This window comes from Amblyomma mixtum, chromosome 7, assembly GCF_055824585.1.
Source record: "Amblyomma mixtum isolate Tamu chromosome 7, ASM5582458v1, whole genome shotgun sequence".
NCBI classification, from domain to species: Eukaryota; Metazoa; Arthropoda; class Arachnida; order Ixodida; family Ixodidae; genus Amblyomma; species Amblyomma mixtum.
In genome coordinates, this window is record NC_143018.1 from 31146772 (window position 1) to 31218035 (window position 71264).

Here is a 71264-nt window from a genome sequence, read left to right on the forward strand (position 1 = left end):
AAGGTTAACTATGAAAGTGCTTTTGGCCTTGTGTTTCTTTTTGGGTATAATCTCTGTTATTACATGTTCTATCTGTGTGCCCTCAATCTCCTTGTGTGCTATGGTGACCAACTTGTTGCTGATGAGGGTGGCGGTGCGTCCGCTTTCCTGGCATGTATAGCCCCTCAGGGTGGGTGTTATGTTAGTCTCCTGTAACATGATGATGTCTGGTGTTGCGTGTCTAGTGTTAATGAACTGCTGGAGGAGTCCCTGCTTGCGCCGGTATCCCCTGCAGTTCCACTGCCATATGTCTAGTTGGTTCTGTCCTGCCATATTGCGTCACTATTTTTTCCACTTTGGTTTTCTGCTCCGAATCTTCTTTCATTAAAAAGCCTGTCTCTGGCGTCATTTGTATTTTTTGTGTGTTTTGGCTTTTGACGTATGTTCGGAAGTTCTGACCTTGCAGCGCTACTTTCTGCTGTATGTGTGTCATTTGGTTTTCCATCTGCGTTTGCAGTTGCGTCATTTGATTTTGCATTATACTCATAAAGCTCTCTAATTTGTTTTCTAAGCTCTGTGGTTGTTGTGTATGCTGCTCCAAGGGCGGGCCCGGCGTTCGCGGAGGCGAACCCTGCCTCTGGAGCTGCATCTCCCTTATGAGATCATCTATTCTTTTTTTAAGTTGCCGCGTTTCCTCGCGACAAAGTTCGAGCTCTTTTTTTAGTGCCCTGTTCTCCTCAGCTAGTTTCTTGTCATTATTTGTCTGATTTTGCTGACCCGAGTGCGGGAAGAGTGATTTGGGAGGGCCTGCTCCTCAGCTCACCTTCACTCCACTCTTCTTCTGTTGTTGTTTTTGTTGTCCCGGGCCTCCGCTTTGCTTTGCCAGGGGTGGGTAGGACTCGTCTCTGGTCCAGCTCTGCCCCCGGTTCTGGCTCCGCGACTGGCTCCTGGACTGGCTCGTCTCGTCCCGGCCCTGGCTCCCGGTCCGCTCCGAGCTGAACCACCTTGGTCCACGTCCTCCCTTTCGGTTCCGGCTCCGGCTTTGTCGCTTTGAGGGCCCTCCTCCTGGGGGTGCTCCTCGCAGCTCTTCGGCCGTCTTGAGCCGGTGCTTGCACTCTCTCGTGCCGGCTGCGTGATCGCCTCCGCAGACCAGGCACTTGGTTGTGCACGAATGTCCTTCCATTGGGTTCTGTGTCCCGCAGAGCCTGCAGGCCTTGCTTTCCGGGTTGGGGCAGACGTCCGATCTATGTCCTTGTTGGCAGCAGATATAGCAAATCTGCCGCGTTGGGCGGTATGGGTAGCACCACATCTCCCCTCCGTAGTATAGTACTTGTCTTGGGGTGGTGGGTCCGTCGAACGTGATGACGGCTGAGCTTGACTTTCCAAGCATTCGGGCGCTGTGTATCTTGACTCCCTGGGTCCGCACTCTTAAGTTGGCTTTGAGCTCGGCGGATGATGTCCCCGGTTCTATGCCGTGGATCACGCCTCGCTGAGTGCCTTCGGGGGCTGCCACGTAGGCGTTGACTTCGTACACTTTGTCACCGAACGCTAGATGGTTAATGCGTCTCACGTTCTGGGCTGCATCTTCATTGTCCGTGCTGACTATGATGATGTTCGAACCGTTTCGTAGTCTTATGATTAAGTCTTCACTTTTGCACTTTGCACTGGTCGCCGCGACTACGGCTCGGGCGAGTTGATGAGTTTGCAGCGATCATACCACGAGGCCCCTCGGCCTCAGGATTATCTTGAAATCGTCTTTCGGGAGCGGCGGCAATCTCGGGCCCGGCCGACGCGCCGCTTCCTTCTTGTCTTGCTTCGGCGCAGCTGGCGCGCCAGCTGCCGTCGAGGCGCTCCCCGGGGTTTTCGCGCCAAAACCCACCTGGGCGGAAGGCGGGAAGTCTCCGGGGTTTTTCCGTTCCTTGCGGGGTTTCTTCTTGCGTTTCGACGTGGTTAATTCCCAGTTTTGGTCGTCGTCCTGCTCGATTCCGCCCTGCGTTCCCTGCGGGTCCAGCATGGCGGCCTCTTGAGGTGCGAAAACCGCCTCGCTTCCCGCCTCGACCGTTGGCCGAATGCTGACGTGGCAGTCTTCTTCCATCGCCTGGGTTTCCATAAAATCTTTTGACGAATTTTCTAGTGCCTTCTCGATGTTGGGTCGGTTGTCGGGGTAGGGGACCGTTGCCATCGTCGTCGTCGCTCGTGACGAGGCCGGAGAGTCCTCGAACGCCCGTAGTCGTGCTAGGCCAACGAGGCTTAGCTCGCACCCCGCCGCTCGGCAAATTCAAAGTCCGGTAGAAAACCCAAAAATGGGCCCACCTCTTCGAATTTGGTGTCCAAGTGGTCCGCTTCTGTTCCTCTTCAAGCTCCAACAAAAATTTTGGAGGTCCGTTGAGATGATCGGGCCTGGCTGGTCACAATTTGCGGAGCCCATGCGGAGCACGTAGCTCGAGGTGGACACCCGAAGCGTCTCCTCAGGCGCTAGAAAAACTTACTTTGAACCGCCAAGCTCCGATGTAGTCGCAAAGCGGACAGGACCAAGATACCCACCGAGAATTAGATATTGCTACGTTGGCGGGGCCCACTTTCCCATCTGAAGCCAAGGTGTTGGCATTGATCTTTCGCGTTGATCAATTCACACCTCGGCCCCTACAGTGCCGTACTTGCTATGTGCTTAGCCATAGCGCCAATACCTGTACATCAAGACCTGGATGCTGTGCGTGCGGAGAGAGCCACAAACCCGCAGGTTGTTCTTCCGATTAGGCGAAGTGGGCTGAAGATCTTCAAGTGCAGTACTTAATTAACAAGCGCAGGTGTTCAAGACGAGAGGCATTTGTAGCTGTAAAGAATAGGGAACTGGCTATTCGAGTTTGCCAGCGCGGCATGAAACTGTTTTCAATTCCACTTTGTCGCAAGCGATGGTTGCGCTGGTGGAAAACAGTGGCGAGTTCCATGAATCACCATCTATCCACGTTCATCTCGCAGGGGACGACGAGTCAGACGTTCAATTTGTTGCACGCCTCCACTGCTCCTATATGTGCCGCATTCACATCAGCTCTGGCTGCACCTCCCCAATCCGCTTTCTACACGGCTACCAATCCATTATATCAAGCGCAAACAGTGTCACTGCCTGCTCCTCAAACCAGGTCTCAAAATCACAGTGTGGCAGAAGCATCAAATGTTGAGTGCGTTAACTTGGATGCCGAGGTGCGACCTCGAAAGCGCAGTGGATACCGATTAGGTGTTGCTCGTCTCTCTCTGGTGAAGACAAAAAGAATCACCCCAACTCTGTACCTAAAGGCAGTATTTCGGAAAAGGCGGTCTTCGCGGCGGCAATATGGCGTCGCTGACAGGGTCAGAGCGGAACTGCCTGTCAAGGCTTTCCGAACAAATAGATTTATTTTCCCATGAAGCAAAAAGTGGGTTATGATGTGAAGCCCCCCGTCTTGCCTTTTTTTCCAACCTGCGCATATATTAGAGGGGCCAGGTTCCGTAGGTACCTGCTATTGAAATAAATTTTCAGCCTCAGCGCTTGCCTCCTGTCTCGACTTCCCGCATCTTCTCTACCTGTGGTGCAATCTCTACTGCACCACAGACACGGGCAGTCGGTATGTGGGAAGTACAAGGGCACTTACTGGAACACCCGTTACGACAGCTTAGAGTAAATTTCTCCGCGGAGGATGTTCTGCCTCTTGGTGCTTCTATCCTTGGGACCAGCAACAGGATATTGCTCTCCGCCATACAAAGTTCTCTTTAAGACACGATATGGGTGACGTGCTTGAAGCTTTCCCAAATCTCTCTTATGGCGACTTCTGTTCAAAAATTGATCTGTAACCAAAACCTTTTAAACACTGCAAGTATTGCCCAATTACCATTCTCAGTCACCAATTTTACAGTTTTCGATTTGTCGTTATTGTAAATAACCAAACCTGCATTATAGCACTGCACGGGCCCCAACCTGAGGCCCAAGCCCGGCCCGGGCCTGAGACGTGAAACCCGAGCCCGGCCCAAGCCCGCTAAATTGTCGCTCTAGCGAGCCCGGTCCGGCCCGTAAATCCCAGAGTGAAGCCCAGCCCGGGCCCGGCTTGGCCTGGCCCGTTTCACAGTAACGCTTGAGGTATACTGCTCACTCTGAGCAAGCGGACTGCTACTAGACCGATAAGAAACTGGCCGACAGAGGTTCTGAAACCAGTTTGGCTTGCAGAGAGTTGGTTTTTTAATCCAGAAGGAACTCATTAAGACTAGTGCTCGCCAAGCCCGTGTTTTGGACAGTGATCTCGCGTAGGTGCGCAAAGATAAACTTGGTCGTTAAAAGAGTAATGATAGGTTAAGAGATAGGATAAGAGAACATGCATCATCGCTATCAGGTGCCCCAAGCAGCAATCTAGCCCTGCATTGCAGAGATTGTAAAGAAAACAAGAAAGGCAAAAAAGAGCGCAAGTGTGAGCCCAAGTTGCATTAAGTTCAAGTCATGGAAAGATACGCAGACCAAGTGACGCGTGAGATCCTTGAGGCATTGGCGATACGGGAAACAGGACAGCGGTGCGTTAGTACGCCATCAATCTCTCTATCAAGAAAAGAAATTTTCCTTCTTGAACGAGCCCCACGGGAGATAAAAGCAAGATCTTTTTGACAAGGAAACAAACAGCGCCGGTTTTCCAATAAAATTATAGTTGACGGTCAGCTTCGTCCACGTTTTGTGTGTTCCTTTCTGTGTCTGCGTTTTGTTATTTCGGCTGCTCCCACCAAGAAGGAGATAAACTTGGAAGTTCCGAGAGCCAAATAAGAAGGGCTGCATACGCGCGTACCAGAAAACTTTGCATTCCCCCATCATTTTAATCAGTTATAATTTGCCGCTCGCAAAGTATAGACATTAAAGCTGCCTAGCAAGCAGGGGATGACATTTTTTTTACTAAACGCGATCTCAAAGGTTGAACTAATAGCCGAACTGGTCGCCAGTCAGCAGAAACAAAACGCTAAAAGGCTTGAGTATTTCACGGTGTGTGTGTTTAAAGACTATATGCGTCCTAAACTAATATGTTCTTCCCGAATGCATTTCTAAGAGTGTATAGGTATGTTTTGGGATGGCGAACAATCAATGGGAAATTAAAAGCGGTTGAATTTTACTATTACTGGTGGAGCAGACCATAACGCGCTAACCGCGTAATAACTTACAGAGCAAAACACTTGTCTTGACAACCAGGCTGAAGAAGCGAGGAGGAATAGAAGTGGTTATGAGATGAGATTTACAAACTCTCGCGAGCTTTTGCGGCTATTTCATTTACGAGACGTTCCGGTCAGCTCAATAAAAAGAAAACCAAACGTGCTTTAGTTTGTGAATTTTCTCACATGAGAAAAATATAGCTATAAAATAAAAGCTATGTTTTGGGGGTTTAAGGACCCAAGGGGAGTCAGGCTGTGAGAGACACCGAAGCTGAGGGCGCTGGATCATTTCGACCACCTGGGTTTCTTCATCGAGCAATGACACCACAAAGTACATGGCTGTCATGCTCGCCGCCTAAATAGAAATGTGGCCGCCGAGGCTAGGAGCAAACCCTGGTTCCCCGGCTCAGTAATCGAGCGCCTTGACCACTAAGCCACCGCTGCGTGGACATAAGGAAATAAATAAGTCAATGAAGAAAGCTTAGTTTTTTTTTTCTCAGCTCGTACTATAACCCATAGCTCATCTGTATCGCTGCTTGAATGCCGCAGTTGTGTATTTCACTCTGCAATAGTGAATGAATAGTCGGACACCAGGCGTTCCTGTATGGACCCAAGCCCGGCTCTGGTCGGCAGCTTTAAGCACAAGCCCGGCCCTGGCCCGCAACTTCAGGCCCGAGCACGGCCCAGGCCCTGCAAAACAAATCATATCCTGGCCCGCCCCGGCTTTCGGGCCAGACCGAGCCCGTGCAGTGCACTAACCTGCATTACTTTTTTTTTAACAACTTCTGAGCGTCTTTCAGTCCCCGCTTGTTCGTTTGGCCAATCCACCGCCATGAGTATGCTTCATTATCCTCTTGAGGACCACAACAACAGAATCCGTTCTTTCACACCGATTTGAATCTAGGAAATATATTCTGTTAGACAGTCTTTAGTTTAAACGGCGAGAGACTATAATTTAAAGTCTGTTCATCCGACGGCTTCTGTTGAGAAAGCAATTTGCCTTCCCTTCTGCAAAGTAAGGCACCGGTAAGGAAATTTTGTGGCCCAATCACTCACACTTAGTTCGTACAGAAAGAGCAGTTCTACGAAGGTAATCCTCAGGGGTCGATAAATGCGTGAATTGTGAGAGTGGAAAGAATGCACACCGCTGGGGGCTTCAGGCTTTCGTCAGTGAAAAGTTTCATTCTTAGCTTCGTTGCAAGTTTTTTCTTGGAAGTGGTGAGAAGCACGAGAGGAAAGGCACCTTCTGTTCTTCCCTACAGTGCACCAGTGCTGGTACCGAGCTCAAAAAGGCCATAATTATGCCCACTTCTCTAGAATAAAAGCTAAATTTCAGGACACTCTCTGTTCCTGTCCATTCTCAAATCATTGCTACACAGTTTCAATAGAACAGCTGTGGTTGTTACGCCTTTAAATATATGTTTTAATACTTCCCAGGTGCACTGAGGGCGACGTGAAAGTGGGCTAGATGTTCAGTTTTACGCACGTCCTGCTGCTTCTGTTATCCACAGCGACGTCAGTCGACATCGACAACGCAGATGGAGGCTACAAGGAACTGTGGGTATCAATCAGCGACAGTGTTCCTCCTGACGAGTCCATCATTGACAACATCAAGGTAAGCAGTTTTTCCTCCCCCTTTCCCCCCGCGGCACTTCGGAACGTTTTTTCACAGAGCATTGTTTTTAGAAAGGGTTTAAAAACCGATTAGAATAACTACCACGTTAACCAAGGCACTTGAGGCACGTGGTTAAGCCTTTCATTCCGAAGGCTCTCCAGTGCTAGAAACGCATGAAATTTGGACATGTGAGTAGTATACGAAATGTGCCCAGGCCGTTCTCATCCACACAGCGGTGACGCTTGCCTGTAAAGAGTCCAAAAATTTGCCAGTTGCCGCGAGGCTCATGAAGTGGCCTCAAAAGATTGTCCTTACGTGAAAAAGGAGCGGGAGATACTTGAACGAATGAGACGAGACGTTTCCACACACAGAACTGCCGCTGCTAAGGTCCGACGACGTTGTCACCCTCGTCCGAGGTCTTCTAGGAGTGCTGTGGCGGTTGGGAAGCATGGTCGCTGAGTTCTGAAACTTGTCCTCGCCCTCAGCAAACCACTATAAAGAATGGGACCCATATGACTGGCAATGCAAAGACGGTGGTCGTAGACGGGCCTTCGTCATCTCTTCTCAAGGTACACAGACCAGCAGTGACCAAGCAGGTATTGGGCCCCCAAAATCCGGAGCCAATCGCTAAGAAGCAGAAGGCCCAACTCCTCTCCAAGGGTGGAACCGGCAAGTCACTTGGCTATCGCTCCCGCTGTAGTGCACACCCTCTGTGATGGAGCAATGGGCCTCTTCGATTTACCGCGCACGGGCAGCCCACTGGCTGCAACAAAGTTCGCCTCTGATTGGAAATGGCATCATGGTCATAAGGGCTGGCGGCCACCGGATACAGCCAGCCGGCGGTCACAGCGGCAAGCAAGAAGCGTATCACGGAGGCCAGCTGCTCCCCGTAGCCCCGTGGCTCTGCGTTCGGCTCTCTCTCATTGCTGCGCACGCGTACGGCAGAAATAGGAGCTTGGAGAAATCCTCAAAAGCATGCGATGAGCAATCGCAATCAGACGTGTTTCAGTCGAAACCATATCGGAGGAAAAATCTGCCCGTGCGTTGCTTATCAGACGACCCGCCGTAACCTCGTATTTTCGCGTGTTTGTTTTCTGCGCAGTAAGTATGACTGGTATGGCCGCCGAAAATCGACCTTGCATAACTCTGCTGTGCTCGTTGCGATTTCTACGCTCGTGAACTGCTTTCTGTAAGCTGTAATCAGAAAACAATCGGGATACGTTCCGGGCAACTACAGCCTCTACGCCGCCGGCTTTTCCTACGGTCAAGAAATGCGCGCATAATCTCGACAGAAGCGCATATCAACTTGTTGAGCTTTCATCTAGGAAAAGCGCGTGCACTGTACAAATCTGGCTGCATATCATATCTCCAATGCCACAGCTTTACCGCAGAGAACTGGAACTGGAATGAAAGGCGCTACAATCAAGTCCTGTGTGTCGGCTCTCACGTCCGGAGTGTGCTTGCATCATCAGTGCTGGTAGATTCCTTTTATCTCCTTAATGAACCAAACGCGAAGAGATTCATGCCCAAAGTACCTCTCAAATATTTTAAGCATATGTAGATCAAGCGAACATCAAGCTGTACAACAGTTGGCGACGACAGAATCGGCACTCGCCTCGATCAGCTGGTGTAAGTAACTGTGTGGACACATATACGAGGTCTGTTAGAAAAGTATCCGACCTTTGGCCGAAGAAAACAAACTGGCATAACTGGAGCGTTGGAAACCTAATAACCTTCAAAGTAGTCTCCTTGGGACTCCACACACTTCTTCCAGCGGTGCTGCCATTGGAAGTATTCTGAAAAGACCTTTCGGAATGGAGTTAAGCTCAGCTGTCGTTGCAGCCATAATGTCCTCTCTTGTCGGAAATCGCGCTCCTTTCAATGTCCTCTTGATTTTGGCAAACAGCCAGAAGTCTCAGGGGGCCATTTCAGGAGAGTAAGGAGTCTGTTGAACTACAGGAGTCTGGTTTTTCGCAAAAAAGTCTGAATCAAGTGTGAAGAATCTACAGGAGCATTGTCGTGATGGATGCGCCAATTTCCTGTTGACCTCAACTCCGGTCTCTTTTGCCGCACAACACCACGTAGGCGACGGAAGACGTTCCTATAGCACTCTTTAGTCATTGTTTGACCCTGTAAGGTGCGTACTCGTGGTGTGCCACACAGAGTGAGTCAAAGAAAGCTGTCAGCATCACTTTGACATTGCTGCGTATTTGGCGGGCCTTCTTAGGTCTTGGTGACATGGAATGCTTCCACTGTGACGACTGGGATTTCGCTTCCAGGTCGTACCCGTACACCCAAGACTCGTCACCAGCGATTATGGTGTTGATGAAGTCGGGGTCACTGTTTGTGGAATTTAGCATGTCCTGTGAGACTTCAACACGAATCTGGTTTTGCTCCAGCGTGAGCAGCAGCAGCACGAAGTTCGGCGCAACTCTCTCCATGGCCAAATCTTCGGTGATAATGGAATGTGCAGAAAAATTGCTGATCACCTCTTCCGCAGTTCCTAGGATGGTCACACGACGATCCCGCATCACCACAGCGTTCACTTCGGCAACCACCTCGTCATTTCGGCATGTTGATGGCCGACCGGAGCGTGGCTCGCTCTCCAGCGATGTGCGGCCATCTTTAAACCAATTGTACCACTTTTTAATTTGTGTGCTCCTCATAGCATCTTCACCCAAAGCCGTACTGAATATTCCGAACGGTTTCCACTTGGCTGTCGTCCAGTTTCTGGCAAAATTTAATGCAGTAGCGCCGCTCCTGCCGCTCCGCCTTTTTCCTTGGAATAAAAAACCGACGAGAGCACTGCGCACTGCCTCACTCAAACGCTGCGTCCCAGCGACTGACGCTATCGGCAGGCCAGAAAAAATTCGGGCATGCGCACGAAGGTTCAAAGTCGGCTGGTGCAAGCGCGCTTGTTTCGTATCCATCAGGGGTTCGGGAAAAAAAATAAAGTCGGATACTTTTCTAACAGACCTCGTATGCCCGCAGGCATGCCCCCAGCAATGTGCTCGTGAGTGCTTTTAATAAAGGATATTTTTCAGTCAAGCGTTTCTCGAAGCATATCCGCCTCTGCACTGTGCCGAACGCTGTGAAGACCATGTCGCGCTCTAATAGAACACACCTCTTAAAACACGTTCAGAGCGTGCATGTATGCGCGTCTGAGCGCGTACTCGGACATGGAATCCGCGGCTTCTCTCGACAAAGGCCCAAACACCATCGCAATATCAGCCGGACGCACGAAATTAACTTCCGAAATATTATGTGAATCAGAAGTATGCGATCGTAATATGAAGTGAACATTTGTGCTTGCGGGGTGGTGAGACGATCGAAGTACGATCGCGCATCCTCGCGCGAAACATATGAGTAAACAGCGAGAACTACCGCTAAAGGTGCCATTGCAGGCGACACAGACGACATGCACCATGACCTAGTCGAAAACATTAAGCGTCTGCGTGCCGAAAAATATCGCATGAAGAACCGCGGTCCTCCTAGTCCATATAAAAATGGAGGCGCGAGCTTCCCGCTACCATACCACGCTTCCGTCGTCTGCTAGTTGACCGAGCGCTGCCAGCACAAAATCGTCATGGTGAGTCTGGCTACCCGCTGGCAGACCGAAACCGCCCAATGAGAGAAAAACGAACGCGTTCCAGGCAGCCAATGGAAGTGCGCGGAGCAGCCCGAGAAAATCGAGCGCCTGGCGCCGCGCTCTGGCAGCCCGCAGCTAGCCTGCACCAAGCAGCCTTTCTGCACGGAGGAACATCTTCGCTGCGCGTTAAGCGAAGAAGGACGGTCGAAGTGTCCTGCTCAGGTCAGAGCGCTCGGCAGCCATCATAGTTGATGGCAGGCTACAGCTGTGGCGGCCTCTGACTTTCAGCGCGCGTATCACTGCTTCATGTGCTTGCTACGGACAGCATTTCTCTACTTCCTCTTATCCTTTTGCGCCGTCCTCATCTCTTTCCCTCTGTGCAAGGCAGCAAACCGTACCACCCTTCTGGTTAATATCCCTGCTCTTCCTCTAACACTTTTCTCTCTGTGTCTTAGAGATGCGTTCTATGGCGAATCCCGCGTAGAATTTCATACGCGCTTTTTTTATACACTAAGCGGTGCATTATTCAAATGATTTCTTTGGGTTTGTTTCAGTTCAGTTTGGTATGCTGTTTTTGTAGTCTGCCGGGATGCGTTTCTTTTCTGTTTAAAAAAATAATATTATTGCGATATCATTAGGGTTCCCATTCACGAGAACAGAAGGCGTCTGCTCATCCATATCACGAGAGCAGATGGGCGACCCTGTCAACGTGTGCTCAGTCCATCTGTTTGCATCCTCCCGAACACAATCTGCCCAGCGTGTTGTCGCCCCGCTCGAGAATACTGTTCGAAGTAATGTGCATTCCAGGCCAGGCAACTCAGAAGCAACAAAAGCGACAGATAGATAAAAAAGGAGCAAAGTAAAGATAAGGAATATGTAAAGGTAAGGTGCATGCCACGCCACTATAAAGGGAAAGACTCTAGGGGCGTGACTGATTAGCAACCACGGAGAGTTTCAGATTTAATATATTGCGACGCGATGAGTACATATTGTGAGGATGATGAAAATGCACAGGGGCTGTTCCGCTCCTCAACCGAGTTCCTCCACAAGGCCACCAGTGGGCGTGTGTACTTCAAACACGTCACCATCGAGGTTCCCAAGACATGGCATAAGAGAAATGGCACCCGGGCACTTCCGTCGAGTGGCTTCTACAGGAGCGACGTGCGCGTCGACATCCCCGCGGAGGAGAACGACGACAAGCCTTTCACACATCAGGTGAAGCCGTGTGGCCGTCCGGGAGACTTCATCCAGCTCACTCCCGGATTCCTGGCCTTAATCAACAACTCTACGGTCAAGAGATGGCTTAACCCAGGTATTTGAAGTAGTTTTCTACACAATATTTGCGGTTTTAGTTCTTTTACGACGATGGCCATTGTTACCGAGGAAGACGAGCGGACGAGCGTGTGTCCGCGTAGCAACATCCGAGCCTTGTGAAGAGGAGAGGAAGGGAAGGGAGTAAGAAGGGACGGTGAAAACGATGCTGGCACGGTAGTAGGGAGGAGGTGGAGAGTGTCTGAAAAGAAAAAAGAAAACGTAAGATCACATTAATCTGCTGTGGATGTGTCGAGGAGGCATTTAGTATAGATGAGTAGGATGGCTGCACCAGGGCGATTAAGAATAGGAGAACACCTCCGTAAATGGGAAAGCAGAGTGCCAGTTTTCGCGCGCAGAACACTTGCCCCCAGAGCACTAACTAATCGAGAGTCCTCCTATTTCCTCTGGTGACAGGTGGCGGGTCACCGGTGCGTTCCTCGTACCACGCACGTGTATGTGGCCAGTCAGGACAGGGTGGGAAGCCACAGTCGGGATGCAGCCGTTATGCCGCCGAAATGAGTGTTACACTGTTACGAGGAATTCGCTCGCAAACGCGCCGGAATTATCTGCCTGTGCTGTGCTGAGCATAGAGTGTAGCACAAAACCAGAGAATCAATGCGCGCAGGAAAGTGACCAAATGTTTAAGGTGCATGGTTTACGGGGGTTTAACGTCCTAAAGCGACTCCGGATATAAGGGACGCCATAGGGAAAGGCTCCGAAAATTTGCACCACCCGGAGTGTATCCTGCGCTCACATCGCACAGTGCACGGGCCTCTAGAATATTGCCTCCCTCGAAAATCGACCACCGCGGCCGGGATCGATCCCACGTCTTTCGGGTCAGCGGCCTAGCGCCATAACCGGTGAGCCACCGCGGCGTCTCAAAGTGGCGAAAGGAAGAGTGAAGCAGCCGAGAGGATGAGATTGCGACGCGTCACTAAAACTGAGGCACATCGGAAAGTGGATGTATAGGACAACGGTCCTGCATTGCGCGCCGTGACCCAAAGTAAAATATTTCGAATAATGCTACAGCATGTGGGCTGTGAGTGTGGGCAGCACAGACTACCAAACAAAAGATTTCTGCGTTGTTCCGTCGCAGAATCCGGAGGAAGCGAGAATTTTTTTCATGAAGCGAAAATTGGCGCTGGAGTGAAAATTAGTTAAAAAATTACTGATTTCTATGGCGACCTGCGCAACCAGAGCTGATAGCTAGCCGTGGTAATGGACGGCGCCATGGATGCCCGTGTAGGCAGCATGCCCATTACGTATTGACGGCAATTCTCGCGGGCATGCGCAGTATTGTCTGCTCGCTTACGGCGCTTGCCTCGTTCATCAAGTGCCATCAGGACTGCGCGTGCGCCTCTCTGGCTGCACGGCAGTGCTTCTTTCTCCTCGCCGCCGGCTTTTACAACCATGAGACAACGACGAAGTTATGTTCGCACGTGAGCAGCTCCTGTGGCAGTGCAGCACGTAGGCACCAGGCAGAGAGTGTGCACTGGAAGTTTCTCCAGTGTTAGCTTAGGTTCGGCTCTATTTTCTCCTCCGTTCTGGTGCCAAGTTCCAAACAGCATTTTATGCTTAAATGTATGGTTAAAGAAGACACTAACACATTCGCAGCGTACGTGTTCGTGCACGAGTGGGCCCACTTCAGGTACGGCGTGTTCGACGAGTACGGCAGCCGCAACGACAGCAGGCACCCCCTCACTTACTGCCACAAGGGAACGGTGAGCCACACGGGAAATATTGCATGGGGCAAACAACGAAGGGAGCGGCGGGGGGGGGGGGCTGTGTTCACGGTTACTGGCAAACAGCTGTAAAAAAAAGTTGATAACAAATAGACATTGAGCGTAGCTGGAAAGACAAATGTACATAGAAGGAGGCTCTGTCGTGAACCAAGATTTGAAATTGAAATACCAACGCTCAGCAACCAACTTGGTCATTTAATTCTTAAAATGGGACTAAAATTCAGAGCACCTGGTGGACAGGATATCTGGAATTTTCTCCGTGGCATCACGTAAGGTTTGAAGAGGGCACAGATCCCGAGCATATCTCCATGTTCTCTTTTGCGGAGGACCGAGAAAACCCCTCAAGGTTCTATCTTGTTTTCTGTGTTTGATTAGCGCCAGAGACTTCAATATTAAAAACCCAACCAGACACACTTTCGTTAAAATAGTTCGCCTTTAAAACAACTATAGTGAACTTGAGACTCAACCTAAACTTTTTGTAGCAAAGGCTTAAGCCTCGCTAACATCAGCTGCATGTAACAGGATGCAATGCGACTCTAGGTTGCACGCTTTATGCGATAGTTGATGTGGGCGTGCCGATCTCCTCGGCAGTCATAACCGCCGTTCCATGTTTTGGATCTCGAGCCAGAGACAAATTTAAACGGCATAAATAAAGCGCAAATATGAACACAGACGTGCTCGGTAACAAGGACAATAGAGCCGGGTAGTGTTTCTATAACATGTAGAAAACCCGAGTCCTTTATAAGCGTACGAAGAGCGCAGCGGGACATCCAAGAGGTCCGGCACTTCATTGTTCGAGGCTGCCACGCAAGGAGCGAGTATTTCTGCGTCAATAGCGCCCCTAAAAGACTTAGTTTGAATGCTTCTAATATCTTTTTGCAGCAACGGTGAACGAAAATTGCATTTGGCCAGTTTCCTGCTACTTTTTATGAAGAAGCGGGCCCTGGGGAAAAGCCTTGCGACATGAAGCAGCGCATAGTGCCTTGAAAAAGACTATTGAGACCTTTCCCCTGGAATACAACTATATTCTTTAAATATAAAAAAATATCATTTTGATTCCCTCTTAGCTTTATCACCAACAGCAATACTTGACGTATTCAGGCTGGTGCAGATGATAATGGTGATGGTAGAGCGGCTGGGTAACGCGAAGTTTGGTCCATGAGAACGGCCAGAATACAGTTCGGCAATGTTTCGTCGCGGTCACGAAAGAGATCAGCCGTTTCTGGAAGTCAATCAGCCCAGTAAAAGTTATATGGCTTAATTAGCAAACAAAACTCATCAGTTGTTAGGGTTGATTAGCATTTAAGAGAGATAAACACATCAGAAAGTCAAATCAGGTTTGCTCTCTCTTTTGCAGGGCCACTTTTAGCCAATTAAGTAACTGCTGAGCTGTTCATTATATAGCGATGGCTAAAACGGAGAGGGGAAAAAAGCTGAAATTTTTTTTTATTTGCATTGCATTGTTCACCTATCAGATGCGCTCAACAATTCGTAAACGTGGGCGCGAATGGTTTTGTCAGGCACGTCTGAACGCCTGCTCGGACAGAATCGTCTTCATCCCGAAAATGGCAGAAGGAGAAAGGTGCTCGATCGACAAAAAGTGCCGCTTCCTCGACGACTGCGTGTTGACCATCCGCCAGCCGAAAACTGACCCCGTGGAGTCTTCCATCATGTTCATGCCCAACGTTGCCAATGTAAGAAGTGGTCGCTTACTCTGGCGGCGAAGTGCGGCATCACCGGCTCTGTTTGAAGGGGCCTAGAGTTTACAAAAGTTGGTTAGTGTCTGATGCAGAACAAGCAAGGGGGCGGCGGCTAAGCGGCCTACCACGCGATCATGATGTCATCATATAAGGATACTACTAGGCGATAGGTCTGCCCTCTTCCTTGCATCTTATCGTGATTGAACTGCAGGTTGTTCCAGAGAAGGTACATTTAAGAATGTTGACAGAAATCTCGCCCGAATTTATATTTTATAGATTAAGCCCACGGCGTCCAAATCTATCATTAGTCATAAAATTCGCCTATTATCTTGACTGAACAGGCTTCACCACACTGGAGCATTCCCACTGGCTGCAATGAAGAGATGTCACCCTAAAAAAGAAAAGCGCTGCAGATGAGGACAAAAAAATATCGATGTCACCAGACGCGAAGTGACTTCAGCGGAACGAAAATGGCGCATCTTTCGGTACATGAACTAAGAGCTGCTAATGCTATCTGATTGCCAGCGCGTAATGGATTAGGAGTCCCTGTTAACTTTTGGATTCATTGCGTGCCAGTGATAGAAAGGACTGTCTATTTTTGAGGGAGTCAACCTTTAGTGACAGATTGTGACTTTGCTGCACGCACCTCCTTGCCTGACGCCTTGGCTGCTCACCCCATATTCCTTTTTCTTCTTGCGCTTTTACGTGCCGTTCCCTCTCTATGCGACCGTGCAGGTTAGCCAATGAGAGCACCCTCCTTCATAACCTGCCTACTTTTCTGCACCGCTTTCACTGTCTCTCAGTGATTATCGCGCCCTGCTGTGAGACATGAGCTTCGCTTCCACTGCCTGAGATCTCGGGCTCATAATGGCTTTACCTCCTCGTCGTCTTCTTCTTTGAAACATCCCCTGTACCCTGATGTGCATAGACCCACTCTCCCCCGTTACAGGTCAGCCATTTCTGTGACAGCATCGACGGGCCCCGACGCCACTTTCCGTTCGCCCCGAATAAGCAGAACTACCTCTGCAATCAACGGTCCACTTGGGATGTCATCAGCAAACACGAGGACTTCAAGAAGTGAGATGGGCGGTCCTTGCCGCTGCCGGTCACTGGGGCTTAGCAGTAGTTAACCACCGGAATAGCAGTAATAATATTCACAACTACTTCCAAGATTCCCTCAGTGATTTCTGAAAAACTCATGATGTGTGTGCACAAGCCTCGTTCACAAGCCTCGTACGATATATCACGATTTATTAGTGCACAAGCCTCGTACGATATATCATACAATTCGTATGATATATCGTACAGATTGTATGATATGTCATGCAGATTGTATGATATTCTATGATGAATGATCTATGAGGTTATTGCATCATACAACTTTTTTTCAGCAGCGATACGCTAAATTCTCAGGCTACAGCACCTTTCAGGGGGGGCTCTGCGTGCATCCTGGTGAATCAAGCTTACACCGTGGTTCAGGTCGACTTAGACTTGAGTACCGAGCAAGAATATACAATGGTCCGGGTACTGCCTCTCAGACGCCGCCACTCGTCAATACATATACTGCCCGCCGCATAAGCCGCGCGTAACTTTCAATGAAATCTTCCTTCGCGCGATACAAATGGCAGCCAAAGAGCCTCTAGTGATCTTTGGAGACTTCAATTCTCCCAGCCTTAATTGGGGCTACCACTCTGAACAGGCAAGAGGACGTAAGCTGGCGGAGCTCATCTCCACCCTCAGTCTCAAGTTGCTCACCGACCCGGCGTATCCCACCCGAGTGGGGAATTCGGTAACCCGCGACACGTGTCCAGACCTTTCTCTCGTTAAAAATGCTACAGCGGCTGCCTGGGAGAACTTGGCAGATTATCTAGGCAGCGATCACCTCCTTCTCCGGATTACACTCGTGGCAAAGGCAACGCGCAAAAAATGGGGTCAGGCCAAGCTGACCGATTGGCACAAATTCCGAAATCACACTATCCCTACCGTACTATTTTCAGGCAGCTACGCGGAGTGGGCTAACCACATATACAACATTCAGAAACAACACGTCACAACACTACAAACCACCGAAGAGATCAGCCTACCTCCATTTATTAGAATACATCAACCAGATCTGTGGCGGGCGTCCACTCCCTCCCGAGTGGGAAACGTCACTTCTGACATTTATCCCTAAAACAGGTAAGGCCGTGAATACGGTCAACCTGAGGCCCATATCACTGACCTCATGTGCGGGCAAGCTTATGGAGACGATGGTACGGGATCGCCTCTCTCCATACCTGGAGAGTAAGGGCTTCTTTGCAGTCACCATGTTCGGGTTTCGCCCCCACATGTCTGCACAGGATGTCCTTCTCCAGCTGCACAGGGATGTAATACGACCCACAACTATGCAACACAATGACAAAGCCATCCTCGCCATTGATCTGAAAGGGGCTTTCGACAATGTTGAACACGGAAGCATCCTGGCCAACTTGAGTTCTACCGATCGCGGGGCTAGGGCCTACCCGTATGTAAGAGATTTCTTGACTAATCATCAGGCCATTCCTCGGATTGAAGGCGAGGAATACGGCCCTTACATGCTGGGAACACGGGGTACCCCTCAGGGAGTGGTGTTATCACCGCTCCTGTTCAACATAGCTGTTCCTGTTCAACATGCGCCTCCCAAGCCAACTAGCCCGGGTGGAAAGCATTCAACACGCGTCATATGCAGATGACATTACAATTTGGATCACTGAGGGGAGGGGAGTCTTGGGGACATGGAGGACCACCTTCAGCACGCCGCTTCCATAGTCGATGCGTATGCTATTGACTATGGACTCCAATGTGCTCTTGCGAAATCAGAGCTTCTGCATGTCAGAGCGAACCGAAAGGATAGGACAGCAATTCACATCTCTCTATCAGGAGGTCCTGTTAGCGACGTGGAGGAGCTACGTATTCTGGGCCTTTTCATTCACCACAGACTGAGACCGGACTCCACCATTGTGAACCTCAAGAGAGTAGGCGAACAGGTAGGGCGCATGATCTGCCGCGTTTCCAACAAGCGCGGCGGTCTGCAGGGCAGGGACGCGCTTCGGCTCGTCTATGCCTTCGAGACAAGCCGGATCCTCTACACCATGCCATATCTCCGCACTACTAAGCAAGACGAGGCGCGAATAGACGCCATCATCCGCAAGGCAACTAAAGGAGCACTGGATCTCCCGGTGACTACTTCTAATGCCAAACTCAAGGCATTGGGGGCGCTAAACTCCTACCAGGAGCTGCGGGAGGCCCACCTCGTGAACCAATACACGCGGCTCATGCAGACGGCCCCTGGGCGCCGCCTTTTAACCCGCTTACACATCCAACACGACTGCACTTCAGAGGAGGCGGAGCGTGTCCCAGTACTGTGGCGCCATATGCTCTGAGTCTCCCCGCTCCCCCGTAACATGGACACCGACATGCACCGACACGAAAACAGACGACAAGCGCGGGCTCGGGCTCTTGAGAGACAACACGGCTCCCGACGTGGTGCATATTATGTAGATGTAGCAGGGCCATCGCCCACGGGATTTTACACCGCCTCTGTCGTTCACCAGGATATGCACGTTGATGGACTCTCCTTTCGAGCCCTGAATTCAATGCGAGCCGAGGAAGTAGCGATAGCGCTTGCTGCCGCCCACGCCAATTGTAGAATCTTCCTGACGGAGTCCCGAAAAGCATGTGATCATTACTTGGCAGGGGAGATCTCCGCCTTAGCTGCTTGCATTCTAAGACGGACTGCCTCTGATCCAACACCGAGAAGAATCATTTGGGCTCCTGACCACCAGGGCTTACGAGGTAATGAGGCCACTGACGCGGCTGCCCGAGCGCTTATTCACCGGGCTCCTCATCACAGCTCTTCTGGCTCGCAGACTAACCAGCCGCTGCTGCGATTTAAAGGTATAATAACGCATTATAGCGATAACCACCGCCTTTTCCCGGCCCCTGCAAAGAGGCTGAGTAAGACAGAGGAGCGAACTTTAAGGCTCCAGCAGACAGGTACTCTACTCAGTCCTGCAATCATAAAACATTACGATCCTAACACGGATGGGCGATGCCCGGACTGTGGGGAGACCTGTGATATCTGCCACATGGTGTGGGCATGCACTCAAAATCCCCACCTGCCCCCTTCCCCTACCCCTTCCGTAAAGGCAAGGGAGACTGCCCTCCTCAACTGCTGCTCCCTTGAGTCCCAAGGGGCTCTAGTGAAACGGGCGAGAGACGGTGCCTCGTCATGCGGGGTCCCGGACTAGGGACGCCGACCATGTAGCGGGGCTGCTCTGTGGCTCCCAAACTCTAATTCATCAATTAAACGTTTTCACCACCACCACCACGCCCGCCCTAGAAATACACGGGATCGCCGATGCCATCACATACTTTTCCGCCCTACCCCCGCCCCCCAATACGTTGCCTATGCAGATTCGCAGGCAGCTCTGCGTGCCTTCCATGAAAGAGCCCTCCCTTTTCTGCCCAATCGGTCTTAGATGCCGCCCTCTTAGAGCCCACGACCGGTGACCCTTCGGTGGATCCCTGGTCACATGGGCATCCCCGGCAATGAGCTGGTTCACCAGCTTGCCTGCGAACCTATACACCGGGCGCCGGGGATCCCATGAACGAGCCCACCGACGGAGCAGCCGGTGAGGGCTTAGAGACACACTGTCGACGATTACTGCACGCAGCAAAAATTAGACTTAGCTGATTTACCACCACCACACCCATCCTTATCGATCCGTGAAGCTCGCATTCTTCGCCGAATACAGTTTAATCTCCTACATACTCCAACCAAACTTTATCTGTACCGGCACACTTCCACAGCTCAGTGCTCCAACTGTCCACACGCATATGCAGCCATGGAACACTGCCTTACACAATAACACGTAGCCTTCCAGTCCCCCGCCTATCCTTACCCGCCACCCCCACCGTGGCCCAACCTGAACCTGCTACGCGCCCTCGTCACCTTGGCCCAGGACCTATTGACCGCCTAACATAAAGGCTGTTAATAAAACGTGTCACACCACCACTACCGAGATATGCGAGACAGATAATTTCCTTTCCAAAAAACCAATTTACCAACGAGCAAGGCGTAGAGCCGAACGAGTGATGGTGGTGGTGGTGAAATCTTTTATTTGGTTGAATAGAGTTGCGGAGCCACAGAGTGGCCCCGCTACATTGTCAGCGTCCCTAGTCCAGGGCACAGCATGACGAAGGCCCCGTCTCGAGCCCGTTTCAGCAGAGCCCTTTGGGACTCGACCGAGGAGTAGTTGAGGAGGGCTGTATCCCATGCCTCTAAGGGTAGACCAAGGGTGGAGTTGGGGATTTTTTGTACATGCCCACACCATGTGGAAGATATCGCAAGTCTGCCCACAGTGCGCGCATTGCCTATCCGTGTTAGGATTGTAATGTTTGATGATTGCAGGACAGAGTAAAGTACCTGTCTGCTGGCGCCTTAAAGTTCGCTCCTCCGTCTTATTCAGCCCCTTTGCAGGGGCCGGGAAAAGGCGGTGGTTGTCGCTATAATGCGTTATTAATTCCCCGAATCGCAGCAGCGGCTGGTTAGTCTCCGAGCCGGAAGAGCTGGGATGAGGAGCCCGGTGAATAAGCGCTCGGGCGGCCGCGTCAGCGGCTTCATTACCTCGTAAGCCCTGGTGGCCAGGAGCCCAAATGATTCTTTTCTGTGTTGGATCAGAGGCAGTCCGTTTTAGAATGCAAGCAGCTAAGGGGTACGTCTCCCCTGCCAAGTAAGGATAACATGCTTTTCAGGAGTCCGTGATGATGATTCTCGGATTGGCGTGAGTGACAGCAAACGCTATCGCTACTTCTTCGGCTCGCATTGAATTCGGGGCTCCAAAGGAGAGTCCATCAACGTGCATTTCCTGGAGAACGACAGCAGCCGTGTAAAATACCGTGGGCGATGGCCCTGCTACGTCTACATACTATACACCGGACCGGGAGACGTGTTATCTCTCAAGAGCCCGATCCCGCGCTTGTCATCTGTTTTCGTGCATGTCGGTGTCTATGTTACGGGGGAGCGGGCAGACACAGAGCATATGACGCCTCAGTTCTGGCATACGCTCCGCCTTCTATGGAGTGCAATCGTGTTGGATGTGTAAGCGGTTTAGCAGGTGGCGCCCGGGGGCCGTCTGCAAGAGCCGCGTGTATTGGTTCATGAGGTGGGCCTCCCGCAGCTCCTGGTAGCAGTTTAGCACCCCCATTGCCTTGCGTTTGGCATTAGAGGTAACCACCGGGAGACCCAGAGCTCACTTAGTTGCCTTGCGGATGATCACGTCTATTCGCGCGTCGTCTTTCTTAGCAGTGTGAAGGTACGGCACAGCCTAGAGGATGCGGCCAATCACGAAGGCATAGACGAGCCGAAGCGCTTCCTTGCCCCGCACACCACGCCGCCTGTTGGAAACGCGGCGGATCATGCACCCAACCTGTTCGCCTACCCTCTGGAGTTCAGCAATAGTGGAGTCAGGCATGAATCTGTGGGGAATGAAGAGGCGCAGAATCCAGACCTCCTCCACCTCTCTAACAGGACCTCCTGACAGAAAGGGTTGTGTATTGCTGTCCTATCTTTCGGGTTCGCTCTGACATGTAGAAGCTCCGATTTTGTTGGAGCCCATTGGAGCCTGCAGTCAATAGCATACGCAACGGCTATGGAAGCGGCGGCCTGCTGAAGGCGGTCGGTCCTCCATGTCCCCAAGGCTCCCCTGGGTGGTCCAGATTCTATTTATTTATTTATTTATTTATTTATTTATTTATTTATTTATTTATTTATTTATTTATTTATTTATTTATTTATTTATTTATTTATTTATTTATTTATTTATTTATTTATTTATTTATTTATTTATTTATTTATTTATTTATTTATTTATTTATCTATTTATTTATTTATTTATTTATTTATTTATTTATCTATTTATTTATTTATTTATTTATTTATTTATTTATTTATTTATTTATTTATTTATTTATTTATTTATTTATTTATTTATTTATTTATTTATTTATTTATTTATTTATTTATTTATTTATTTATACAATACTGCAGGCCGTTAAGGCCCAAGCAGGAGTGGGATAAACATAGAGAACTCCGACGACCAGCAGAAGACGACGCCAACAGCTGAATTCGGTAGAAGCGATGTAGTAAGTACGGAGCATGATGATAAAACAAATCGCAACAAAGAAGAGACAATAGTTAACGGTCAGGTACTTGTTCAATGGCGGAAAGCACATTTTCGGATACAGACACATGAGGGGGTAGGTTGTTCCATTCTGCTATAGTTCAAGGAAAGAAAGAATATTTTAAGTTATTGGTGCGGGCAAACAAAGGAGATAATTTATGCGGATGGCAATGCCTTGTTACTCTAGTTGTTGAAGGTTTCATATACAATGAAGGGTCAGGACGGAACTGAGAATGGTAGAGTTTAAAGAGGAATTTAATTCTTGCTAGCTTTCTCCAGTACTCTAAGGGTTTGATGTTGTTGATTCTCATTAATTCAGATGGGGAGTCATGTCGACGGTACCGGTTATATATGAAGCGAATTGCGGATCTTTGAATCCGTTCAAGTTTGCTAATGCTTTCTTTAGTGAAAGGGTCCCAAACCTCGCATGCGTACTGCAATCTAGGTTTGGTCAGTGTGTTGTAGGCCAGAAGCTTTACATGGGAGGGGCAGTATTTGAGCCGGTGTATTAAATGGCCGAGTTTGCGGCGCGCCGAGGAGCAGATATTGTCAACATGAGCGGCCCAGCTTATATGTTCTGTAATCGTTACGCCCAAATATTTAAAACAAATATTTAATTAGATACGAAGCTTAACGTTTTATCACACATCAGTGGCACAAGCAGCAACGCCACGCTTAAGGCTTTCGCCTCACAGGTCAGCAAAGTGCCCCCTGAATTATTTTGTAAGTGAGCTCCTCTTCAGTGGTTCGTGGTGGCCAGCGAGAGCACATCTCTTGTGACTCGACGTTTTATTCAATTTCGGTACAGCAGCGCTACCCCAATGGACCCTCGCTCGTCGAGCGAGCTCTTGCAAGCCGAGCGCCTGACCGCATATGCGGTGCGCCCGACGTCCGGATACAACGCGAAATCCGAGAGAGGAAGTAAAAAAAAGAAAAAAAAAACACTTCACATTAAAAGACACAACTTAATAATCAATCACTCAAATACTGCGTCCGACTATGCAATCGAGAGGCGCGCGTGAATGTTTAGGTAGTTTATAAATTCGGCGCCGATGTGAAAAGAAATTTTGTTATTTAGCGTGGCCTGTTTTCCAACCCATTTCTTGTACCTGTATACTTATCAGTGATATTCGCGGCAATTAAAATAAAAGGCTGCTGTGCAAAAGTACCAATATAGATAAGAGTTCAATGGCTCTGACGAACTACATTTCTTAAAGTTGCCTGCACGAATGATGCGGCTCTTATTATTCTTTGGAATCGTCACAAATGATTGCACGCGCTGCTGAGCACGCGGACGAAGGAAAGAATGAATGCGAATTGTTTTCTTATTCCAGCCTCCCAAGGCCGGACATGTCCAAGCGAATCGAGGTGACCTTCGATGAAGCACAGCCGGACGACAACCTCACCGGGCCCGTTGCGCTGGCGTTGGACGTTTCAAAAAGCATGAAGGTGACCACTGACTTCGGCGGTGATTTCCTTGAGTGTGAAGAGATACATGGCGCCGTGCAAAGATGATACGCGCGCCAATCGTTTGTGTGCGTGCGAAAAAAACTGATTTCTTTGCAACTTCGGGTGGTGAAATTACAATTGCCTACGGGCCAATTCATTTATTTTGATTGGCTTGAACCCGCGATACAGTAGTGGTGCGGGAGAGGCTTATTTTATTGTTCATTTATTATGCCTCGAAATACATTATGTCTAATAGCTGTCGGTCCACTCGCTAATTCCGGCTGCGGGGACAGGATGGCGATTATATGGAGGAACTCTTGCAGGCGGCACTTAACGTCAGCTCGACTTGCGACATCACAGTCACCGTTCGGCTGCTGACACAAACAGATGAATTCCGCATGCTGGCCGACGTTTTCCAATGTCTTGAGCATATTCTGACAGTGAGAAACAAAGAGCAGAGGGCGCCACCGCTGCTCCATACAGCCAGTCTCCAGTGCTCATGTGCGGTCGCCCTGTGCTATCGATGCGTGTGCACTGGCGCTGACGTCGTGCGGTGGCAGTGGCAGTGCGCTCTATACTATAATTAGGGTCTTTTAATAGCTGTAGCAAAGGAACTGTACGCCTCCAAGGACCATAGAGCTGTAGCCAAAACGGTCGTAGACTTACGCGCTGAACATTTACTACACAAGACTAGGGGTCCATGACAGCAACTGGAATGTTTCCTCTTTTAAGGTGAAAGCCTTTAATACCTCATCGTTGTCGACAGGAGGCTGACGGCAGAAGCTTGTCAGCAGAGGTGTCACTCTTTTGACGGGTGTCAACCGAGACATGTGAGACAGTTACTGCGTTACGTTCGTCAAATGCAATTTTCATTTTCTTCTTTTTTCATTCATCTTTACCTCTCGTGCAAAGCAGACATTTGGGCTAGTTGGTGTGAATTCATGGTGGAAAAAACAGCGCAAACTAAGACAGAAAACACAGAAAAGAGGGGAGACACTACTCCTCTTTTCTGTGTTTTCTGTCTTAGTTTGCGCTGTTTTTTCCACCATGAATTCACACCAACTCGCCCAAATGTCTGATTTGCTACAGTTAATTTCTTGTACAGTGGGCTCTCCTTTTTGCTTGTAGTGTCCCCCCTCTTTACTGTGTTTTCTGTCTTAGTTTGCGCTGTTTTTTCCACCATGAATTCACACCAACTAGCCCAAATGTCTGCTTTGCTACAGTTAATTTCTTGTACAGTGGGCTCTCCTTTTTGTTGTAGTATCTCCCCTCTTTTCTTTGTTTTCTGTCTTAGTTTGCGCTGTTTTTTCCACCATGAATTCACACCAACTAGCCCAAATGTCTGCTTTGCTACAGTTAATTTCTTGTACAGTGGGCTCTCCTTTTTGTTGTAGTGTCTCCCCTCTTTTCTTTGTTTTCTGTCTTAGTTTGCGCTGTTTTTTCCACCATGAATTCACACCAACTAGCCCAAATGTCTGCTTTGCTACAGTTAATTTCTTGTACAGTGGGCTCTCCTTTTTGTTGTAGTATCTCCCCTCTTTTCTTTGTTTTCTGTCTTAGTTTGCGCTGTTTTTTCCACCACGAATTCACACCAACTAGCCCAAATGTCTGATTTGCTACAGTTAATTTCTTGTACAGTGGGCTCTCCTTTTTGTTGTAGTGTCTCCCCTCTTTTCTTTGTTTTCTGTCTTAGTTTGCGCTGTTTTTTCCACCATGAATTCACACCAACTAGCCCAAATGTCTGATTTGCTACAGTTAATTTCTTGTACAGTGGGCTCTCCTTTTTGTTGTAGTGTCTCCCCTCTTTTCTTTGTTTTCTGTCTTAGTTTGCGCTGTTTTTTCCACCACGAATTCACACCAACTAGCCCAAATGTCTGATTTGCTACAGTTAATTTCTTGTACAGTGGGCTCTCCTTTTTGTTGTAGTGTCTCCCCTCTTTTCTTTGTTTTCTGTCTTAGTTTGCGCTGTTTTTTCCACCATGAATTCACACCAACTAGCCCAAATGTCTGCTTTGCTACAGTTAATTTCTTGTACAGTGGGCTCTCCTTTTTGTTGTAGTATCTCCCCTCTTTTCTTTGTTTTCTGTCTTAGTTTGCGCTTTCCACCATGAATTCACACCAACTAGCCCAAATGTCTGCTTTGCTACAGTTAATTTCTTGTACAGTGGGCTCTCCTTTTTGTTGTAGTGTCTCCCCTCTTTACTGTGTTTTCTGTCTTAGTTTTCGCTGTTTTTTCCACCATGAATTCACACCAACTAGCCCAAATGTCTGATTTGCTACAGTTAATTTCTTGTACAGTGGGCTCTCCTTTTTGTTGTAGTGTCTCCCCTCTTTACTGTGTTTTCTGTCTTAGTTTTGCGCTGTTTTTTCCACCATGAATTCACACCAACTAGCCCAAATGTCTGCTTTGCTACAGTTAATTTCTTGTACAGTGGGCTCTCCTTTTTGTTGTAGTGTCTCCCCTCTTTACTGTGTTTTCTGTCTTAGTTTTCGCTGTTTTTTCCACCATGAATTCACACCAACTAGCCCAAATGTCTGCTTTGCTACAGTTAATTTCTTGTACAGTGGGCTCTCCTTTTTGTTGTAGTGTCTCCCCTCTTTACTGTGTTTTCTGTCTTAGTTTTCGCTGTTTTTTCCACCATGAATTCACACCAACTAGCCCAAATGTCTGCTTTGCTACAGTTAATTTCTTGTACAGTGGGCTCTCCTTTTTGTTGTAGTGTCTCCCCTCTTTACTGTGTTTTCTGTCTTAGTTTTCGCTGTTTTTTCCACCATGAATTCACACCAACTAGCCCAAATGTCTGCTTTGCTACAGTTAATTTCTTGTACAGTGGGCTCTCCTTTTTGTTGTAGTGTCTCCCCTCTTTACTGTGTTTTCTGTCTTAGTTTTCGCTGTTTTTTCCACCATGAATTCACACCAACTAGCCCAAATGTCTGCTTTGCTACAGTTAATTTCTTGTACAGTGGGCTCTCCTTTTTGTTGTAGTGTCTCCCCTCTTTACTGTGTTTTCTGTCTTAGTTTTCGCTGTTTTTTCCACCATGAATTCACACCAACTAGCCCAAATGTCTGCTTTGCTACAGTTAATTTCTTGTACAGTGGGCTCTCCTTTTTGTTGTAGTGTCTCCCCTCTTTACTGTGTTTTCTGTCTTAGTTTTCGCTGTTTTTTCCACCATGAATTCACACCAACTAGCCCAAATGTCTGCTTTGCTACAGTTAATTTCTTGTACAGTGGGCTCTCCTTTTTGTTGTAGTGTCTCCCCTCTTTACTGTGTTTTCTGTCTTAGTTTTCGCTGTTTTTTCCACCATGAATTCACACCAACTAGCCCAAATGTCTGCTTTGCTACAGTTAATTTCTTGTACAGTGGGCTCTCCTTTTTGTTGTAGTGTCTCCCCTCTTTACTGTGTTTTCTGTCTTAGTTTTCGCTGTTTTTTCCACCATGAATTCACACCAACTAGCCCAAATGTCTGCTTTGCTACAGTTAATTTCTTGTACAGTGGGCTCTCCTTTTTGTTGTAGTGTCTCCCCTCTTTACTGTGTTTTCTGTCTTAGTTTTCGCTGTTTTTTCCACCATGAATTCACACCAACTAGCCCAAATGTCTGCTTTGCTACAGTTAATTTCTTGTACAGTGGGCTCTCCTTTTTGTTGTAGTGTCTCCCCTCTTTACTGTGTTTTCTGTCTTAGTTTTCGCTGTTTTTTCCACCATGAATTCACACCAACTAGCCCAAATGTCTGCTTTGCTACAGTTAATTTCTTGTACAGTGGGCTCTCCTTTTTGTTGTAGTGTCTCCCCTCTTTACTGTGTTTTCTGTCTTAGTTTTCGCTGTTTTTTCCACCATGAATTCACACCAACTAGCCCAAATGTCTGATTTGCTACAGTTAATTTCTTGTACAGTGGGCTCTCCTTTTTGTTGTAGTGTCTCCCCTCTTTACTGTGTTTTCTGTCTTAGTTTTCGCTGTTTTTTCCACCATGAATTCACACCAACTAGCCCAAATGTCTGCTTTGCTACAGTTAATTTCTTGTACAGTGGGCTCTCCTTTTTGTTGTAGTGTCTCCCCTCTTTACTGTGTTTTCTGTCTTAGTTTTCGCTGTTTTTTCCACCATGAATTCACACCAACTAGCCCAAATGTCTGCTTTGCTACAGTTAATTTCTTGTACAGTGGGCTCTCCTTTTTGTTGTAGTGTCTCCCCTCTTTACTGTGTTTTCTGTCTTAGTTTTCGCTGTTTTTTCCACCATGAATTCACACCAACTAGCCCAAATGTCTGCTTTGCTACAGTTAATTTCTTGTACAGTGGGCTCTCCTTTTTGTTGTAGTGTCTCCCCTCTTTACTGTGTTTTCTGTCTTAGTTTTCGCTGTTTTTTCCACCATGAATTCACACCAACTAGCCCAAATGTCTGCTTTGCTACAGTTAATTTCTTGTACAGTGGGCTCTCCTTTTTGTTGTAGTGTCTCCCCTCTTTACTGTGTTTTCTGTCTTAGTTTTCGCTGTTTTTTCCACCATGAATTCACACCAACTAGCCCAAATGTCTGCTTTGCTACAGTTAATTTCTTGTACAGTGGGCTCTCCTTTTTGTTGTAGTGTCTCCCCTCTTTACTGTGTTTTCTGTCTTAGTTTTCGCTGTTTTTTCCACCATGAATTCACACCAACTAGCCCAAATGTCTGCTTTGCTACAGTTAATTTCTTGTACAGTGGGCTCTCCTTTTTGTTGTAGTGTCTCCCCTCTTTACTGTGTTTTCTGTCTTAGTTTGCGCTGTTTTTTCCACCATGAATTCACACCAACTAGCCCAAATGTCTGCTTTGCTACAGTTAATTTCTTGTACAGTGGGCTCTCCTTTTTGTTGTAGTGTCTCCCCTCTTTTCTTTGTTTTCTGTCTTAGTTTGCGCTGTTTTTTCCACCATGAATTCACACCAACTAGCCCAAATGTCTGCTTTGCTACAGTTAATTTCTTGTACAGTGGGCTCTTCTTTTTGTTGTAGTGTCTCCCCTCTTTTCTTTGTTTTCTGTCTTAGTTTGCGCTGTTTTTTCCACCATGAATTCAAACCAACTAGCCCAAATGTCTGCTTTGCTACAGTTAATTTCTTGTACAGTGGGCTCCTTTTTGTTCAGCGCTTGTAGTGTCTCCCCTCTTTTCTGTGTTTTCTGTCTTAGTTTGCGCTGTTTTTTCCGCCATTTATCTCTTCTTTCACTCCCACTTCCACCCTTCCTGTACGGTGCGTTTTAGGTGTCCACCGAGATGGCAGAGAATTACTGCTCCATTTCCTTTCCTCAAAAACCGTTGGGCTCCAAAGGCAAGGCATCGCGCCGAAAGGATGGTGGCGCTCTGTGGACTACCCGGCGCGACCAACAACACAACCCCGGCTCCCAGATTGGACCAAGTTCAGGCAAAATTATAACTCTGCGAACCCATACATGACCAAGGCTACCAATCTTGGTCAGAACAATTGGTCTCTGGCCTTCGCTCCTCCAAACTCAAATTCAGCTCTCAGAGGTGCTCTCGGATGTGGACAACCACCTGCTCCACCTCTGGAAGGCCCGGCATTGCCTTGTCCGTCAGTGGCGCCGGCAAAAGCACAAGAAACATAAAGCTCGTATCGCTGAGCTCGCTCAACGAGCGCCTGAGTATGCGGCCCAACTCGCCGTCTCCAAATGGGTGGCCCGATGCAACATGGCCGCGCGGCCGCCGGAGCCGCCGCGGTATCTCAGTGGCTATGGTGCTCGCTCGGCTGCTGGCCCGAAAGACGCGGGTTCGATCCCGTCCGCGGCGGCTGAATTTCTTTGGAGGAGAAATTCGAGGCCCGTGTACTGTGCGATGTCAGTGCACGTTAAAGAACCCCAGGTGGTCGAAATTTCCGGAGCCCTCCACTACGGCGTCTCTCATAGCCTTAGTCGCTTTGGGACGTTAAACCCCATGAACCAACCAAACCAACCAAGATGTCAAGCCGGAACACGTGGCGACTCTTTCGCGCACTAATTGATCCAACACAAACATGTACAGAAACTCAGACACCTCCAAAGAGCAATATACAGCTTTCAGGGCAACACAACTCAGTTGGCGCACAAGCTCCGGGTCCAGTACTTGTGCAACACCCAGGGCCCCGCGGGCCGGCGTACTCTTATGCATGCTCTGAGAACGTTGAGCTGGATCAACCGTTTCAGCTCCATGACCTGAGGGCGGCCCTGGCAAAAATGAAACGTGGCACCTCTCCTGGTCGAGACAAAATTTGTCAAATTGTTAGCCAACCTCCCTGACCCGGTTTACCTGTCTTTATTGAAATACATTAACTCAATTTGGCTTGGCGAACTGCCAATCCCCATCGCTTTTAAGACCGCCCTGGTCACCTTCATCCCTAAAGCTGGCAAGGCCATCAACACGGACAACCTCCGTCCCATCTCTCTAACTTCCTGTGTGGGCAAACTCACGGAGACGATGGTACGCGACAGGTTGTCCGAGGTCATGGAATCCAAACAGCTTTTCGCAGACACCATGTTCGGGTTTCGCCCACGCAGATCTGCACAGGATGTCCTGCTACAACTCAATCGGGCTGTTCTCGACCCCGTCGAATGCCCTCACAATGACAAGGTCGTGCTCGCCTTGGATTTGAACGGAGCATTCGACAACGTTACTCACGAGATCACTCTCACTCATCTCTCTCAAACTAACTGCGACAGAAACATTCGGCAATTTTTTACCGACAGACAATCTTACATTCGAATCCAGGATAAGGAACATGGCCCTTTTCATTTAGGAACAAGGGGTACACCACAGGGCACGGTGCTTTCTCCCCTGTTATTCAATCTGGCTATGATGCACCTACCGGCCCAGCTGGGCGCTGTCGCCGGTGTGAAGCATGCGCTGTATGCCGATGACATCACCCTGTAGGCCACACAGGGTTCCCTCGGAGACATTCAGGCCAACCTGCAGGAGGCGGCGACCACAGTGGGCAGTTATGCTCGCCGCTGCGGCCTCCAATGCTCCACCCAAAAGTCTGAATTTGTGCACATACACCCCTCACCAAAGTGCACAGCCAAAATTTCATTGTCTCTTGAGACAGGTCCAATGCCTGAAAATGCCGAAGTCCGGGTACTGGGTCTCTTTATACACCAACACAGACGGTCGGAAACAACATTGGCCAAACTCCGTCAGGTGGGGGACCAGGTGGGCCGCTTGGTCCGCCGGGTTTCTAACAAGCGCGGGGGGTTACGATGTACGGACGCCTTGCGGCTGCCGCATGCATTTGTAACCAGTCGAAGTCTATATTCGACTCCATACCTCCGCCTGCGGAAACAAGACGAGGATTCACTCGAAGTCATCCTCTGCAAAATTATTAAGCGGGCTCTGGACCTCCCCGTGAACACCTCCAACAAGCGCCTCCTGGGGCTGGGCATGGTGAACACATTTCGGGATCTCCGGGAAGCCCACTTGACCAACCAATACACACGTCTCTCGAAGACATCGTCGGGTCGCCGCCTCCTTGCCTGTCTACACATCCAACACACCACTCTCATGGAAGAGCGCGTACGTATTCCATCCCAGTGGAGATGCGCCCTCCACGTGCGCCCTCTTCCCACGAACATGAACCGTGAGGACCATAATGGCCGGCGCCTGGCGCGGGCGGAAGCCCTGGCCCGCCACTATGGATCGAAACCCGGCGTATTCTACGTGGATGCCTCCGGCCCCCACCATGGGGGATGGTACACGGCCGCAGTCGTCCCCGAATCCAAAACAGTGAACGGCCTTACTTTCCGAGCCCGTGACATAACACACGCGGAGGAGGTCGCCATGGCGTTGGCTGCATCTGATCCGACTTCAAAAACAATTATTTCCGACTCGTGAGGGGCCTGTCGGAACGTCGAGCAGGGCTGGGTACCGTACCTAGCCTACCGCATACTCCAAAACAGCGTCTACACCGGGGACCCCGCTCACCGGCGTATCGTTTGGGCTCCTGATCACATGGGCCTTGAGGGAAATGAGGCACCTGACGCCGCCGCCCGCGCGCTCTCTCACCGTACATTGCCCTCCGACCCCGACGATCAGGAACTCGAATTTATTCCAGCTTACACCTTCAAAGATATTGTTATACTCTATCAATCTGGCTCGGTCTTTATCCCCACCCGTGTAAAGGTCTCTCAAAGGCGAAGGAGCGGCTTCTGCTCCGCCTGTATTCTAATACATTGCTGTGCCCGGCAGCTCTGAAACACTTCGACCCTTTTTTCTCGGGCAGCTGTCCGCACTGTGCGGAGAAAACTTCGTACATCTACCACATGGTGTGGGCCTGCCCCTCCAACCCTGCTATACCCCCTCACCCCAACCCAACCCGGGAGGACTGGGAGTTTTCACCGGAACAGCGCGCACTAAGACACGGACACAAAGGGAGACACGACACACACGAGCGCTGATCGTCTCCCTTCGTGTCTCCCTTCGTATCCGTGTCTTAGTGCGCGCTGTTCCGGTGAAAATGAGTTACCAACTTGCCCAAGCATCTGTTTTTAAGGACTGGGAGGCGACCCTGCTCGGCTGCTTTGACCTGCTCGCCCAACGGGCCTCTGTCGCGCGAGCCCGGGCGGCGGCCAATGCCACTGGGGTCCCGAACTAGTGACCTCCACCTAGTACTTGTAAGGGCTCGCCCCTTCTGGGCCAGCTCGTACGTAACCTCTGTAAGTGCATCTGTATATAAATGTTTTTCACCACCACCACCACCGGCAGCGCTGCAGCACGCTCTCGCGTTCCGTCCCCAAAGGCGAAGCTTAAGCATCATTGATTAGCAGTTAATTAGTATTCAGTAATTCATCAGCAATTAGACATTTTAGTAATTTGTCGTGACTTAGTAATTAGTCGTTATGCATAACGTAATTCAGTGGCGGCGTCACCAGTGCCACAGAGGCAGTCAAATTGGTGCGGAAAACATTTTCATCTCATTTCATTTATTGAAGCCTTAAGAGCCCCTGGGCACTTAAAGACAATCAAAGTGTGCTTTAGCTCGGAAGCTTATCTTATTTAGCTTTTATCGTAAAGTACTACCATCGTAATGCTTTACCATCTTATTCAGCTTCATTAGCTTTATGTCTTCATGTGAATGGACCAACAAATATAGTAAACTACTTTGAGTAAAGTCGAATTCATTTTTTTTCTTTTCACGCAACAAAAGCACCTCACACCAATTATATATTTGTAATCGCTCTCCAAATTAAGAAAATCTTGGTAAAGGCCTGTACTGCCTTCCCCCTTTAGGACACGCCTGTTCCATGTTATTTAATATGTCTGTTGCAGATATACACGTCTAAGACCTTTAATGAATTGGCCGGTTTTAAAGTAAGATAGGTCCAGGCTGCTGATAAAGACGAAGCCGAGCGTTTGAAAGTTCTTTGTTCTATCGACGGGTGCCGCGCAAAAATTTGCCGTCGGCTTCTAACAGATGATTTTCTCGTGTCCACCTGTACAGAATACACTCCAACCTTCGCTGCAGCTGCTTTTGCTTCCTCCTTTTTTTCTTCATTTATGTATGACGTCTACTTCCACCTCCGAGACTGACTGCATTCATTTAATTCTTCGTGATGGTCTCTTCCTTCAACAGCTGGTGGATGCCGACGAAGAATTCACGAGTTCGCTTGCGAGGAAGTTCCAAGTGGACGCCGCCGTCGGAAACTCGACGGTGGTGTACGTGAAGCGAAGAAGCTCTGGCAACATGCGAATACACGCCAGCCTCACTGACCCCAGCGGGAAGCAGTGCCAAGGTTGCCATGAAACGGCGAACAGAGATCAAGTAGCCATCGCCATACCGAGTCCGGCAATGGTAAGTGGCCGCTTAAATCTGTACGCTCTTCACCAGTTTGTCATTTGGTAGAAGACGCCCTTAATCGGAGCAAGTTGCCCATCAGTACTGCGTATACGTGCCACATCGGTGCCACATCGGTATACGATGGCCAGGTCGCGAGCTGAGCCGTTCCCTAGCAACCACCGCAGCTGGCAGCGCCGCTCGCAAGATGGCGCCCGCCGCGCCATCTGGCATGACGTCAGACAAGGAGCCGGTGCAACCGCGTGGCAACAGCAGAGGAGGAGCCAGCGTTGCATCGTATATATAGAAGGGGCGGCTTGGTGGGATTCGTCGGCTGATATGGAGACTCAGAGAGACTGAAAGCAGCCAGGCTTCATCGTCGGTACGAAACCAAGAGCAAGCAGCGAGCCGAGGGGACGGAGAATGAACGAGCCGCACGCCTCGAGAAGCGTCGTAAATACGACGCGGCCAGGCGAGTAGATACAGATAAATAACGCCAGAGTCTGCGTCTACGCCAAGGAAGGAATCACCGCCAATCCGTTGCCTACCGCAGCAGTTCCCAACGTTGAAGCGTGTGCCTTCCGGCTGGTAGAAAGCGGTCGGGCCGTTGAAGCGGCGTACGTGTCACCAAGCAACTCTATCCGGGAAACCATTGAAGTAGTGGCCACCTGTATCCCCAAGCGTCGAATTGCCGAGGATCTGCGTGTCGTGGCAGGAGACTAAAAGGACGCCTGACTCGATTAACGTTTCATTTAAAGATAAGCTCAACCTGGATCTGGCCAGCGACCCCAGAATGCAGACTATACTTTGGGGAACCAGGATCGACCTGGTTTGCCAGAGACAAACATAGGCCTCAAAGTACTGTCGGAGGCATTGAGACGGCGGCTTGCTACCTCACCGACCATCGGGCCGTCTTTGTGGCAATTGAAAAACAACAAGATGAAGACTTCGAAAATAAATGCGTTACACTTTAAACTTGTCTAGTATTTAATGTAACCATAACTTAACGATAGGTAACAAAAAAACCTAAAGATCAAGACGTTCCGAGCTAAACGATAAAGCTGTAACCTTGGAGATAACCAAGCTAAACGATAAGATTAACCGTACCTTTCACTACGCACATCCAGGCATAGCTGAGTTAATCTACTGCCATTTATTTTTCTTGTTATGTATTGCTTTATTTTTGGGAGCTAAATCAATATTTTTAGATACCAAATAAATTATAAGGATCTAGAAGAAAGACAACCACATGTTGCCGGTGGGATTCGCTCCCCATTACCTCCGCATTTCTCGTACGGTGATCTACCGACTAATCCAAATACACTGGTGTGACTATGGTGTAATACTATGGTTTGTATAATGAACGTAAATAACTTTTTTTTCTGGGCTGGCTTAGGTAATGAAAATTAGGAGATGCAATAAGCATGATGAGAGGGCCGGAATTCGGTATGTTGGCTACTGGTGGGCGGGTGTCGAAGAATTTCAAGAAGATGGAGGGAAATTTGTGTGGCTGTAAGCTTTATTGCCTCACTTATTGTCTACTTGGGTCCTTGTAGTTTTGTGAAAGGTTTGTGGGTTCGTCAACACCGGAGTGACGGTGTGCTAATTAAGAAGCACTTCGCCCACATATCGCGGGTTCGGGCCGGAGCAAGCTCAGGGCACTGCCAGTGTTTGGTGCGCGCCTGCGCTCTCGCTCCGAAGGAAGGAAGGCGCAGTTATTTGAGAGCACAAGTGTTTATTACACAGAAAGCTGCATTACATAACACTGCACTAATCCCCAGACCTCGGTGCAACCCATAGCCCCGCCGCAGCACCCGAAAGCGGGCCCGCGGAGCCGCACGCGCAAAGTAAAGACTACATAAGCGCGTGAAAGCACAGCTAAGGGCGATCGCACGCCGCGCGGCCAACCAAAGGGTTAAATAACGCGCAGCGCAACACGAGGAAGGATAGGGTATACGCGCAGCACATCTTGACGACGCAGGTCGCACATCGATGGCTTATCGCGCGTCGTCACCGGCAATGGCCGGCGATGACGGAGAACCAGCCAAATCAGGCCCGCCCGAATCCGGAGTGCGTCGGCGCCGCACAGGCGGGCTACACGACTCCGGAGGTTCGGGCCTGGACTCAAGCATACATACTAGATGCGCACGTTAAAACACCCGCGTTCTTGGGCCCCCGGCAAAGGCCGGGGCACCCGGGAGCCAAACTCTACGCACCTTTCTGCTGCCCGAGTCGGTGGCGATCTCCCCGCTCATTTCCCGCTCGGGACCTCTCGCCGAAACAACGCCCCCCAACTGTCACTCGGTGTGACCCAATGGGGAAGCGAGGTCGAAGCGTTGGGAAGAACGGAAGGGAGGGTGATTTACTGCAGTTCTCGGAAGAGCTTCCCTTGCAAGGGAGGACAAGCAGCGCGGCTGCCCCCATTCCGCTCGCGGACACCCCACGGGGGGTCTCTCTAACGAACGAAACGGCAGAAGCGGGCGCACACTCGGGTAGGCCAAGAAGCTCAATCCCCACATCCCCCTCTTCTTAAATGCCCCCGTCTCTCTGAAAACAGAGCGACGGTCACTCCACACAGCACAGAATTCCTTTCGCTAGCATCAATGAGCTACCAGCCTTTCTCCATACCTCCAGCCCTTACAACAACATTACTGAGAATTCTAATGACAAAACATCAGGCATGCGACACTACGCAATAAAGGCACAAAAGTATTCGCGCCTTACAAAATCACAAATGCGGTCACTCAAACATCACATAATCAATGCACTCTGCGTACATAAATCATAGCTATACATCATTACATAAGTTAAAATCTGACATAGATATACGTGCGTCCATGCTGTCACAATGATCAGAACGCGCACGACAGGGCGCCCGAAAACTTTCCACACTACTAGCCGCCGGAGCCGATATCTCCGACGGAATCGGTCGGTCCTGATGAACGGCAACCGATATGCTCCGGAAGCAGCTCACCCCGGCGTCGTCGCGCCGCGATGGCGGTCCTCTCCAGGCACCCGATGCTCTGAAGACGGCGTCCCAGCAGTGCCACGGTGCGGACAACCCCGCACAGGTTGCCTCTGAAGTTCCGCTGATTCGGCCTTGGCACATACCGCCGAGCCTGGGACTCGCGCACACGCACTCAAGGAACCAGGAAGCGGCGACAGGCGTCCCTAAACTAAAGCATAAACATGGCAACTCCATGGCCCTTGTACACTGCAAGTCTCCTGACGGGCAATAATGCCACTGAACAAGAAAAAGTATTTACAAACAAACACAATTTCCCCCACCCCAGCGGGCGAGCGCCCGACGACGCTACAATGGTCTGGGGTAAGGAGGATTGCGAGCAACTTAGACACTAACTGCGAGCACACACACATTCGGAAACGTCGCTAACAAGCACACCACTCGGCGGCTTCTCGGCATGCTCTTTTTTTTTTTACTTTCTCTTCCAACATCTGGGCCCCGTTCGACGGATTCGTGTGCGGGCCTCTCCGACATCTCTAGAAACACTTGGCGAGCGAGAGGCGCAAACGGCAGCAGCTACGCGCGACCAGGCACAGTGGAAAGGAAGAAGGCACCGGCCCAAGCATGGAGGAAAAGAAAGCTTTTCACCCACCACAGCAACAGGCCCTCCCGGCTCTTCCGGGAAAAAAGGCACCCCGCACACGACCCTTCGCGCCACAATGAGACAAAGAAGGTCCTCTTCCGAAGTGAACAGAAATGCGATTGCTTATCTACAATATTACACTGTACATATGCGAGAAAATAAAGCACTTCAAAACTCATTATACAGAGGGGAAACATTTAGCACGAAAATACACTTTGAAACATTCATAGCACCGCACAGAAAAGAAACAAGCATTCTTCCACTCACAAATCGGGCTGAAGGCTCAGCGAAGTAGCTCGCTCCGGGAACGCCGCGGAACGGCCTCGCCACGGCGAAGGCTGGTAAAAGTCCGAGCTCAGCTCTCAACCGAAGATGTCCGATATCAACCACAGAACAAAATACAAAAATGAATGTCGTCTGAGGAGGCACCGAAGAGACAACCGAAAGCGGTCGTATGCTTTGGTCGTGCCCGCTTGCCAAAACATGAAATCAATGGACCTCAGCATCACCTATATCGCTCACAACAGTGAGCGATCAAGTCGGCAGCGTAACCTGACTTCTCCGTGCGCTACAGAGGACACGAACAAGACGAGAGAAAAACTGCGCTTAGAAAGGAAAGATCCTTTCGCGCCATTTCGACCCTGTCTCTCGCCGCGGAACAAAGGTTCGCGGGTATCGCTAGAGGAGGAATCTGCGGATCGGCTCTCGACACCTCGAAAGCGAGGGCGAGTGCCTTCTCGCGGTCAGTCCGCTTTACAGACCGTCAACAGCCGTGGGTCGTGAAGGAACTTTGTTAATTTAGAAAGAGATACTGCAATGCTCTTGGGCGGACTCGATATTCCAGCACGAGCCGTCATGACCCATCAGGGCAAGCCCCGGGGACGCCAGTTCCGTCTGGCTTCGGCCCCTCGGCGCGCGCTGCAATACATGCTAGCGTTCCGGCGCCAGGTCCCTCTCAAGAGACAGAATTCCACGGCCTCATGCGCGCGACGCAATACCAGCGACTTTCCGACGCACTGTCTCCCTGAGACTACCGTGAATTCTAAACGCGAAAGGGGTCACCGTGCTGGGCCCTGAAAAGCTCTTTGGGCTGGAGATAATCCTAGCTACTCCCGAGGAGTCCGGCTAGTTTTGCCGCCCTTACACAGCGTCCTACGAAGCCAGGCCTCTGCTGTGCCACTCCTCGGCGCGGCGCGGGGAAGCTCGTACGCGTAGTCCCCTTCGGCGCCAGCGCGATAGCATCCACGCAAAAGGCGGCTGACTGAATTACTTTAGTTCCGAATATAGGTTCCTTTCTCACGCATCCATCGACCCGAAATTACGAATTCGCAAGTTTGCTAACAGATCCTAACTACCCGCAACGGAGGATAGAAAGGCGTCTCATGCGCGTTACCACCTGGCTTAACTAGCCCTGAAGCTTGCAACAGAATGCAGTAACTACAAAGGTAGGAACTGCCCCACGTTGGTGCGCCAATTATGTGGGTTCGTCAACACCGGACTGACGGTGTGCTAATTAGGTAGCACTTCGCCCACATATCGCGGGTTCGGGCCGGAGCAAGCTCAGGGCACTGCCAGTGTTTGGTGCGCGCCTGCGCTCTCGCTCCGAAGGAAGGAAGGCGCAGTTATTTGAGAGCACAAGTGTTTATTACACAGAAAGCTGCATTACATAACACTGCACTGTTTTCAGAGAGACGGGGGCATTTAAGAAGAGGGGGATGGGGGGATTGAGCTTCTTGGCCTACCCGAGTGTGCGCCCGCTTCTGCCGTTTCGTTCGTTAGAGAGACCCCCCGTGGGGTGTCCGCGAGCGGAATGGGGGCAGCCGCGCTGCTTGTCCTTCCTTGCAAGGGAAGCTCTTCCGAGAACCGCAGTAAATCACCCTCCCTTCCGTTCTTCCCAACGCTTCGACCTCGCTTCCCCATTGGGTCACACCGAGTGACAGTTGGGGGGCGTTGTTTCGGCGAGAGGTCCCGAGCAGGAAATGAGCGGGGGGATCGCCACCGACTCGGGCAGCAGAAAGGTGCGTAGAGTTTCGCTCCCGGGTGCCCCGGCCTTTGCCGGGGGCCCAAGAACGCGGGTGCTTTAACGTGCGCATCTAGTATGTATGCTTGAGTCCAGGCCCGAACCTCCGGAGTCGTGTAGCCCGCCTGTGCGGCGCCGACGCACTCCGGATTCGGGAGGGCCTGATTTGGCTGGTTCTCCGTCATCGCCGGCCATTGCCGGTGACGACGCGCGATAAGCCATCGATGTGCGACCTGCGTCGTCAAGATGTGCTCCGCGTATACCCTATCCTTCCTCGTGTTGCGCTGCGCGTTATTTAACCCTTTGGTTGGCCGCGCGGCGTGCGATCGCCCTTAGCTGTGCTGTCACGCGCGTATGTAGTCTTTGCGCGCGCGGCTCCGCGGGCCCGCTTTCGGGTGCTGCGGCGGGGCTATGGGTTGCACCGAGGTCTGGGGATTAGTGCAGTGTTATGTAATGCAGCTTTCTGAGTAATAAACACTTGTGCTCTCAAATAACTGCGCCTTCCTTCCTTCGGAGCGAGAGCGCAGGCGCGCACCAAACACTGGCAGTGCCCTGAGCTTGCTCCGGCCCGAACCCGCGATATGTGGGCGAAGTGCTTCTTAATTAGCACACCGTCACTCCGGTGTTGACGAACCCACAGGTTTGAAGCTATGCTCATTATATAGAAGGTTTACCTCGAGGTGGTCTGATAGTTTGGATGTGGTTTCTGTTAGTAAATGTGGTAATTGTCTAATGTTCTGTGTTTTTTAAAAGGAGTATTTTTTTTTGTTCTGAATCACTGTGTTGGGTATCCGTGCTCAATGTCATTCGTTAGACGGTTTCAGATATATGGCGTTTTAATCTAGGAATGGAAGTGAAGTAGCATGAATGTGCAATTGAGTTTGGAATTCGATTCAACTGGATTGGTAAGTATACTACTTAAATCAGTGCGCTGGAGAATTTTTACAGTTAATAGGGGTCTAATTCGGTTACTGGTTAAGGGGGCTTTATTAATGTTCATGCCATTTAACACGCACGCACGCAGACACACATACATACACACACGCACATACACACAGATGATGGTTGTAAAGTATATACAGGGTGTTTCACGTAAGACTTTACGCAAGGTTTATAAATAGGCGTTTTGAGTTAGAAGGGCGTTTTTTCGGCATACCTTTATCAGCCGTGTACTGGATCAGAATACATCTGAAACGTGCTAGTAAGCAGGCTAGGTAACTAATATTCATTAGTTATCCTTTTAACTACTAAGGTTCCTCAATTGCTTAAAGCTGTGTACCCCACGGTAAGTAATATCGTTATTACTTTTTAGAATTTATAAAACGCAGCTACCCTCGGTTCTGCGGCCCATCAAATTTTGGCTGTATCCACCAGTTACGTCCGCTTCAGAGATCGCTTTGCCTGCAAGCTTCTCAACAGCGCATGTTTTTTGACCCGACGCAGCCCAAATTTGTTGGGCCACAGCGCCAATAGTAACCGCTTTTTCGAAATTCTGAAAACTCGTATGGATATTGCTTGGGGTAGGCTACGCGCCTCTCAACATTGAACAGCCTTCTAGTTAGGACGTCTTAGCTGTATACTAGTCTACTACACCGCTGGCAATGCTACACGGAAGAAATCGCTCTTTAAGCTCAAAAAGCCTAATTTTACAATTGTGTTAAGTCTTAGGTGAAACACCATGTATGTCCTGTGCACGTCCTCATGTTTGAGCCACCAGCCGTATGCACCTGGGTGCTCTCTCTCCCTCGCTCCTAATTTAAGGTTTCTGCCTCCTGCTGTCACTCAGGCACTTTCTTTCAGTCCATCTTTTGGCTCTCGCTGCGACCTCTTTCCATATTTTTACCTTGTTCCGTTCCTCTCCATATCCTCCAGACTTCCTAGCTGCCACCTGTGAATTCCTGTCCCTGTCCAAGCCTGCTTGACCTACTCTGCGTTCACTGCCCACGCAAGTGCAGGCCGCATGCACGTGAATCGCGCGGAAATTTCCCCCATAGCAGTTTCCAATGACGGTGTCCGCCATTTTTTCTAGCATTTTGTACGCCTAGATTTCTTTGACGGGTGTTCACACGTGACGATAATATGGGGTTTTCTTCGTCAACTCTGTCGAGATGTGCACTTAATATGCAACATTTGCACATAAACTCTCCATGAAAAAGATCACCGGATGAAAGGTCCGTCGTGGAAGCGCCTTCTAAGAAAAAAATCTCCCCAGCATTAAAAAGCATTACAAAGCAACCAGCATCACAAATCCTTACTCACACTTTTTTTGCGCCTACAAGGTTGGAACCTGGACACTGCACGTGAGGAGTTCCACCCCGGCCCCAGTGAAGGTCAACGTCGGGGTCGCGACGGAACCAAGAAACAAAGACGGCGAGCAGTTACGAGTCCACTGCGAGATGAACAGACAACACGTGGACAGGTTCAACGATGCGATCGTCTATGTGAAGGTCACCAAGGGCAAGAAGCCGGTTATAGACGCCGTGGTCGTCGCCACAGTAAACCGCCCGAACAACGATCCGCACGCGATAAAGATCCGCCTTCATGACAACGGACTAGGTAAGAGCTATTGTTAGGTCTGGTAAGAAACATTCGGCCCTCTTCCACAGTGTAACTCTAAAATTGGCTAAAATGCTGGACTTCCGTCATAAAACAAGGGCTGTGCTCGGACCTTGTACTGTTTCTTTTTGTCTCCCTTGTTTGTGTTGAGCTGCACAATAATGTGGAAGAGATTACCAAACACCTGACTTTGAAGGGCACATCATGCTACGGAAAGATCAAAAAACGCGATAAAGAGAGAATGCGAGACTATCGAATTTCTTTTTTTTTTATGTGTCAATGATTTCTATTAAATATCTAATAACTGATTCTGTAAAGCCGGAGGCACGCGATGCGGATTCTTTAACGTAACCAGTCACTGAAGTTCGTGATCCCTCAGAAACGCGCTATAACGTCAGTTATTTTTTGTGTTTGCTGTATTCCCATGTTCCTGCCTTTCTTCCTCCCTTTCTTTCCTTCTTCCTCTTTCTCTTTCTCACCTTCTTCCTCTCTCTTTTTTCTTCCAGACTCACGCTTTCATTACATTCTTTTTCCTTTTACTATCTCGCTTTCTGTCATCATGTGTTTTTCCTGAACTTTTTCCCAGACCCCGACACTAAGGAATATGATGGAACCTACAGCGGCTACTTCTGCCAGTTCATAGGCAAAGGACGATACACCGTCACGGCGGAGGTCTCAAACCAGAAAACGACTCGTGCGCCGTACCCGCCGAAGTACTCGGGTACCTGGTACAAAACGTCATTCATTGATATTACGACCGGTGAGTTTCCATGCACTCGGCACATTTACCCCCTGAGACACTCGAGTAACCTCCACTCGTACTAATGAGTCAACTCCAGTCCTAGATGTAATCACGCGGGCTGACCCCAGGAACAGGAGATGTACCGTTATTCGAGCACAATGCAACTCCGAGCGAACGCCAACATTTCTAACTCTCGAATGCAGAGGTGCGGCGGAAATTAAGATTTCAAAGGTGGCGTAATGTAACGTCGCTTTTCTTTCGTATATATCAAATCTTTATTCCCAAGCCTTGACGAATGGCTGGGGTTTTTGCAGCAATAGAGTGTCGCTCCTTGAGCTAATCACTATTGGCGAGAACGATCTCAATAGAATAGATATAGAATAAGTTTGTCTCGTTATCAAGGCCATGTCTTCATCATTAGGCCTTGTTGTGGGTGAGGTTCGGGGTTGCGGCTAGGCAGAACCACGGTCCAGACGACGCCCGTTTCCACCACTACAGGAGTGCCGCTGAACGAAGGAGTTCGAAAATGGTGAAAAAAAAACTGCATTTATTTACATTTTTCCCAGAGTCAGGATCAGAAAGTTGGTCGTCGACAGCACTCGACGCCGAGTTTTATAGCGCGCTTCGTCGCTAACCTCACTAGGCTGATCTCGCCGCCGCCAGGGTGGGAGCGGCCGGAAACTTTCACTCGTGCGCACAAACACGCACCGCCGCTCTTGTGGAGACATTCCCGTCGCGTGTTGAGCCTGGAAGAGTAGGATGCCTGCGAGGTAAAGACGACTTCGGAATGCGACATTCTCGGACCACCCGATGATTTCCCCGGTCCTCCGACACCTGTCCGTCAGGAGACATCCGTCACGAAGGGGGTGTAATGCGAGGCCGGGAAAAAGGCGGAATTTGTCCTTTGTCCTTCAGGTCGTTCACGTAGGTTGTGGATGTCCTCCGCCTGCCCGCCGCGGGGCTCGGTACGCAGAAGATCCAGCAAAACGAGGTCCATTGACTTCCGCCATGTTTAGTGCGAATTGTAAGAGGCAACGTCCACCTGCTTGACTTCTCTCCGCACGTGAGCCGACCCCGGAGAATTAGGTGCTTTTTTGTCGAGTTGTTCTTTTGGGTACTGCACGGAGACGCAAAAAAGTGCGTTGCCCTCGCCTCACGGTCAATCCGGCACGCCTTGAGGCAAACGTCATCTAGTGAACAGGCGTTTCTCGGAACCATTCAGGAGAAACGTGGGTGCTGGCAGCTTCCTGCTGACGGCATTCTTAGCACCCTGGAGAATAACGGGGGTCTCCAGCGGCGACCGGTGTCGGAGCTTGTTTCGCTTCTTTTACCTTTGTGGCGACTCCACCGCTGCCACCAGTTGTTGCGGCTGAGGTGGCATGGTCGGGCCGGAGAGTGCATGAGGGAGGACGGAGACGGGGATGCTGGAATGACAAAGAAATTTATACCAGTAAATTACACTATGTACATAGAGTGACTGAGAGTATGTCTCTGTAAAAGAGTCGCGATGACAGGGAGCTTAATGAGGAGGAGCTACTCGGCAATACTCGGCGCCGAGTTTTAGAGCGTTTCCTTTCCTGGGCTCCATAGATTGGGGCCAGTCCTTCCGAGGAATGAGTGTCCTGAAAAGTTCACTATGGTACCCATCACACACTCTCTCATTAGGGAACACGCCCCCGTTATGTGTTAGGATTGGGAGAAGGATGCCATCTACATCGCGCAGACGCTGCAAATGTCGGCGAGCGGCGTTCCCACTCTTTTCACGTGGTCGCTCGTACAAGGTCCAGGCTATGTGCAAGTACACGCGGGGTAGGAAAACGCTCTCTGTTAACTTCTTCCTGGAAGACGGATGCTGCTGTCAAACCTGATGACTGGACCCAGCTGACCCCGTGGCCCCTCGGAATGTCATGTACTGGCGGCCTTGACAGCCAACTTCGTTTTGTAGAGGCGGGTGCACTGCAGAGGTGCGTTGGCTAGTTTCGGGGCGGATTACTGTCGCCGCTTCCGTGTCTAATCCGGGAGTTGACCCCTCGTGCCTCGAGTGACTCATCGGCATTCCGCTGCAACCGCGCCGATTTTCCCTCACGACGAAGGCTTAACGTGACACCTTCTAAATGAATTCGATAAACAGGAAACAGTTCAATGATAATGCTTGGTTCCCCGTAACACTTGCGATAGTACAGCCTTTCTGTCGCATATTTGCCGCCTGTTGCATTTCACTCCCGCATTAGGTGTGCGCGCTCGAGTGCGCGGCTGTAGGAGGCGCGTGGGTCGCTAAGACGCACTCGTACATACGTAAAAGATAGGCGGAGTAATACGGCTCCTACTGCCATTTCGCCAACTGCCAGCTTGGCGTATAAACTAATGCCGCTGAAAAGATTTTCGTTCTTCTTCGATTTTAAAGTGACAAGTTTACTAACAGGCAATTTGAGTTCGATGTTTTCATGTGGTTGGACACACCGCGGACGCTAAGTGGTTTTTGCGTTGGGATCGGCCGCGCTGAGGCATTTGGATGGAGGGACAATTCCAAAGAACTTGGGTACACTGCGGTGCGAGGGCACGTAATAAACCCCCGCGTGGCATAAAATATTAGGTTGCGATCCTCTACGGGCTTGCCCATATAAACCATGTGTCGCACTGTGGCGTAAAACCCCACATACCTCCAACGATTATTTTATTAGTGTCCTGCCTACGCATCTGAAGTATCTGTCGCATGGCGCTGTCCCCCGGCTTGTGCAAGAGAGGTTCTGCTCATTTGTTCTCAAGTGAAAATAGGCTTGGCCAAAATAATTCCTCCGGTCACTTTAGGGAGAATAAAAAGGTGCAGATATTTCACACTGCGCTCATGCGCACCGGTTTAGTCTCCTGGCATGGGTTCTCAATTCTAGAACGCACCTCTAATAGCCGATTACACCAACTGTTGAGCGGACTGTATGCAGTGGCAGTGGTGCGCGCTATTGGCGACAGTGGCGAACGGATATTCCGGTTGGAATCGAATGCAGAGCGACTGTAGTGTCCCCGCAGGCTCGAAAGTCGCTGTAACCCCCTCGCAGTGGTCTGTTCCAAACCACAATAAAGATAAAAAATAGATGGAAAGACACCATACGGACCCGTATTCGAATTCGGGTAGGGGTTGTGTGCCACCATCGTTATGCAATACCAAGAGAGTAAATCCCCGATCTGGAACAGCTTCCATAGCATTCATGAACACGCCATTAACTTGCGTTTCCAGAAACACATCCTACATGAAGTTGGAGATTACCATCTACCGCAAATCACTTTCTCATGTATCATGGTAAGCATGCATCCTGACAAATGATACAGGCTTATCATTAAAAGTCCACAAAGTCACTTTAATACCAAATAATTTGGGCAGTGTCACCTTCCCTTCCGCGAACAGGCACCTTGCCACTTGAGCACACAACAAACCTGATATTTCCAAGCGGTAGCTTCCGTTCTAGAGGTCTCGGCTTTCGACTCCATGCATTGCTGATGACCGTCAAGGCTCACCCAAAGTCAAACATTGAGTTCATAAGTTTGTAGAACCCGTGGATGGACAGTGGTCAAAACAATGTTGAAGTAATTGGACAGGTGAAGGGTCAGCGCCCATTGAAGGTCAAGCTGGGGCTATCACGGTCATTTCAAGGTCAAGTCAAGATCGAGCCAGGGACGTTAAGGTCAACCCTAAATTAGGTCTCGTGATCAAACGTGGGCTCGCCGAAGAGCCAAAACGCGGCGTTTACGTGATACGGCGTAACGTCACGCCATCTATAACCGAGTACATCACGGGAGGAGTAGCGGCGTGCCTAGGAATAAGTCGATACGCGGTGTACACGTGCTAGGTCGTGACGCCATGGCCCCCTGAACAGAATACATAACGGAAGTTGCACCAGCGTTCCAGGCACGAAGTGCACATATGGTAGGCGCGTGCTAGGCCATGACCTCAGTTTCTGCAGCAGTGGTGCGCCTTCGTACGAATTCCACATGCGGTGTTCACATGCTAGGTGCCTGTCCTGCGGCGCTCCTGAGCACGAAGTCCACATGCGGTGTTCATGTTCTAAGCCATGACGTCAGGGTCTGCAGCAATGGCGCGCCTCCGCACCAATTCCACATGCGGCGTTCACATGATAGGCGCGAGCTGCGGCGCGCCTACGCACCAAGTCCACGTGTGGTGTTCGCGTTCTAGACCGTGACGTCAGGGTGTGCAGCAGTGGCGCGCCTTCGCCCCAATTTCACATGCGGTCTTCACGTCCTAGGCGCCTGAGCTGCGGCGCTCCTGCGCACGACGTCCACATGCGGTGTTCACGTGCTAGGCGCCTGAGCTGCGGCGCTCCTGCGCACGAAGTCCACATGAGGTGTTCACATGCTAGGCGCCTGACCTGCGGCGCTCCTGCGCACGAAGTCCACATGCGGTGTTCACGTTCTAGGCCGGGCCGTCAGGGTCTGAAGCAGTGGCGCACCTCCGCACCAATTCCACATGCGGCGTTCACGTGATAGGCGCGAGCTGCGGCGCGCCTACGCACCAAGTCCACGTGTGGTGTTCGCGTTCTAGACCGTGACGTGAGGGTCTACAGCAGTAGCGCGCCTCCGCACCAATTCCACATGCGGCGTTCACTTGCTAGGCGCCTGACCTGCGGCGCGCCTACGCACCAAGTCCACATGTGGTATTCGCGTTCTAGGCCGTGACGTGAGGGTCTGCAGTAGTAGCGCGCCTTCGCACCAATTTCACATGCGGTGTTCACGTGCTAGGCGCCTGAGCTGCGGCGCGGCTACGCACCGAGTCCATATGTGGTGTCCGCGTTCTAGGCCGTGACGTCAGGGTCTGCAGCAGTGGCGCGCCTCCGCACCAATTCCACATGCGGTGTTCACGTGCTAGGCGCCTGACCTGCGGCGCGCCTACGCACCGAGTCCACATGTGGTGTCCGCGTTCTAGGCCGTGACGTCAGTGTCTGCAGCAGTGGCGCGCCTCCGCACCAATTCCACATGCGGCGTTCACGTGCTAGGCGCCTGACCTGCGGCGCGCCTACGCACCAAGTCCACATGTGGTGTCCGCGTTCTAGGCCGTGACGTCAGGGTCTGCAGCAGTGGCGCGCCTCCGCACCAATTCCACATGCGGTGTTCACGTGCTAGGCGCCTGACCTGCGGCGCGCCTACGCACCGAGTCCACATGTGGTGTCCGCGTTCTAGGCCGTGACGTCAGTGTCTGCAGCAGTGGCGCGCCTCCGCACCAATTCCACATGCGGCGTTCACGTGCTAGGCGCCTGACCTGCGGCGCGCCTACGCACCAAGTCCACATGTGGTATTCGCGTTCTAGGCCGTGACGTGAGGGTCTGCAGCAGTAGCGCGCCTTCGCACCGATTTCACATGCGGTGTTCATGTGCTAGGCGCCTGAGCTGCGGCGCGCCTACGCACCGAGTCCACATGTGGTGTCCGCGTTCTAGGCCGTGACGTCAGGGTGTGCATTCCACATGCGGCGTTCACGTGCTAGGCGCCATACCTGCGGCGCGCCTACGCACCAAGTCCACATGTGGTATTCGCGTTCTAGGCCGTGACGTGAGGGTCTGCAGCAGCAGCGCGCCTTCGCACCAATTTCACATGCGGTGTTCACGTGCTAGGCGTCTGAGCTGCGGCGCGCCTACGCACCGAGTCCACATGTGGTGTCCGTGTTCTAGGCCGTGACGTCAGGGTCTGCAGCAGTGGCGCGCCTCCGCACCAATTCCACATGCGGCATTCACGTGCTAGGCGCCTGACCTGCGGCGCGCCTACGCACCAAGTCCACATGTGGTATTCGCGTTCTAGGCCGTGACGTGAGGGTCTGCAGCAGTAGCGCGCCTTCGCATCAATTTCACATGCGGTGTTCACGTGCTAGGCGCCTGAGCTGCGGCGCGCCTACGCACCGAGTCCACATGTGGTATTCGCGTTCTAGGCCGTGACGTGAGGGTCTGCAGCAGTAGCGCGCCTTCGCATCAATTTCACATGCGGTGTTCACGTGCTAGGCGCCTGAGCTGCGGCGCGCCTACGCACCGAGTCCACATGTGGTGTCCGTGTTCTTGGCCGTGACGTCAGGGTCTGCAGCAGTAGCGCGCCTTCGCATCAATTTCACATGCGGTGTTCACGTGCTAGGCGCCTGAGCTGCGGCGCGCCTACGCACCGAGTCCACATGTGGTATTCGCGTTCTAGGCCGTGACGTGAGGGTCTGCAGCAGTAGCGCGCCTTCGCATCAATTTCACATGCGGTGTTCACGTGCTAGGCGCCTGACCTGCGGCGCGCCTACGCACCGAGTCCACATGTGGTGTCCGTGTTCTAGGCCGTGACGTCAGGGTCTGCAGCAGTAGCGCGCCTTCGCACCAATTCCACATGCGGCATTCACGTGCTAGGCGCCTGACCTGCGGCGCGCCTACGCACCAAGTCCACATGTGGTATTCGCGTTCTAGGCCGTGACGTGAGGGTCTGCAGCAGTAGCGCGCCTTCGCATCAATTTCACATGCGGTGTTCACGTGCTAGGCGCCTGAGCTGCGGCGCGCCTACGCACCGAGTCCACATGTGGTGTCCGCGTTCTGGGCCGTGACGTCAAGGTCTGCAGCAGCGCCGCGCCTTCGCACGAATTCCACATGCGGTGTTCACGTGCTAGGCGCCTGAGCTGCGGCGCTCCTACGCACGAAGTCCACATGTGGTGTTCACGTTCTAGGCCGTGAGGTCACGCTTTCAGGAGAGCATAGAAAATAAGCTTTGCTTCAGCTTTGGTTAAGGAGTGAGAAGCGGTAGCTCCAGAGTGCCGAGATGTGCATTTAGCGTTTCTTTTTTCCCTTAAATTCTACTAAGTGTTGTCTAATCCCGTATATATATGTTCACTTTTATGTGTTGAAATATTTATATATTCAAATGCCGATTTGTGCTACCTGGGGCAGGAGCCTCTGTCAGGCTATGAGCCTTTAGCTCCTGCTCCTTTTTTCTCTGTTGTGAGAAAATAAAATGAAAGAAAGAAAAAAAATGATGAAAAACTGTAGCGCTCGAGACAAGGACACATGAAGACAGCGCATGTGTTGTCGTCTTCGTATTAGCGCATGTGTTGTCGTCTTCGTGTGTCCTTGTCTCGAGCGCTACAGTTTTTCATTACGAAAACTTATTCATTCGTACACATGTCGTACATATCGTGTGCATTTCGTACACAAACCACTTTACGACAGGTTTGGCAGCATCAGTGGCGATACATGGGAAGTAAACAACATGAAAGAATGCACCAACTCGGAAAAAGAGCGAAAGAACGTGCAAGCCGTGTAAGGGTGCGTCCATTACTTGCCACTGCCATCGAAAAACACGATATTTTTAATCGAGCAACTTCTCTGCGGGCCTGTAATTTTGATCAGAAACGTAGTGCAATATGGCATTTCAGTGGTAGTGGTGCTCTTGCAGGTGTCTTTGAGAGCGGCATTAGAAACGTTTAGCATAGCGTTTGTGGTCGAGGTATGCGACTTCGGTTTGGTTTGGTTTGGTTAAACCCCATAAACCAAACCAAACCAAACCGAAGTCGCATACCTCGACCGCGCACCGGCATTGCGCATGCGCAGATCGTCCGAAGAGGGCACGTGCTCATGGTGCTGGCCCGCACCTGTAGCTTGTCGGAGCCATCTGCGTGAGCAGGTTACCACCGGTGGTAGCGGTGTGGAGTAGCAGTGAGACCACACGTGATACTGCTGTTTTTTGTGATAATATGTCGTATAAAGGACTGTGGTCCGGCAGCCTGATTTGTTATTCCTGATATTTTCTACATATTTAGAGCGCCGCTCTTAGGGCCGTTTCACATGCTGCGACTAGAGCGAAAATAGTCGGCCTAGTCGGTGACGCCGCAGTGCGATTTTCGCACAGTGCTTTCACATGCAACGCGCACCCAGCGAATTCGGTCGGAGGGTCACGTAAGGTTGCTCGATGTTCGCATAGGCAACCCACGTATAAACGCGACAGAAACGCTGCACGGAATGTGTTGATGATGTTATGACCAGCGTGTTTTTAGATGCAAAGCAATATTTCGTATGTTTTGATTAGAATAAACAGTTTGCTTACGCCGCGGGAACAGCTCCCACGTGACCCCACGCCGAGACGGCGCGGGACGTGACGTCACGTGCCGTCTCGCCGCTGCCCATTGGTCAGTCGCAGAGCGAACACACCGACGCTGCGACTGAATTCCAACCGGACGGAACTTGGTCGTAGGCCGTCTGCGGCTAGACCGACGGCTCTCCCCAGTCGCAGACCGACAGAATTCGCAGCGTCGCAGGCGAGAATCGCATGCATGTGAAACGGCCCTTAAGCGCCCGTTCGTAGTTAGAGCCACGACGCCGTCGGAGGTGTACGCTAGCTAAAGGGGAGCGAGGGGAGGTTTAGCGCGCTTCCCCTTCGACCAGCCATAGAGGTTCTCACTATAACTTTGAGGTAAAGCTCGCGCCCGTCTATAGGAGTTTGCATGGAGATCCCTCAGATCCACTTCGGCAACCATGGGCGCTCAAAGCATCAAGGGCCGATGAGCTGCCGACTGTAATACCACTACTTCTGGCCAAAAAGTGATGCAAAATTAAACGCCGTTCGGTGATCAAGAATGCCCTAACATTCAGTATCCATTCTTTAAATTGCAAAGAACGAGCAGTAAAGCATGTAAATGGAAAGTCTGCCATAATAAGAAATGGCTAGCTCTCCTATTGGCTAAATATTGAACACTACAAAAACGAATATTTCGTGCTTAACAGGCGCAGATAAAAAAAAAACAAATATATTTAAACCTTTTATTGACGTTGTTTGCTGTTGCATTTTCGCTACTATGGTTTTTGAACACTACGTTCGCACCAATGTCGTCTGCTCGCGGGGCGCGCCATTTGACGGTTCGTCTGGCTCTTCTCTCACGCGGAGAACAGCGTTTTAAAACAACAGAGTAGTGCCACTCCGTGTTGCCGAAAACTCTGACTGTCCCACACAAAGTAGCTCACCGGCCCATGATGCTTTGAGTAAGGAACTCTATGAGACCAGCCATGCCAAGAGAAGGGTGGTTGAGGGAGATGTTGGGGGTGGAGGGGAGGGGAGGGGGTGCCTGTTGAGTTTCGTAGAGCTGTGAAACGTGCTGCACGCGAAAGACTGTCCGCGTCAGGCACCACAACACAGCTTTGTATTCCTAGTTTATGGTTCATGGGGATATAAGGTCAGAATGCACCGCCGGCTATGAGGGACGCCGTAGTGAAGGACTCCGGAAATTTCGACCAGCTGGGGTACTTTAACGTGCATTGATATGTAAACCTTCTGCTTATGAATCTGGCACTGTTGGAGCAGGTTGAACGTATCTTCATCCACTTCTCTGACCGCAAAGTCACCTTCATTACATTCAAAGACTTTTACAGGAGCGGTACATGAAGGTAGTATGTGTGTGGAAAATAAAAAGTCTTATCAAATTTTTATTTCAATACATTGCAACCAAAACTCCTACAGAGCTGAAACTCAAATTTAGCAGTTAGGACAATTGTAACCGTCCATATATTTTTTTGTCTGAGTTTTCAAACTACACTAGTGGCCTAAATTCTTGTCCCCGTTCTCCCTATGCACCTTTGCCGGCCGTGACCCACGCAGAACCAGACAATGAAACGACCTTCGAAGCTGCGTCCGCGTACCCGATGGAGTGGTTCGAGGTTGTCAACGACACCGAAACCGAAGACACCACCGGCCCGGACGGTGAGACAGTGGAAGATTTCCAGAGGGTGGTGTCCGGCGTTTCCTTCGATGTCACGAAAGATATTGTGGAAGCGCAAGTCCCTCCAGGACGCATCGGGGACCTGGCCGCGGAAGACGAGCGGCCGGGAAAGAGCAACACTCTCCTGGTGAGGGTATCTTGGACGTGGCCAGGAGCTCACCTGATGTTTGGAAAGGGTAAGCACTTTAAGAAGAGACGTGTACTGTGAAGCTCATAGGCACCTAATCCACTTATTAGGTGGTGTATTCCTGGATAGAAAACTAGGCAAGTTGCCATCGAATCATGGAACAATCTCATCGAAGGCATGACAGCAGATCAGGGAGAGAGGGGAGCATTTTAAAGATTTATGGTATTGTTCAGACACTGTTCATGCTATGTGGCGTAAACATTCATGAATATTCCATAAAAATCGGGTTTGTTATCACGCGTGCTCCATTATTTTGAAGTTTGGTATCCACCGCAGACCATGTTCTCTAAATACTATTGTAACCTCTTAGATGAATATAACGCTCCATTTTACTTTACTGAAGCGAACATATAGAGATATACCAGTAATGGTACCCGCAACCTACACGGCACTATTATCCCGTAGTGCTGTGGAGAAGTTTAGGAACATTTAACGAAGCTATTAGAATGGGCGGCTGTCTTTCGGGCTCGTCAGGTAAGCGTCTCATATCCCCGTATTCACTTTAAATCGAATATCGCAGTGAACAGAAAGAGTTCGCCCACGAGGACAAGTGCAGATTGTGTTAACTAGTAGGCACACAAAATTTGCGCAATGTCTGCACTGATGGGATACCAGAACTGGCTTGTGATGTACTTGCGCCTTGTGTTTTCGGCAGCATAACGAAGATACCAACTGGCCCCGACAGCTGCACAGTATTCCTGTAGGTGTTTATTAATGCGAAATCTTACTAGGCTATGTTCGCGGGGTCGTCTCACTAAAGCGTGTCATCAAGACGTGTCGGCAGTAGTTGTGCGGAACTCTGAAGAGATAAAGTCAAACGAGTGGTTGTCACCTAAAGACTAAGAAGTGAGGATGCTGCGCAAAAAAAGAATTTTAGAAATCAGATGAGTAGTTACTTCGAGCCAAAAATGCCCAAGTGGGCAGAGCTAGAGCAGAGTGTGGCGCCAATTTTGAAAACACCAGAAGTGTGGGAGCAGGTTGCCGGACCTGTGGGCGGATCCAATGCCTAGCGCCAAATTTGAATTTCCGAAATGGGTACACAAAGTAAAGGTGGAAAAATCGCGGCCTCAATGAGTTAGTTTATGAATTAATGACAGAAATAAAACAAGTAACGAACTAAGAGAAATTAGGGCGAATTAAGAACGAATTATGGTGAATAAAGGGAAATTATGGGTGAAAAAGTTATGGCTTCATTACCGTCTTGCAATTATGGCAATTAATCTGTGGTGGTGGTGGTGAATTATCGGTGGGGCTACTATGGCAACCAACGGTGTCACGTCATTTCGTCATAGCAAGTTTCGCTGTGACGTCAGCGGGGCTGCAGAGGAGAGCCCGCGCCGAAGCTTCTCGTGGTCACTGTGACGTCAGAGGCGTAGAGCGAGTGCGCAACAAAAAGCAACTTGAAATGAGTATAGGGCCCCTTCCGCTTCGGCAGGCCGCTCCAACGTCACTCGTTCTCTCGCCGTTGGCGCGTGTCGTGATAGTGTGCTGAGTGACGCGATGATGAATTGCGCGTGGTGTGCCGAGGAGTGGTCAGTGCTTTCGCATTATTCCAAAGCGGGTCACCGCAGTGACCTCGAACGTTTCATTATTTGCACTTAATTTTGCAGAGCGTTTCCATACGAATCCTATCTGCCGTAAAAAGCACTACGAGTATAGAGGGATAACGGAAAGATACCCGGGAATACAATTTTTTTGTATACATACATGTCGGAAAGTCAGTAAATTGAATTGGAATTAACCTTAAGACTATGAGAGAAATGGTGCGGGAAACCGCTAAATCACTTGATCAGTTCACAAAGGTGACGATGCTAATCTTTCGATGTTCGGCAAGTTATCAAGCGCAGTATTTCATCGATATAACTATGTAATGGACGTTAGGATAACTATTTGGGAAAAGTTAGTACAAAATTTAAGCCGTCACGACTACTTGATGTCAGAGGGCAGCCAGACACTCATGGCATCCTGACGAAGAATGAGTACTTTTAAAGTTACGTCGTGAAATATAAACAGCCAGAACGGTCACATGACGTCTGTGACATGGCGAGGGAAACGAAAGCAAAGCGCATATCACAGTCTGTGGCACATATTACGATTACGTCACACTGGATGGTGTCCTATTGCATTTCAACTTCACTGACGTCACGTTTTTGCAGCTTCCTCCGTGGATATTCGAGTCGGAAAACAATTCCACGACCTAAATTCCGACTTCGAAAACCAGGCTAAGATCACGGAAGCCGACGTCATCGAAGGCAACCTTGATCCGCTACCATCTGGTGACCGGCATGCCTTCACTTTGTCGCTACCGCGCACCTTCTCCTCGCTTGGGCAAGATGGCGCCTGGACGTGGGACGCTCGCCTGGCAGCCCGAGTGGCTAACAGTGATGGACTGAAGTCCGAAATTTCGAACGTTGTTCCAGTGACTTACTACCCTCGGGCAAAGGCCACGACGACGCAAAGCACGACGACAAGGGCCCCGGACAACAAGGTCACGACAACGCAAGCTATGGGTTCACCAAAAGAATCCAGTGAGGAGTCGCCTTTCATGTCGTCGCCCTTATTCTGGGTTCCACTTTCCTGCATCGCAGCGCTGATCGTGATTGCCATCGTGGTCGCGGTATCGATTATGCTCAACCGCAAGGAGGAGGAGGAGACAAACCGCTTGGAAGGACAGGGGACAAGCTCAACTTCACAAAACTAAGCAAAAATAAAAAATCGGTTCTTCCACCGTGGGAGGGCTCTTAAATGTCCAGGAGCCCTCTGGCCTCCACCTGATGCCTCGCCTTGGTGACCACTCTGCGCTTGTTCACCAGGGCTGCAGCAAGCAGAGCGACTACCAGGAAGAGCGAGATGGGCTCAGGACGCGCCCCACGGCCGCTGGTTTCGGGCACGCCCACGGATAATGTTAGAGGACGGCCGCTGGGGCCTGAAAGGTGGAAGTGTTATTCAGTTGTACCAAACCCAGCATAGCCGCTTTCACCCCCCTGCGAAAGGGCTAACCAAAAGAGAGAAGCATTGGCTCCGTCACTTATATACCAACACTGTACTGATTTATTTTAATCCGGCTTTTAATGGAGAGTGCCCGCCTTGTGGATGCGCGTGCTCGGACGTGCACCACATGGTGTGGGCGTGCCCCTTTAACCCTGCTTACCCCCTTACAGTTACAGTCACCTGCCCGAGAGAGCTGGTAGCCTTCCCTGCTAGGCAGCTCTACATTAGAGAGCCAGAGGTCTCCTCGCTAGGCCCCGAGCTGCAGCGGAAGCCACAGGGGTCCCTGACTAGGGAACTCTCCTAGAATTTTTAAGCAGCTGGCCCTTAAGGCCAGTCCCCACTCTATCCTATAAATAGCCTAAATATATGTTACCCACCACCACCAGCAGTTAGGTGGGTATCAGGCTGGGTGCATGTGGCTCAATGTTACCGGCGAAACGTGGAAGTTTGCCCGGCGCTGCCTCCAGACTGCGCTCTCACGTGTGCAGAGGGAGTGGTGTGGCTGTCGATTGGAGCGCCTACCGCCGCGGGAGCAGGTAGATTTAGAAAAGGTGGCTCAAAACTTTGCGGTTCGGTTTAATTTTTCTGGGAAAGGAAATGACGCGGTAACTGTCTCACTTATCTCGGTATCCACCAGAACCGCACCGCAACGGAACGGATAAGGGAGGCAATGAGTGAAGTCAGCAAGAAAGAGGCGCCGTTTTGAAGGTCTCATTAAAATTTCGGCCACGTGGGGATCTTTAACGTGCACTGACATCACACAGCACACAGGCGCCTCTTGCAGTTTGCCGTTAACCCTGAGGACATCATCATTTCGCCTTGATCGAAACGCTGCCGCCGCAGTCGGGTTCCAACCCGGGTAATCACACTCCGTAGCCGTGTGCACTATCAACTGAGCCACCGCGGCATGTTAACTAGTTTGGCGCAGAAAGCGGCCAAAAAAAATTAACATTCAGTTAACCCGCCGTTTTCTTATTTATGGAGTAGTTCTATAGCGCAGCTCCTTGGCGCCCGTTCCTGTGTTTCGCGGCGTCGCCGATGTCCCGCGTTACCAGCCCCGCAGCCGGGGCAGCGCTTTGCTCTAGCTGCGCGCGCTCCTGGCGCTATCTCCCGCAGGCCCAAGCAGAAACGCATCACCACAGCCATTCGCCACTTCGAACAGCCTGCCTATATAAATGGTTTATTCTCTGCCAGTTTTTTTTCGCAGCCATGAGCGAGACAACAGTTGGAAGTCCTTCGTGACAACATCGCGAAATACTTGCACAGACCTCGTTTTGAGAACCAGGCATTGGTGCTGCAAGTTGAGCATATATCCATTTCTCCGACCACAAAGCTTCCTTCTTAAAAATAAGGAACTATTTGTGGAGTGCTTATTGAAGAAGAAATATGCGTGAAAAATAACAAGTCGTCTGTCTTGCTCGAATTCTTTGCCTCAATGTACTGAAAAGCTGGAACAGCTGATGAGCTGCGCCCAAATTTCGCTTTAGGAGGTGACGTAATCATCGGAAGTTTTTTACTTGCGTGGACGTCAAAAAAGCTGAACAAAATTACGTTTGTGATTTTTAGCAATGCATATGTTACACCCGATATGGCGCTAGACGTGCCATACGGGAAAAAAAAGTCTAACGCGGCCCATGTTTTTACCGTTTGTTTCGGCTATTTTATGGGAATTTTGTGCTGCAAAGAAGTAACCGTATCTATGGAACAAAAAAACCTTGATTTGTTTATTTTTATTTGTGCTTACTGCACTTCTTGGTCGCAGTGGTGCAGCAGTCAACGAAGCGAAGCCTAGCACAACTGCGCACAGAAAATCCCTATCTTTAAAGTCCATGACGCACCCGTGTCCGTATTGTTGGAGCCTGCAATTTATTTAAGGCCCCAAAGACTTACGGACCCTGTTCTAAAGCTCTCTAATAAGTGATGACACCATGATAGTTGGGTATGCAGTCGTTGCCACTGCCGCGCGGTTCGGGAGAGGGTTCCATCGGCGCTCGGAATGAGATCTCCTGTGCGTGCCCATGAACGCGCACATTACCGAACATACCATCGTGGCCAGGCCCAGACGTGACTGTCATGGAGTGTTGCGGAGCGATTGAGCATTCAAACACCAGTGCGGGCTTCCTTCAGATGTTGTCACAGAGAAAGCGTCTGCGTGCAGTTCGTGAATCGGTGCAGATTGTCGGTGTGTAGGGCTGCGTGGACGACAGGTAGGGCTAGGACGAAGCATTCTATTTACCCTGGGTCCCGAGTGCGCTGGAAGGAAACGGTAGCGTGTGTCGTCGGTCTGAAGAGGCCGAAGCAACGGCGGCGATCCTACTATCGATAGAGAGAGAAAAGTATATTAATTTAGGTGACCCATATGTCCGGAACCTTCTTCTTGTGGGAGCGGGAGTTAAGGTTCCTCCCCCAAGACGGTGAGCAGGTGCTGCAGGAGGTTGCGCCAAATAAGAGGCCGTTTTGCCTAGGTCGGCAACCCAGGCCTCCCACGTGGGTATTTAACGAGACTGTGCGCCACGTGTTGGCTCCTGGGCAGTTCTAGTACGTGTGGACAAGTGTGGTTATTGAGGCACACACTTGACAGTAGGGTGTATTGGGGTCCCGTTGCATTTTGTGTAAGGTGATGTCACTGGTTAGCGAGTGCTTTTGGGCTGATCAGGGTGGAACGCCGCAGTCCGTGCACACAGCATCCTGCTTATTCCCATACGGCGAGTGAGGTGTTGGGCGGGGCTCGTCTGCTGCCCGTGTGCAAATCCGGATTCATGTTGCGTGGCTGGGGCTGGTGTCGTAGTTGTTCAATTATAAGAGCGGGAATGGGCCTCGTTGCAGCGTCCGGAGTTTCCACAGGATGTGGTATCCGAGCAGTCGTAGGAGTCTGGGGCTGTCAGGTGGGTCGCGCAGACGCTTGTGATGGTTAGACCGATGGGCCTCTAAAAGTTCTCGTGGACTGTGAGTTGGAGAACATTTCCCGTGCAGGCTCACCGGGGCATGCGCAAAGCGGTCCTTACTGGCCTCCGTTTGATCATGTGAAGGTATAGGTTGCGCAATCAAAGGACGAACCACTACCTTCACAACATCATGTACCAGCTAGGCCCAACCAAAGTTTTATTGAAGTTCCGTTTGATCATATTGGCCTCTCCTGACTACTTGAGTGTGAGGTTGTGGTAAAGAAGGAGGTATTTGAGGCGGCCGACAACAAATGCGTTCACCATGCACAGCGTGTCACCCTCCCCAAGTGTGCAATTGCGATTTGCGTCACGCTGATGAGGTTGGCTGTTTATGCTGTCTGCTTTTCCAAGAGGTGTTAGATATATATGTCATCCGCCTTTGCTTACAAGTGTAATCCGAGCGCGCGGAGGAGCTGTACCGTAGGAACGGGTTGGCAGCTGACGGGGACTTCTATAGGGGGACCATGTGGTTTCTACTGGATCACAAGTAGTTCTAATTGATGGGTTGAATAGGCCATGCGAATTGAAGGGTGCCCTGTGCCGCACCGATGGACCCTCTTGTGATCCAGAGGGTGATGTCGTCCGCGTAGAGTTCCTGATGCAGGTCTGCAATCTCGGGCAGCATCCACGCGAGTGGCACCATGGCAACATTAAAACGCAAAGGATATATTACAGCTCCCTTTGGAGTGCCTTGGTTGGAGAGGTAAAAGGATGGGTTCGACACCGCTGTGACGCTAAATTGTGCCGTGTGGTCTGCAGTACGACTTCATGTAATTGCAGAGTAGCGTGCCATATCCGGTAGCGGCAACTGTTTGGAGAATGTACTCGTATAAGGTGTTGTCGAAGGCCTTGTGCACATTTAATGCCAATGTGGCTCGCGTGTTGCCCAAGACTTCGCGCGTTTCGCGAACAGTTTCTTTCAACTGTAGCAGGATTTCCGGCACCGAAAGGTTCGGCCGAAAGCGACGGCGCAAAGAATCCCATAGATTCGATGTCAGTTTGCAGGCCGTGGAGCACAACCTTCTCAAAAAATTTCCCTGCGCAGCTCGCCTTCGAGGTGGGCGTGAGGTTCACTAGCTTCTGGGCTTTGCCCAGGTTTGGGATTAAACTAATGTGCGAGTGTTTCCAGGCAGTCTCAAGCGTAACTGGCCCTCAGTGTTCATTGAAAACGAGGGACATATCACCCAGGTTTGAAAGCATCTTAATTGCAATTTGATCGGTCCCCCGGCGCCGTGCCTCGCTGTATGTGAGAAAGGGCCTGTAGGACTTGCGCGGCCGTAATGTCCGCGTCTATGTCCGCGTTCGTAACCGAGGGCCGCGGGGACGGTTTGCGAGGATCTAGAAAAACGGGAGCTGGTACGTATCGCTGGTTAAGGTTGGACGAGATTTGTGTACCCGCAAGCGTCTGGATGTGAATAAGACGATGTGTGTTTCCTTGTAAGTGCGTTTTACGGGCGGTGGGGTCCAGCAGTGTCCTGAGATGGTTCCAAATGCGCTTGGTCCCGAACGTTCCGCGCAAACAGTGCCACATGCTTGATGTGTTGGACTTGGTCAACTGCGCGGCTTAGTCAGTCGCTCTTAGAGACATTGCAGAGATGAGAAGGTGAAGTTTACGCTTCAAACCCTGGCGTTTCCAGCGCCGTTTCACGGAACGCCCCACTTCCCACATTTGGAAAATGTGCCGATCAACCAGCAGCGCATCCGAGGTGTTTTGCACATGTGTCTTCGTCTCGTGTACCTCCTTACGGAGATTTCGGCATTCACGGTAGCACCAAGGATCCTTTCCTTGCCCTTAGCAATGGTTGAAATTGTCGATTTCGACAGTCCGTACTTCTTGACCAGTTCGCAGTGTTTTGCACCTTGAGCAAGTTCATTAACAATGGCCATCTTCGTTGCGATGTCGACAGCTTTCCTTTTAGCACCTGAAGAGGTCGGCGTACAGTCCTCCACCGCACCAGGCGCAAGTCAAGCCCTTGGGCTCGCGCGTTGAGGCAGCCTTCAACTCCCCGATATGGGAAAGGCACGGATGCGGCAACGATGTCAACGCAGTGCCATCTCACAGAAATAATCGACGGCGCAATGCACTCAGCGCGGGGTGGCAAGGGAGCAAAAAATCACGTGGATGCATCACAGCGATGCGGGCAGCGCCACTTTCTCTTTCGTCACCGCGCGCGCGCGCTTTTTTGTTTTCGTTTTTCAACGCGCGTTTTTTCTTTTTTTACTTTATTTTACGGGGGCCCGACAGCTTCGCGTTCGCTCTAACCCGTGTTGAGGCCACAACAGTTCGTTCTATGTGAGACACTGTGCCATTGCCCCATTATTATATTTTGACGGTAACACCGCCCTCGTTCGTACTAACCGAGCGTTCGTTATATCTGCGGCTGTTATAAGTGGGCTCGACTGTATTCTTTTCTAAGATATATGACTGCTACTTTAGCAACCTCTGCATTTTCGAAGGGAAAGTGGCTGTTTCCATACGTCATAAGGCATATACGAGGTCTGTTAGAAAAGTATCCGACCTTTGGCCGAAGAAAAAAAACTGGCATAACTGGAGCGTTGGAAACCTTATCACCTTCAAAGTAGTCTCCTTGGGACTCCACACACTTCTCCCAGCGGTGCTGCCATTGTTGGAAGTATTCCGAAAAATCTCCGTTCGGAATGGAGTTTAGCTCAGCTGTCGTTGCAGCCATATTGTCCTCTCTTGTCTGAAATGGCGCTCCTTTCAATGGCTTCTTGATTTTGGCAAACAGCCAGAAGTCGCAGGGGGCCATGTCAGGAGAGTAAGTAGTGTGTTGAACTACAGGAGTCTGGTTTTTCGCAAAAAAGTCTGAATCAAGTGCGAGGAATGTGCAGGAGCATTGTCGTGATGGATGCGCCAGTTTCCTATTGACCTCAACTCCGGTCTCTTGCGCCGCACAGCACCACGTAGGCGATAGAGGATGTTCCTGTAGTACTCTTTGGTCATTGTTTTACCCTGTAGGGTGTGTACTCGTGGTGTGCCACACAGAGGGAGTCAAAGAAAGCTGTCAGCATCACTTTGACATTGCTGCGCACTTGGCAGGCCTTCTTTCGTCTTGGTGACATGGAATGCTTCCACTGTGACGACTTGGATTTGGTTTCCGGGTCGTACCCGTACACCCAAGACTCGTCACCAGTGATTATGGTGTTGATGAAGTCGGCGTCACTGTTTGTGGAATTTAGCACGTCCTGTGAGACTTCAACACGAATCTGGTTTTGCTCCACCGTGAGCAGCTTCGGCACGAATTTCGCCGTAACTCTCTCCATGGCCAAATCTTCGGTGATAATGGATGAGCAGAAAAATTGCTGATGTCCATCTCTTCCGCAATTCCTCGGATGGTCACCCGACGGTCCCGCATCACCACAGCGTTCACTTCGGCAATGACCTGGTCATTTCGGCATGTTGATGGCCGACCGGAGCGTGGCTCGCTCTCCACCGATGTGCGGCCATCTTTAAACCAATTGTACCACTTTTTAATTTTTGTGCTGCTCATAGCATCTTCACCGAAAGCCGTACTGAATATTCCGAACGGTTTCCACTTGGCTGTCTTCCAGTTTCTGGCAAAATTTGTTGCAGTAGCGCTGCTCCTGTCGCTCCGCCATTTTCCTTGGAATAAAAAACCGACGAGAGCACTGCGCACAGCCTCACTCAAACGCTGCGTCCCAGCGACTGACGCTATCGGCAGGCCGGAAAAAATTCGCGCATGCGCACGAAGGTTCAAAGTCGGCTGGTGCAAGCGCGCTTGTTTCATATCCATCAGGTGTTTGCCAAAAAAAAAAAAAAGTCGGATAGTTTTCTAACAGACCTCGTATGTGCTCTAAAGGTGTAGCAATAAGGTAGCTGACGCGCTTGACTGTATCTCTGTATATAACATCCGCATAACACGAGATACTGTTTTTCAGGGGTCTAAACGTCGACGTAATTTCATGCCTGGAGACTAGTTATAGAAACAAGACGAAGGGCATTTATCAATGGCTGAGTGAGATCAATGGCCAGAGTAATTCGATGAGTAGGTATAAACCCGTTGAATTTTTTTGCAAAATGATTAGCAGAATATTCTATGCCACTGTTTCATTTGATCATGTTGAGAATTAAATGTAACATAGCCAGGTACGCCTGCAATAGCTGGTGCAGTGAATGAAAAGCTCTAGCTAAATTAAATAATGCTATATCATCCGCATACACATAAAATTTGATGTCAGCTTCAATAGGAAACACGGAATCACGCAGGAAACATGGACAAAAGGGGAGAATCGACAAAAGAAGCGCCGACTTCAACTGAAAGGGAAGTGAAGTGTACATATATATATTCGAAAAAATCATCCATAAACGGAACCGGCATAGAAGGCGAGAACTAATGCGCAAGTGTCGAAGAAAAAGGAAAAGACAAAAACAAAAACAACAGAAAACACTCTGCCCAGATGAAGATAACACTGGACGCGTCCTAAATTGCGCTGTCAATCTAGATGGGCACCCTTGAGGAAATGGAGTTCATTCTGTGACAGCACTACGAAATCCGACTGACGAAAGTGTTCCCGGAATCATGCATGTGATAGGCATCCATTATTTCTCTAGTCAATTCTGCAATTTCCCTAGCCAATTTATTCAGCATTTATCTCACTTATCAGGTCGAGTACCCACGAGGAAACCCTATCTGAGACGCACTCAAGGCTTGAAAGGTAATAACGGGGTCTGTAAGATGGCTGTTAAGAATGCGTTCAATAAGTTTTATTAAATTAGACAAGAGGGAAATCGGCTGAATGTTATCGATTACAAAACCCTTCATAGGATGTTTCAGAAGTAAGACTATTTTCGCTATTTTTCATTCAGGTGGGAGCCAAGCTGCCTTAAGGAACACATAAACAATATTCAATTCATCACAGGTAAAGTCTTCCGCAAGAGACTTCCACATATCGATAGAGACACCATCGCATCTAGGAGCTGCAGGTTTGAGGCCAGTAACTATGGAAAATAATTCACAGGGTGTAACCGCAATAAAGTGTGCGCGCGGAGGTGCAGGACGAATGGAATCACCAACCGCTCTTGAAAGGGCAAAGCAAAGCCTTATGGTATCTGGTCGATTTGTTTTTTTGCATCCTGAGGTGCTGACCTCACTGACGATAACACGAGAGGGCGGCGAATTATGGTTGTGTTCCATGAATCGGTACAAAGCTTTGCGGTTATTTGGGATTGATAAATGACTTTTGAAATTCGCATTCTACTCCTCCTTCGCCTTACCAATGGTCCTTTTAAATGAAGCTGCGAAAAATTGATCATTTATCCAATTCCGCAGAAAGTCGTTATGAGAGAGGCTTTTCCGGTCAAATTTTCTGTGTCAATGAGCTGTCTCCCACCCATCATTCCACCACAAGCAGGGAACTGGCAGGGAGGACTGCCCGCTCATCGTCGTCTCCTTCGTAGCACATATCCGAAATAGACCGGGCTCCTGCCAGTCTGCCTTTGCCGCCAGGTGAAGGGAAGATGCAGAAGAAGTGAGCTCAACCGTTGCCAGTCTCCCTGTGGTTGGAATGCATGGTGACTGAAACATCTCAGTGACATCGGCTCCTCGTGGGTTGCGGCTAAGTACCAGGTGTGCTGCGCTATCTCTTGATTTTGTGCTTTGTTTCTTGCGTTCTTGCTTTACGGGGTGGCTGAAAGCGTGAACATGGGCGGATGTCCACAAGTTCGGCTGGCCAGGGGAGGTCCTCCTGATCGGCCTGTCTCTCCCCTGATGAGTTGCTACTTGACTGCTTCTTCCGTGGTGGAGTAAAAGGCATCACAGTTGCTTTCGTCCCCGACGATGGGAGCTTAATCGCGCTAGATTACCACGCGGCGGTGCAGGCTGCTCTGGAATTCCCCACCCCGCAGTACATGAACACAAGACGACCGGAATTTCGGCAGTGGCGGAAATGTTTGCAGACCGCCTGACCAGGCATGTGTGGCAGGCTTACACACGTGCACCTCCTTCGCGAATTACACGGTGAGAGCGTTTATATCTCCTCGTCTGGCGCGTTCAAAAGGGTGAGTCCTCGTCGTACATCCACAACTGGGGGCATCTCAGGCGCTATAAAAACTTACTTTGAACCGCCATGCTCCGATGTAGTCGCGAAGCGGGCGGGACCAAGATACCCATTGAGAATTGGATATAGCTGCGTTGGCGGGGCCCACTTTTCCAGCTGAAGCCAAACTGTTGGCATTGATCTTTCGCGTTGATCAGTTCACATCTCGGCCCCTACAGGGCCGTGCTTGCTATGTGTTTAGCCATAGCGCCAATACCTGTACATCAAGATCTGGATGCTGTGCGTGCGGAGAGAGCCACAAACCCGCAGGTTCTTCTTCTGGTTAGGCGAAGTGGGCTGAAGATCTTCAAGTGCAGTATTTAATTAACACGCGGAGGTGTTCAAGACAAGAAGCATTTGCAGCTGTAAGTAATAGGGAACTGACTAAACAAGTTTCCCAGCGCGGCATGAAACTGTTTTGGATTCCGCCTTGCCGCTACCCATAGTTGCGGTGGTGGAAAACAATGCGAGTTCCATGAATCGCCCTCTATCCGCTTTCATCATGCAGGGGATGGTGAGTCAGACGTCCAATTTGGTGCACGCCTCCACTGCTCGTATATGTGGCGCATTCACATCAGCTTTGGCTGCACCTCCCCAATCCTCTGTGCACACGGCTACCAAAACATTATGTCAAGCGCTAACAATGCCACTGCCTACTCCTCCAACCAGGTCTCAAAATCACAGTGTGGCAGTAGTATCATATGTTGAGTGCGTTGACTTCGATGCCGAGGGGCGAGCTCGAAAGCGCAGTGGATACCGATTAGATGTTGCTCGTCTCTCTCTGATGAAGACAAAAAGAATCACCCCATCTCTGCACCTAAAGGCAGTATTTCGGAAATGGCGGTCTTCGCGGCGGCAAAATAGGGTCGCTGACAGGGCAGAGGAGAACTGCCTGTCAAGGCTTTGCGCCTGAATAGATTTATTTCCCCATGAAGCACAAAATGGGTTATTATGTGAAGCGCCCTGTAGGTCCTATATAGTAAGCCCATTTGACGCCAGGTGGGACTATTGAGGGGTTTACAACGCTGGCCCAAGACGCCTTCCTGAGGGTTGCCCAAATACGCTCCAATATGTCCCACCTGGGACCGATGATGGTAAGCCTTGTGCGGCTGCCCACATTCGGACTGCATTTGTTGATGTCAGTAGTTCACAAAGCTCCCTCATCTGCCATATTTTGGTGAGATGTGGGCAGCTCGAGAGGGTGAACGTTAGCTCTACTTTTTAATGTGCCGCTCCGAAATTGCTATGGGGCCTATGTGGTTTGTAAAGGGGTAGCCCATATAATTCCTATAGTGTCCGATGAATATCTTAGTGGAAAACCAACCCCAACTGACCCCAATGTACCCTCAAACTAAAATATAATGCACTGTTTCTTTTCAATACTAGCATGACCTAGGCAAGCAACCACATTTTTCTGTGCATGTGTTATGTGAGCTGCCAAAAATTAGCCCGTGATGCAGTCTTTGGAGGCAGTGCGCCTTAGTTAGGCATTACGCGAATAACCCGTGTTTTGTTCCGACCTATAACGACGCTTGGAGATCGTCAGGTAGTGCAATGCATCTTGGTAAGTGGCCACAGCCACAGCCATTCCCGGGCACGGTCTGATAATTCTGTACAGTTTAGTTGAATGCGAGAGGCCAAAGCACGTATTTTGAAGTAATCGAGTGATGATGCCGAGAAATATATTACAAATTACGAATATCAGAAAGTTATAGTGCACATAATACAAACTTGTGACTTTAAAAATGCATCTTTATCACAATGGAGCTATGACGCTTCCTTAATCCTCGCAATAGCCGATGCAGGGACGCCTGCGGCAATGAATCGGCTGCATCCTTCGGGCTTGCGGCATTTTTCTCGCATATCGCACGCATTTGTGTTGCATCTGGCAAAGGACCGCGACGAAGGACAGATTTGAGCAGCCTGTGGGCACGACCGGTTCAGCAGAGTAGTAATTTGGGCCTGTTGGTAGTTCATGATGAGGAAGTTAGAGCGCAAAAAAACAAAGACAAAGCAGAGACGTGGACGGGACAAGCGCTAACTCCACCTCTCCCCGTCGGTCCCTCGTAACGTACATGAGGCCTCTGCTGGGTCAAAATGGGGCTGCCCACGTGTACCCGACGCAGGTCGCAAACAGCCCATGGTAGAGCTGGAAAATGGGGGCGCACGTGTTCTATCCATATCGGTCCCTGGAGCCGTACTTTAGGGTAGGTATAGGATAAATGTAGGCTCTGTGCGAAACAAAAAAAAAACCTCGTTAAGCCTAATTGGGTCTCCACACAAAAAAGCCGCTAGCATCTGACATGAGCCATGGTGGTGCCGGGAACCGGTCGTGATGAGGAAGTTAGAGCGCAAAAAAACCAAAGACAAAGCAGAGACGTGGACGGGACAAGCGCTAACTCCACGTCTCAACTTTGGCTTTGTTTTTTTGCGCTCTAACTTCCTCATCACGACCGGTTCCCGGCACCACCATGGCTCATGTGAGATGCTAGCGGCTTTTTTGTGTGGAGACCCAATTAGGCTTAACGAGGTTTTTTTTGTTTCGCACAGAGCCTACATTTATCCTATACCTACCCTCAAGTACGGCTCCAGGGACCGATATGGATAGAACACGTGCGCCCCCATTTTCCAGCACTACCATGGGCTGTTTGCGACCTGCGTCGGGTACACGTGGGCAGCCCCATTTTGACCCAGCAGAGGCCTCATGTACGTTACGAGGGACCGACGGGGCAGCAGTTAGGGGGGCCCGTTTCCCAGCGCTGTCTCGGCCTGCGGGAAACCAACAGCGGCTGGGAGTGCGTAGCCCTAGTTGGGCTAGCAGTGGTTTTTCGTGCATAGAGCCCACGCTGATGTTTCATCTGCCCTCTAGCACCCGACAAGTCACCGATGTGGGCTAGATGTACGAATGTGGCATGAGTTAGGCCAAACAACAACGATGTGGGACCGATGTAGAACCAACATAGGCAAGCCCATTGTGGGCTGGGCCACTTATTCCTCACAGGGGGCTGAAGTATGTGATTTAGCTTTTCCGCCAGCCTCGCTTGCACATATGGACCGACTAGCGGCCCCGTTGTGTGCTACTTGGGTTGTTTAACAAATAATCTAATTCCTGTTTCAATTGCACTCACAAAAGATTCCAGGTACAATCTAAGAAATTATCGCTGTTTGAGGCATTGCCGTCCATCAAGAGGCGGTCGTCTCCTATTGTTTGTATTCTCAACATTTTTACACCGTGCGCCGTGAAAATGCATCGTTTCATTTATGGAGGGCCGATAAAAAATTCAAGCTGTGGATCTGGACCTTCCTGTATGCAGGCGACTCACGCTCGCTAATGTACTATCGTGATGAAAACAATGCGGGAACCGTTATCTCGGAAAAAATGTTTATTGGTGTACTACCTCGCTACCCAGTCACGTGCATGGTCACTAGAGGATCGAGCATGCAGGTCCCCTTGTATCTGGACAGATATCAGGTGACTGGATTACATGACCGCGCGGAAACAAATTTTCCCGCACACAAGCGTCCTGTGCACTTCTGATCGCGATAGTACATTTTCCAACAGCTGTGCGTGACATTCGGCCTTTATTCTTGTTTTTATGTATTTGCAGGAGATAATTTTAAATTTTTGATGATTACATCTCTAATCATGTTCCGTGTGTGTTTAGAACGGTTTGCGATCGTACACTAATGTGGGACTGGGCTTGTGACAATCACCTCACCTGCCCAAATCCAGGTGAGCCCAAACTTGTCCGAGGCCCGTCTTGCTCTGCATTAGACCTACCATCTTCTTCTCCTGGAGTAACGTTTCTCCTTGGGTGCCCGTGCACGGTGCTTCCGACAGTGGTCGCCTTCCGATCAGTTTACAGGTTGCCTACCTATTGATCACTCAGGAATTGCACTGGCGCACCGTCATAAACTACAAAATGCTAAAAAAGCTCCCTCAGATCCGCTGTTCAAGCATTCTCTAATTCAGAGACTGGTGACAAAGATAAACGCCTTTCTTTATATTCGGACTGAACTGAAAAGAAATCTGAGTTTTACTTCAGGCAAATAAATGCACATCGCCTTACTTTCCGTGGAATGCGGAGTATACTCAAGAGTACAGGCGCTGGAAGGTAGCATGAAAGAAATGTTTACACAATCAGTGCCCCAAAAACTCGATGGACTGCGAGTTCATTGTGGTTAGATTTAAACGCACAGCATCTTGTGCAAATGTGGTATACGGTACTCAACACTACAAATTTCTGTCTCGACCAGGTAACCAGAAAACACTAGTTAGTTACCTAAACGAAAGGAAGCTTACCACGACTACAGTGAACGCCGTCTCCCTAATTCAGACGCAGGGCTAAAATTGACCAGCCTTTACAAGAGGCAGGCAGAGGCTTTGATCGTCACCTTATGGCTCTTCTTCCTTCTTCTCCGAGAACTGTCATCATATTGGACGATTCCATGGAGATCACACTCATTGAGCTCTCGCAAAAGTGTTTTCCCCCTGTGGCTCACTACTGTGATGGCGTCACTACTTTGACGATTAAAATTTTTCTGAAGTTTTCCCACGATTTACTGGCGCGTATAAATTGCTGTGTTAGAGGGCAATGAATTTAAAATGAATGGCGTCCAGCGAAGGTTGTCCCTTTGTTTAAAAAGCAAGAAAAAGCTGTTAGAAAATATAATAGTATATATTTTAACCTCGAACCTGGTAAAGTTCAGTGGGTGTCGCATAGCCGAATAATATCAATAATTTAAGATAGCCGATTGTTGAATGCTTTTCAGGCGGGCTTCAGTAGGCGATGCTCTATATTGTGCGCTCATACCAGCCTCGTGAGCCGCATACAGTTAGCTCGCCTGCGAAAGCAATAGGGCCACTCCTGTTACTCTAGATGCGTCTAATGCTTTTGGCAGCGTGGAGCACGGGAAGGCTGCTGCAAAGGTTGCAGGTGGCTGGACTTTTTAGCTGTCTTTGGCATGTATTTCTAGATTTTTGGCTGACAGAGAAATGTGTTGCTTCCTGAGCGGTGTTTCTTCTGGAAAATTTCGGCAGAAGAGAGGAGTGCCCTAAGGTCCTTTTCCCTGTTCTTTTGAACGTCTTACTTAGCTGTATTTTGAGTAGTCTTGAGGTTACAACCTAAGAATATGTGCAATGCGTATTGCTCTTTGCTTTTCGAGAATGATATATACTCTCACTGCAAGTCCTTACAGTCTTATCTTAATGCCGAGGACCAATGTTTAGGCGACGTTAATCTCTCCCTTAACGTCAATATAAGTGCTTGAGCGGTTTCCCGGCATTCTTATCCAGTTGTTATGTATGATGTTTATCGATAGCATGTAATGCCTCTAGTGAAGACAATCAAATACCTTCTTGGCGGGCCCATTTAGAGCAAATTAGGGCTTGAAGAGTCCGAGTGATGTTTGAAGAGTCCGACTGCGCTTGTGATGATTGATAGAATGTATCTGCGTGCACCATTACCATTCGGCTCTACCTTGTTGTCCGGAGCTCTTGCCTATAAACTTGGCTCTCTTCCCGTGAATCAGGAGGTGCTGCGCTTTATTCGGGGCCTTGCAAAATTTGTGGATAATTGCGTTATCTACCTAAAAATGCGCATTCGATCCATCATAGCCCTCATAATTTCGGCCCTTAATTGTCCAAAACTTTGCTCAAATGTGTGACGTTTTCATTCATACCCAAAGTTTGTCTTCCTTTCTCACCCTTGGAGATTTCTCAAGGAATGCTTGCCTCGTTCCTATTGAAATGGAAATGAAAATCAGTTTTTGAGGGAAGAAAATGACGGAGTAACTGCCGCACATATGTCGGTGGACAACCGGACCGAGCAGTAGGAGAGGGGATAAAGGAAAGAGTGAAACAAGAAAGGAAGAAAGAGGGGCCGCCGATTTATCACCCATTTAGTTGTCCGAATTTCAGGAGTAGTCCGGTCAATGACTAACTAAAACCGCTCATTCTCGTCTGCCACAATTATCACGGATTCATTATCCCTGCCCTCCTCAGTAACCGCATCAGCGGAGTCCCAAGCACTCCGCATACTCAAATTTTTGGTGCCATCCCACGTGTGTTCATTGCAATGCGTTTCGGTGCCTGGGCACAAAGGAATTAATTTAAGTGAGGTTGCTGATACCTAGGCGAAGGCATGTCTTCAACGCGGCCGTCTTGACTTTCCTTCCAACCTGCGCATATATTAGAGCTGCCAGGTTCCGTAGGTATATGTTATTGAGAGAATTTTCAGCCTCTGCGCTTGCCTTCTGTCTCGACTTCCCGCATCTTCTCTACCTGTGGTGCAGTAAAGATTGCAGCACAGATAGAGAAGATGCAGGAAGTCGGGATGCGGAAAGTACAAGGGCACTTACAGGAACACCCGTTACGACAGCTTAGAGTAAATTTCTCCGCGGAGGATGTTCTGCCTCTTAATTGGTGCTTCAATCCTTCGGATCAGCAAGAGGAATGTGCTCTCCGCCATACAGAGTTCCCTTTGAGACACAATATGGGTGACGTGCTAGAAGCTTTCCAAATTCTCTCTTATGGCTACTTCTGTTCAAAAATTGATCTGTAACCAAAAGTTTTTCAACACTGCAAGCATTGCTCAGTTACCATTTTCAGTCACCGATCTCACAGTTTTCGATTAGTCCTTATTGTAAATAACCAAAACTGCATTCCTTTTTTTTAACAACTTCTGAGCGTCTTTCAGTCCCCGTTTGTGCCTTTGGCCAATCGACCGCCATGGGTATCCTCTATTATCTCCTTGAGGACAACAAGACAGAATCCGTGCTTTCACACGGATTTGAATCTAGGAAATATTTTCTGTTAGACAGTCTTTAATCCAAACGGCGGGAGCCTATAATTTAAAGTCTGTTCATCCGACGGCTTCTTTTCCG

At 49.9% G+C, this 71264-nt stretch overlaps 1 protein-coding gene across 1 annotated transcript; it reads left to right on the plus strand.

Annotated features, from left to right (window-relative positions):
• Positions 1-202: 202 nt before the first annotated feature.
• On the plus strand, positions 203-55066 carry LOC149335547 (calcium-activated chloride channel regulator 3A-1-like). The gene is made up of 12 exons (XM_089553965.1): positions 203-211; positions 6605-6751; positions 11355-11652; positions 13269-13375; positions 14917-15090; positions 16046-16173; positions 23633-23747; positions 33325-33543; positions 41433-41709; positions 42296-42469; positions 52058-52354; positions 54522-55066. Exons 1-12 carry the CDS (start codon positions 203-205, stop codon positions 55064-55066), a joined length of 2490 nt encoding a protein of 829 aa, XP_089410091.1.
• The last annotated feature ends 16198 nt before the right edge of the window (positions 55067-71264 follow it).

Excerpts from the sequence above, each read along its gene's own strand:
- LOC149335547 (XM_089553965.1), top strand. Across the intron at positions 11,653-13,268 it reads CAAGAGATGGCTTAACCCAG|CGTACGTGTTCGTGCACGAG; the intron begins GTATTTGAAGTA and ends ACACATTCGCAG. Across the intron at positions 52,355-54,521 it reads TCACCTGATGTTTGGAAAGG|CTTCCTCCGTGGATATTCGA; the intron begins GTAAGCACTTTA and ends ACGTTTTTGCAG.